Here is a 72,089-nt window from a genome sequence, read left to right on the forward strand (position 1 = left end):
CTTAATAAGATAGCTCCTTAAAACATTATTTTGTCATTGGAGATGCAGTCTTCTGCTTTCATTGCTTCTAATGCAAGTAAATAACAAGGGTAATTAAATAAAGTATGTGCCAGTCAGTCAATATTGAAAATGTATTTAATTATAAAATCAATAATACACAAAGCTGCATGTTCAAAAACAAACAAAAACCTTGCTTAACATGTTCCTGTATCAAGCTCTCTTAAAAGTCAAGTTAAAAACATGAAACCAAACAGTTCATTTGTTAAATGACTGTCTAAGACCTAACTGACTAAATAATTATCCTTAGTGACTTCATTTAATGACATCTTTCAAGTTAATTAGCCAGTCAGAAACAAATTGGTAGCACCATTATGACATGAATTTATTGTCTTTATTCTTATTCTAATTTTCTTTATTTTATTGAATAAAAATTAAAAAATATATATGTATATTCGTCTTAACAGAGTTAATGATTCCACAAACTTATTGTGTAAAGGTTGAAGCTTTCATTAAAACAAATCTTGAATTTGCATAAATATTTAAAACATATTTTTATAAAGGACGTTAAAGAATCAGGAGCCATATGAATGAATAAATATTTTAAGGCCAAATGAATTAGCTATATGAAACAGCAATTTTGTGCTTGATCTTGCACAAAAAATAAGCGGATGGTTAATTATTTTAACCAAAGAATCTTAATGTGGTTGAAACTTTTAATAGTATTAGCTCACATATTACAAGTGGTAAATTAAGTGCTGCTTTAACCCTTTGATGACAGGGTAAATTTGTCTACATCAGAACAACGTTCTGATGTAAACAAATTGAAATCCAGATCGCTAGATTTCAGTGATGGGATCGGGCCCCTATGATCCTAGGCATGCCCTCCAGATCGTGATCGCATCCTGGAAACGCTGTTGGCTTTAGGACAGCCAAATGGCTAGGATGTTCTATTCCGTCCTAACGGCACTAAAGCCCGGCGCGGTTATGAAAGAAAAGAATGTCATAATGGCGTTTAAAAGGTTAAAACAGTTGTTGCTTGCTAGTTTGCATAATAACACACATGGAAATGCTATGGACATAAAGAATTTAAGTTATATTAATACTTAGGAAACAAAGGTTTATTAATGAAAAAACAAACAATGTTTTGTGGCAGAATTAAAGGGATATGGTATATGGCAAGAAGCGTGAGAGTTCCAGTTTGCACTTCAAGAGGTTGTTTAAAATATAAACTAAGTTTATTCCATTTAAGTTAAACACACATGGATAACACCTAACATACATGTCAGCATACAGCTAATTTACTATGCCTAACACAGGTCCAAGCAGTTCAAAACAAAATATTAAAGAAGCAAAACAATACTAAACATTGCAAAATGTGAAAAAGAACAAATATAAATACCAAAGGTTTTATTTAATGATTTTTTAAAAATTATTATTATTATCGTTCCTATGGCCTCTAAATCTCATGGAGTGCTCTTAAAGGAACACTGAATGAAGTTTTGTGTTCCAGCTACAAGAAGGTATTTCAAAAATGCACTAACTCTTTGGTTTAGTTGAATATATTTTTGTACATTATATATTGTCGCTTTAAATGTATTTGTTGTTCCCCAATGATTAATTTAATGTATAACCTAATGTAGACAAATACCCTTAAAATACATCATTTACTCCTTATTAAAACCCTTAGCACTGGTCAAAAAAGAGAAGATAGAAACATTTAGAAAAGTTGAAACAAGCTATTCTTCCTCATCTGAAGACAGACCTGCAAAATAGAATGAATACATATTAGATCAAGAATTAAAAAAAAAGTATTAGTTAAACTGAGAGCCACACATGCTTGGTTCACATAAAAACATCAAACACGATTAGGAAAACTCATAACCACATAGGCTTTGTTCAGCATAAAAAAACTAAACAAACAAGATTAATGGATCTGTGAACCACATATGTTGGTTTAACATAATAAAAACCAAACACAATTTTGGATCAGAATTAATAAATGCACAACTCAGTTTCAGTGCTTGACATGGCTAGAAACTGCAGAGAAATGTTTTTTTTTTTTAATAAGCTTTCATTTTGTAAACAACCTTTCTGCACCTGCAGCTATCACTGGAAGATCAGAAATACAATGCATTCATCAGAAACAGTAGAAAACAGTGCACTGGTCCTTAACACTAGAAGATTTAAGAACCATTTCCTGAAGGGTAGACCAAAAACTCAAAAGCTGCTCATTAAAACTTGTTGATATATCCTTCAGGTAATAGTCTTACATTTGTGATGTATCCTGGAACAAATGGTCATTTGGCACAGAAGATAGAACAGTATAATGAAGAATGTAAAAACTGTAAATGATGTTATTCATTCCAGGAAATCTAATAGAAAGTTGGCTTATTATGATATCCAAGCACCTAGGAAACACTGGCTTTAAATTATTCTTCTGGATCTCATTTATATAAAGCTCATCAAAAAGATGCTTGACTTTCCTAAATCACTTGTTTTTAAAAATGTCCGCAGTTTAATAAATATACCCCAAAGTGCTAAAACCATATTATCAGATTCATTAGTAAAACAGCCCATCTGCATATGTATACCAAAGAAAGTGTACAGTGTATGTACCACTTAAAAAAACAATTGCACATTTCAGTGTTATCAGCATTAGCATCCTCAGATACTAGACTAAGATTATGTGATGTATATTTAACATACAGAGCATTTGTTTGTTTTTGTGCAATATGAGCCAGAATATTGTCCACTCATGCTTGCTGCACCATCATAACCTTGGTACTTTGATATATGCAAGGCTTTGCTCTCTATACAGGTAAGAATATCTCGCTAAATCCCAGCAGCACTCTGATCTTCAATGGCATGAAAGCCAAGGAAAGCTTCATTAATAATAATACCAATTACCTCCCTGTTTTCATCTCTTTCCATATAAATATATCTAAAGGTCTGGCTTAACTAGTCCACTTTTGGTACATCATGTGTGGCATCCATTATTATAAAAAACAAACAACAACAAAAAATGATGCTTGTTTTATTTGTGACATAATTTAATTCTGTTTGAAAGGATTTCTATTACTTTGTTTTGTGTTTTAGGGCTCAAATATTTAACTGACCATTGTGGATGCTGAATAAGTTGTTTTAGAACAGGGCCATACACCCCTAATAACTCTACAATGCCTTCAGGCTCACTGGAAACAGCAGTTATGAAGCAGCAGTCTAAAGACCACTGATCCATAACTTGTCCACCTGCTCTGAGACTGCAGACATCAATCCGCACGATCCTATACGATCGGGCTAATTGACACCCCCTGCTAGCGGCTAATTGGCTGCTTGTGCAATGTCAGCCTGTGGAAGATAATCTCACCCCTGTAAAGGAGAGAGGGAATTTTTAGGACCACAACTGCAGGCTTAGGAGTGTAGTGAAAGTATCAGTGATTCTGTGTAGGTGAGGGAAGGCAGCAAGGTTCAGAATCAATAGATACAGTTCACTTTTATTATAAGGATAGGTGTGACAATGGCTGAGACCTCAGAGCCTTTAGCCCCACTCAGTATTGTCAAACTGGTTCCCACATATAAGAACATGCAATTGCAAGTTAAAGTTTTAGACAGACCATATCTAATCTTTATTGGCAGCAGACATAGTGTACAACTTTAAAGCAACAAATAAAGCTAATGAGATTTAGGCAGTAGTTAGGTATTGAGAGTGAACAATTAAGAATATAGGTAGAATAGAGCGTTTAAATATGAAAGAAACCTAACTAAGATTCTGAGGCATGTCAGGAGTAATTACTGAATAATCGTAAGTTACTGCGGTATGAGTATGAAGGAAGCGCTTTTGAGACTTACTAGTAGTAGTAAAGGGTGAGGTCTGTCCAGACAGAGTGGAGTTCCCTTGCAGAGTTTGGGGAAATTGCAGCGTGTGCGATGGCGTGTGACGTCACCGCTTGCCGGTTCCGGTCCTGTGTTTGGTAGAGAGGTGAGCAGCGTCTGTCTCAAAGGTTGCAAGGAGGTTAGAGGGTGAGAAGCTGGATTCAACAATCAAGCAATTTGGTATGAGTAGGAGGGAAATTTAAACTGCTTGTTGGGGAGGAGTTATGTAAGTGTGAAAAGACACAGCTATACAAAGGATAAGGCAAAGAACTTAGGCAGTTATGACAGGACCCCCCCCCCAAAGATCAACTCCGGGGATCGAGTCCAGGACGATCAGGATAACGTTCATGGAACCTGGCCACCAATCGGGGGGCAGAGAGATTGGAAGCCGGTTCCCAGGAGTCCTCCGAATCAGGGTAGCCCTTCCAATGGACCAGATACTGAAGCTGCCCACGAAAACGTCGGGAGTCCAAGACATCTTGTACCTCATACTCCAGGGAGGCATCCGGTAGATGAGGAAGTAGAGGAATAGAAGGATCATGGTGACGAAGTTGTCTATAAGGCTTGAGGAGAGACACATGAAAGGTAGGATGGGATTTCAGATTTGCTGGTAATGCGAGGGTAACAGCGTTCATATTCACAATTTTTATGATGGGAAATGGTCCAATGAAGCTGGAAGATAATTTCCTGGAAGGAAGGGGTAAATGTAGATTACGTGTTGATAACCAAACATAGTCACCTACTCTATATTTAGGCGAGGAAATCCTTTTTTTATCAAAATGGAATTTATAGCGATCCTTGGCGATGCGAATATTTTCAGCAGTTAGTGAAAAAGATTCACTAATAGTGTTGATGAGGTCATTCACAACAGGACAGCTGTTGCTGTCCATAGAATGCCATTCAAAAGAAGGATGGAAACCATAATTAATGAAGAACGGTGTGAACTTTGTAGAGGAATGAATGGAATTGTTGAAGGCGAATTCTGCGAATGGTAGTAGTTGCGTCCAGGTATCTTGTTTAGCTGAAATGAAACATCTCAAATATTGTTCAATGCACTGGTTTGTCCTTTCAGTCTGGCCATTAGTTTGGGGATGGAAAGAGGTACTGAGACGTCTAGAAATACCCAATGAGTGACAAAGTTGTTTCCAGAATTGGCTGGTGAATTGAGTTCCCCTATCTGAGGTGATACTATTCGGGAGTCCGTGATACTTGAATATATGATGTATCATTAAGGAAATGGTTTCAGAAGAAGTTGGGAGCTTATGGTAGGGCACGAAATGTGCCATTTTACTAAATAGGTCTACGACTACTAATATGGTGTTATTCCCTTCAGAAATAGGTAGGTCGACTATGTAGTCGATTGCTATGTCCTTCCAAGGACGATCAGGAGTCGGTAATGGGATCAATTTCCCGTAAGGGGGAGTCCTCCCTTTTTTTGTAGTTTCGCAGATTAAGCAGGTTTTAACGTAATCCTCAACATCAGTGAGGCAAGTAGGCCACCAAAAGAATCTGGAGACTAATTCTTGAGTTTTCTTTATGCCCATGTGTCCAGCAGATGGAGAATCATGTAAAGTTTTTAAGACTGTTGCTCTGAGACTGTTGGGTACATAAATTTGTTGTTGATAATAATACAACCCATCCGAGTGTAAATCCAAGACCTGTAATGGTTTATTTGAGTCAGCCTGTTGTGCTGATTTGAACTGAATGTTTTGTTCTGTAGTTAAAGCTAAGAATCTGTCAAGAGGAATTAGAGGTGAAAGGTTTGGATGTGACACTTGGTCCACCAAGTGTCTTGAAAGGGCATCAGCCTTCTTGTTCTTGTTTGCAGGACGGTAGGTGATAAGATAATTAAATCTAGCCAAGAATAGGTTCCATCGGACCTGTCGTGCGCTGAGAGTCCTATTAGATTGTAGGTATTCTAGATTTTTGTGATCCGTGTAAATCAAGATTGGAAGAAGGGTCCCTTCTAGAAGGTGTCTCCATTGTTCCAATGATGTTTTGATTGCTAACAGTTCTTTATCACCTATTGGGTAGTTTATTTCAGCTGAATTAAGAATTCGTGAATAGAAGGCAACAGGATGCAGAGGATCTTTTGGAGTCTGCCTCTGTGAGAGGATTGCTCCTAAAGCATAATTAGATGCATCCACTTCCAAGATGTACTGCAACTCAGAATTAGGGAATTGGAGGATAGGGGCCGTAGTGAAAGCTTTTTTTAAGAAGTTGAATATTTCTTCTAAATCATCGTTCCATATGAAGTGTGTGTCAGATTTGGTCAAGTTAGTTAATGGTCTAGTCAAGTCAGCAAAATTTTTAATAAACTTTCTGTAGAAATTGGCGAAACCCATGAACCTTTGTATATCCTTTTTACTTTTTGGGGAAGGCCAATTTTGAATTACCGATATCTTATCATTATCCATCTGGATACCTTGGGGTGATACAATATAACCTAGGAATTTAATTTCTTTGGAGTGAAATAGGCATTTTTCTAGTTTAACATAAAGAGAATTCTCTCGTAACCGTGTTAATACTAGGGTGACATGTTTGATGTGTTCGGTAAGTGAGGTAGAGAATATGAGTATGTCATCCAAATATATTACCATAAATAAATCCAAAAAATCCTTGAAAATATCATTTATGAAGTACTGAAAGGTAGCCGGGGCATTACAGAGGCCAAATGGCATCACAGTATATTCAAAAAGGCCGTAACGTGTACGGAATGCTGTAAGCCATTCATGACCCTCCTTTATTCGTACCAAATTGTAAGCCCCTCTTAGATCTAATTTAGTGTATATAGTAGCATTTTGTAATCTATCAAGGAGTTGAGGAATTAAAGGCAGTGGATAGCGGTTTTTTATCGTACGCTTGTTTAACTCTCTGTAATCAATAATGGGTCTTAGGGATTGATCTTTATTTTTAACAAAAAAGATACCAGCCCCAGCTGGGAAGGTGGAAGGACGTATAAAGCCTTTCTTCAAATTATCTGCCAAATAAGTTTTTAGATGTTGTAACTCAGGATCAGAGAGGGGAAATATATGGCCGTAAGGTATATCAACTCCTGGTAGGAGATCTATAGGGCAGTCATAAACCCTATGAGGGGGTAGATTCTCTGATTCTTTTTTGTCAAAGACATCAGCGAATGTTATGTATTCCTTGGGGATTTGTAAAGGAACATCAAGTAAAATTTGTTCATGATGGAGACACAAATTTTTACAATAAGGAGAATCAAAGATGACATGTGAAGTTGACCATTGTATAGTGGGATCGTGTTGTTTAAACCAACTGATACCAAGTATAATGGGATATAGAGGTGAGGGTATAACATCAAAAGTAAGAAACTCTGTGTGTTGGTCATGTGTGGTAAGCCTTAAAGGTATGGTGTGGTATAAGATGGGTCCTGATGTAATTTCTTTACCATCAATAAAACGAAGTACACTAGGCACCATTTTCTTAACTAGTGGAATTTTATTTACAGTAGTGAATTGGTAATCTATATAATTGTGGCTGGCGCCAGAGTCAAGGATTGCTTGTGAGTTGAGTCTTTGCTGATCCCACTGTAATAAGATAGGAAGGGAGCAATGATTAGATTGTGTTTGTTTAGCAGATAAACATATACTTGTGGTGTTCATCTTACCCTTCCTACGCTGTAATTGAGAGCAGTCCTTTACAGAGTGATCGATCCCTCCACAATACATACAGAGATCTAAAGCTTTTCTTCTTAATTTTTCCTGTAGAGTTAATGGACCTCTGATGAACCCGAGTTCCATAGGGATTTCAGAGGCTTTTGTAGTTGTCTTAGGTGGATGCAGAGTAGTAACTGTTTGTTTAGTGGATGTTTCTAAGTGTGACTTTTCTGAGCGTCTCTCTCTGATGCGTCTATCTAATGTGATGCTAGCATCTATTAGGAGTTCTAAAGTCTCTGGGAGGGGTTGTCTGGCTAGCTCATCCTTGAGAGTATCTGAGAGGCCTAGGCGGAATTGATTGCGCAAGGAAAGGTCATTCCACTGTGTATCAGGGGACCATTTCTTAAACTCTGCGATGTAGTCCTCCACAGGCCTTTTATGTTGTCTCAGAGACCTCATTGCTGTCTCAGCAGACAGCTGTTTGTAGGGATCGTCATAAAGCTGTCCCATTGCTTTAAAAAACTGATCAAATGAGTACAGCAATGGGTCATTGGTTTCAAAAAACAAATTTGCCCATATACGTGGTTCGCCACGCAGATAGGAGATTGTGGTGAGAACCTTCAAATGATCATTGAAGTATGTTTTAGGTTTTAATTGAAAATATAAGGAACATGAGTTTTTGAATTCCCTAAATTCTGAACGAATACCACTAAATGTTTGTGGGGGATTAGGTTGGGGTTCACTAGAACTAATACGTGTAGTGAGGGTATCAATTTTTTCATTGATGTATTGCTTTAGGGCAGAGTTTTCTAATTGTAGTGTATTTAACCCTGTTGTAAGGTTATCTACAGTTTGAGTTAATTTCTCTACATGAGATAATAAGGCTGCTGGGTCCATAGTATAGGCTTGATTGTTATTGTCAGCCTGTGGAAGATAATCTCACCCCTGTAAAGGAGAGAGGGAATTTTTAGGACCACAACTGCAGGCTTAGGAGTGTAGTGAAAGTATCAGTGATTCTGTGTAGGTGAGGGAAGGCAGCAAGGTTCAGAATCAATAGATACAGTTCACTTTTATTATAAGGATAGGTGTGACAATGGCTGAGACCTCAGAGCCTTTAGCCCCACTCAGTATTGTCAAACTGGTTCCCACATATAAGAACATGCAATTGCAAGTTAAAGTTTTAGACAGACCATATCTAATCTTTATTGGCAGCAGACATAGTGTACAACTTTAAAGCAACAAATAAAGCTAATGAGATTTAGGCAGTAGTTAGGTATTGAGAGTGAACAATTAAGAATATAGGTAGAATAGAGCGTTTAAATATGAAAGAAACCTAACTAAGATTCTGAGGCATGTCAGGAGTAATTACTGAATAATCGTAAGTTACTGCGGTATGAGTATGAAGGAAGCGCTTTTGAGACTTACTAGTAGTAGTAAAGGGTGAGGTCTGTCCAGACAGAGTGGAGTTCCCTTGCAGAGTTTGGGGAAATTGCAGCGTGTGCGATGGCGTGTGACGTCACCGCTTGCCGGTTCCGGTCCTGTGTTTGGTAGAGAGGTGAGCAGCGTCTGTCTCAAAGGTTGCAAGGAGGTTAGAGGGTGAGAAGCTGGATTCAACAATCAAGCAATTTGGTATGAGTAGGAGGGAAATTTAAACTGCTTGTTGGGGAGGAGTTATGTAAGTGTGAAAAGACACAGCTATACAAAGGATAAGGCAAAGAACTTAGGCAGTTATGACATGCAATGATAAATGCCGACAGCGTATGCTGTCGGCATTTATCGATATGCAGCAGACATTATACGCTACATCGTATCATGTCTGCTCGCACTTTCATAAATCGGCCCCTAAGACTTGACTCCATAAGATTTTTCCTGTCTAATTTGCTTTTTATTTTCCTCATCGATTGATTTTTTTATGCCTTCTCTGATCATAGACTATACATGCTTCCATAAGAGCTTGTGAAGATTTGTTTATTAATATTTTGCCAGATAACCTTGGTCACTTCTGAATTCCTTTTGACCATGGTGGGTCAAATCCTAGTTTTTGCGGTCCCCAAACAACCAGAATGGTCCCCAGTAAGCTGTGTTGAGTTTTGGTGAGTAACATAGCCTCATAACTGGTAGCTTAAAGTAATGGTAAATTCTCCCCTCTTTTAAATAAGATCCGGAATGTTAGTGATATTTTAGATGGAGTTTAATTAATCAGTTGTAATGAAGATGCGCTATAACTTGTTTTTTAATATAGATATGAACTTGAAATACCCTGCGCTCCACTGCACACTTCAAAAATAAATTTTTCTGTGGGATAACGGTTTGAATTGTTCTCTAATCAGCGTTCTAGCAACAACAGAAATGCCATATGGGGAGAATGCTGATTGGACAACAGTTTAAACCGTTTTCTCAGAAAAACTGACTTTTGAAGTGTGCGACAGAGCGCAGGGTATTTGAATTTAACATCTATATTAAAAAGTAAGTTATAGCGCGTCTTCGTTACAACTGATGAATTAAACTCCATCTAAATTATCACTAACATTCCAGATCTGATTTTATAAAGGGGAGAGTTTACCATCACTTTAAGGCCAATTTTTGTCCCTCTCTCATAAAATGTGGTAGAAAAGCATCGTTTCTCTTTGCTGTTATCTTATGGGAAAGGCCTTGAAGGTCAGCATGGGCCATGAGCAATTATAAACTTTTTTTAAATTTGCATTTTTTATATTGTTAGGATAAAGCCCCCTATCAATAACATACTTCTTAAGAAGAGCTTGTCTTTCCACAGGGGACCTGGAACTTGATGTCATGCAGCTCACAGATTCCAAATAATCATCTACTTTGGTATAACCAGCTTGAAAAAGCTCTGTTTCTGTACTACATATACTTGTGCTACTGCATTCATTTGTATTCAAATCATTCATCAAAAAGAAATCACATGAATGAGTATGGTCACTGACTGCTGTCCCACTGAGTATTGCAGCATCCTTATTTTTGTTCTTTTCTATTTCAAAGATGAAACAAAATAGCTACTGATTTTGAGGATTTTTTTACTTTTCAAGTTCTCTTCACTTCCCTACTTTTTTGCACCACTCTTATGATGATATGAAGACATAACGAAAATTTCTAAAAAAATAGATTTAACATAATGGGTTGTGAGTTTTTTTAAACAAGGTATTGATAAACAGTGCCTAGTTGTTATATACATTTCAACTATGGTAGAGAACAGTTTAATCATGGATGTATAAAGATTGTACATAGTTAATGCAATTTAAAATATGGTAAACAAAACAAGATGCATGAATAAACAACTTCTTAATTAGACATATTGGGGTAGATTATGGGGCCGATTTATCAAGCCCTGTATGATGCTAATTCCGTGTGAGCCTTCAGGCTCGCCAGAATCGGGAGTTAAGAAGTAGCGGTCATAAAACCGCTGCTCCTTAACTTGTCCACCACCTCTGAGGCGTCAGACACCATCAGCCTGATTGGATACGATCGGGTTGATTGACACCCCCTGCTAGTGGCTGATTGGCCGCGAATGTGCAGGGGGCGGGATTGCACAAGCACAAGAAATGCTTGTGCAATGATAAATGGCGATAGCGTATGCTGTCAACATTTATCCATGTCCGCTCACATTTTAATAATTCGGCCCCCATGAATCAAATTTGATAATAGAAGTAAATTGGAAACTTTTTAAAATAGCATGCTCTGTCTAAGTTTCATATCGCTATGACTCAATGTTCCATTAACCTATAACATTTCATAGTTAGGTAGATAGATTTAGGGGCCTATTTATGAAAGGCCTGTCGGACATGATCCGACATTGCGGATCATGTCCGACAGACCTCACTGAATGCGGAGAGCAATACGCTCTCCACATTCAGCATTGCACCAGCAGCTCTTGTGAACTGCTGGTGCAATGCCGCCCCCTGCAGATTCACGACCAATTGGATGCTAGGAGGGGGGTGTTAATCAACCCGATCGTATTCGATCGGGTTGAATTTCGGCGATGTCTGTCCGCCTCCTCAGAGCAGGCGGACAGGTTATGGAGCAGTGGTCTTCACACCGCTGCTTCATAACTGGTGTTTCTGGCGAGCTTGAAGGCTCGCCAGAAACACGGGGCTTCGAGCTCCATAGGGAGCTTGATAAGCCCCCATATGTTTTTATTTGACTTTGTAGTAAAAGGTGAGTGATATATTATTGAATATTAATGTTATTATGATTTTAAATTTTATTTAACAAACACAACAAAATAATGATTAAATTATTTAGTGTATGATATTAAAAATAATGCTAGCTATGCATTTTGCTTCAGTTCATCTTTATCATGACAAAGGTTGCACCAAAGCTACAGATAAATGCTTTTTTATTTTATGTGTGTAGACATCGTTTGTGCACTTTAAATGCTGCAGATTCCATATAGATACTCAGCGCAAAATGTAATAAATCTAGCAGACGCCAACAAAATATATCAACATACTAATACAAATCCTGCTAGCATAACAAGGTCTAAACTAAACCCAATACCATATACACCCTTATTTAAGGAGTCCTTTACTTAAAGGGACATAATACTCATATGCTAAATCAATTGAAACTGATGCAGTATAACTGTAAAAAGCTGACAGGAAAATATCACCTGAGCATCTCTTTGTAAAAAAAGAAGATATTTTACCTCACAATCTCCTCAGCTCAGCAGAGTAAGTTCTGTGTAAAAAGTTATACTCAGCTGCTCCCAGCTGCAGGTAAAAAAAAAATAATGAAGAAATGAACAGCAGCCAATCAGCATTAGCAGTGCTGAGGTCATGAACTCTTTTACTGTGATTTCACTTAACTCTCATGAGATTTCACTTAACTCTCATGAGATTTCATAGTAAACTGAATAGGGAAATAATATGAGAGTGCACGAGGCTCATCCTTTCAGCTGTCCCAGGACAGACACAATAAAATGCTGCTTAGAAGTCCTTTACAATGGGAGGTGGCTACTGAGGAACTTTTGAGGTAAAATACCTTTCTTTTTTACATAGAGATGTTCAGGTGATATTTTCTAGTCAGCTTTTTACAGCTATGCTGCATCACTTTCAAGTGTTTAAACATTTGGGTATTATGGCCCTTTAACTTCAGAGAGCACTTAGTGCCAAAGCAAGCTCCCAAGTAGCAGAACATAAAAGTCCACATAGAATCTCTGGGCAATTAGTGTAACAAACACACTCTGTGGGTCCTCAGTTTCCTTAATAAAAATGCAAAAAAAGGGCAATTTCTTTTCCGGTTACACAGGGCTTAACAACTTTTGTTTAACACAGTCAGTACGAATGGAACTCCCCCTTTTTGCAAAACAATTGCAGACAATGCTGCTTCCACTTGTGTGCATACAGCTCCTTATTGCTGTTTAGAAGAAAAGGATACCTTCGTTCTTAGCTGACCGTGAAGTTAAGATATATATGTTCCCTGCCGGTTATGCTACTTTAGTTTAATCTTTTCTTTATTTAGATGTTTCAAAAAATTATATAACAACAAAGAAACAAAAAGAAAATTACAAACAACCAAAAATTTTCAAAACATTCCAAAAATTTCCACAGAATATAAAATTATGGCTTTTTCATATTCGCATTACTGTTCAAGTCCATCAGTTTGTTTTTAACTTCCAAAGTTCAAATATCCCAGATTTGTTTGTAACATCTAGGTATAGCACCACATAACAACATTAATAGACAATCAGAGGCTAACAAACTCAGATTATAACATCAACAGGTTGCTTACAAGATTGTTTATCTACAGTTTTCTTATCTTTAACAGTGAGACAGCTAAGTCTGCAAGATTAATTTCAACGTGGGTAGATATTTTGCTGTTTTGCATTTACATTACACTAGCACATAAGCCTACTCCTGCAGATCTCCCCTCTCTTCGGCTCTAGGATGGTAATAGGAGTCCCAGAAGAACATCATTTCTGCATAGTAATCTAATCTACCTACTGTGTAATAATAGAATCTTTCTAGCGATAAGTTAGTTTTCATCTGTGCTGTCCACATAGCTACTGTGGGTTCTGTGTCTGATTTCCAAAGTCTAGGGATGACTTGCTTCGCACTACATATGGCTAATTGGAAAAGTGACATGTACTGTTTGAAGGGGAATTTGGGGATTGTATGAAACAAGTATACCAAAGGGTCTAATGGAATATTACAATTTAGCAGTTTACTCATCTCTGAGTTAATACTCTTCCAGTAATTTGCTATCTTGGGGCATTCCCACCATATGTGAAAAGGGGTTCCTTTTCCTGCACATTTTCTCCAACATCTATCAGATGCTTCGGGGAATATAAATTTCAACCTGTGGGGAGTAAGATACCAGCGGAGCAGGACTTTATAATTTGTTTCCAGTAGGGCTGCTGAATGTGCGGATCTAGCTGTGTTCTGAAAGATTTTTAGCCATTCTTGTTCTGTAAGAGTGTAAGGGAGTTCTTTGTGCCAGGAATTGACTGTTGAGGTGTGTAAAGTCTTAGGAGGGGTGATTAGGAGTTGATATAGGAGGGAGATGGTGTGTGTCTGTGGGGAGTCCTGAATGCAAAGTTTCTCAAGTGTGGTAAGCTCCCTTGTAATTTGATGTTTGAGTTTGTGAGAGTCAACAAAGTGTCTGAGTTGAAGGTATCTGAACCAGGGTGTGAATTGTGTAACTTCTAATTCCTCTAGATGTTGTTTCGAGATCAGTTTACCCTCTTCAAGTAGGGAGTATAATGGGATTAGGCCATCCAGTCCACCCGGTAATTTCGGTGTCAATGGTATCCCTATAGGAAAGTCGGAATTGGATAACACAGTTGTCAAGGGGGAAGGGATCGTGGATATATGTGGATATCTATGTAGTACGTTAAACCAAGTATCAAGTGTTTCTTTTATGATTGGATAATCTTTAACTAGTAAAGGCTGGCTTCCCTTAGGTTGCCAACAGTATGTTCCTAACTGTGCTGAATTGGTGAGGTCATGTTCTAGCCTCACCCAGAGTCTATTATGATTCATGGGGAGTGTACACCAATCTATTACTCTTCTTAAAAATATTGAATTACGGTATCTGGATAAGTCTGGGACCCCCAAACCTCCAAATTTTTTTGGTAAGTAGAGGGTAGATCTAGCCACTCTGGGAGGACGCTTTCTCCAGATATAGGAGTTTAGCACTTTCTGCAGTCTGGAAATATATGCTTCCGGGAGGGGTATGGGGAGGGTCTGGAACATATAAAGTATCTTAGGGAGGATAGTCATTTTGGTTACTCTGATTCTACCAAGCCAGGATATTTGTTTATGTAACCATAGAGAAGTATCACCGCAAACCTTGGTCATTAGGGCTTCATAATTTAGGTCGATTAACTTCTGTTTATCATCTGTAAGATAAATGCCTAAATATTTTAAAGCAGATTGCTGTATTTGGTAGGGTACTTGTGACCTAAGTTTTTGTATATCTGTACTATTTAAGTTGATGGGGAGAATCTATGATTTATTTTGGTTTACCGAATAATTGGAGCAATGGCCAAATGTTTCCAGAGAGCTCCGTACCGCAGAGAGAGAAGTATTTGGGCGTGTTAAAATTAACAACAAGTCATCAGCGTATAGCGCAAGCTTATGAGGAGTGGATTTTATAGTGAGTCCGTGAATGTTGGGGTCGTTTCGTAAAGTTATTGCCAGGATTTCCATGGACAAAACAAATAATAGAGGGGATAACGGGCAGCCCTGTCTAGTGCCTTTTAAAATTGGAAATGGGGTAGATAGTATCCCATTTACCTTAACTTTAGCTGTCGGTTTTGAATAAAGGGCAAATATTTTTGAGATAAAACTGTCAGGGAAGCCGAATTTCTTTAAAGTCAAATTTAAAAAAGTCCAATCTAGTCTGTCAAAAGCTTTCTCAGCGTCAGTCGAGAGTAAAACGGAGGGTATGTCATGATTTATAGCATATTGTATTAAATGAAGGACCTTTACGGTGTTATCTTTTGCCTCTCTCTGCGGCACAAAACCCACCTGGTCTGGGTGGATAAGCAAGGGTAGTAATTTATTGAGCCTAGTAGCTAAGATCTTTGCATAGATCTTCACGTCTACATTTAGAAGCGAGATTGGGCGGTAGTTTGAAGGGGCTGTAGGATCTTTACCTGGCTTTGGTATGACCGTTACTATCGCTTCAAGCATAGAGGGTGGGAACGCAGGTATTTGATCAACCGGGTTGAAAACTGGGAGCAATTGCGGTATTAATAGATGCTTAAACTTTTTATAGTAGGAGCTTGTCAGCCCATCTGGGCCTGGACTCTTTCCTATCTTTAGAGAGTGTATAGCTGCGCTAATCTCCTCTGAGCTGATTGGTAAGGCAAGGGATTCTAGGTCGTCTGACGGGATAGAAGGCACGGTCACCCGTTCCAAATATCGGAGGCAGTGTGTCTGATGTTCCTCTATATTTCTGTTAGGAATCAAATTGTAAAGAGTAGAATAATAATCTCTAAATATTTCAGCTATTCTATGGGATTCTACAGTGTTTTCCTTATTTGAATCTTGTAGCGCGCTGATATAATGTGTCGCTTGCCTAACTTTAAGCGCTCTGGCTAACAGCCTGCCAGGTTTATTACCTTCAATAAAAAATCTCTGTTTTAACCTCATAGCTTGTGTATGAGCTGAGTGTTCCAAGAATGTTGTCAATTTGTTTTTAGCCTGTTCTCTTTGAGACTTCAGTGAGTCCGCATGGGGACTCTGTTTGTAGGACCTGTCAAGCTGCTGAAATTTGTCTGTAAAGGCTTGGTGATGCATTTTATGGTTTTTGGATTGTGTCGCCTTAATCTTTATCAACTCGCCTCTGATGAAGCACTTATGGGCTTCCCAGATAGTGCATGGGGCTATGTCTGGGGTATTATTAATTGAAAAGTACTCACTTATTGATGTTTCTATTTGTTGCAAAATAAGGGTGTCATTGAGTAAGGTATCATCAAAGCGCCATTGGTAGGGTTTGAAAGGAAGGGATGTCCAGTGGGTGGTGCAGATGACTGCTGAATGGTCTGACCAGGCAGTAGGGCAGATATCAGTGTGTATGACTGATGTGATAGCTATGTGGTCTATGAGGATATAATCGATGCGTGAATGGGAACTTTTGGACGCAGAATAAAAGGTAAAATCTCTCCCTCTGGGGTGTTGGATACGCCATGGATCATGTACTCCTAGGAGTGTCAGGTCATCTTTAATAGATTTAAGTGCTTTTTTCGAAAGTTGGGATTGTTTAGTGGAGCTATCTAATAGTGGGTTCAATGGCGTGTTAAAGTCCCCTCCTATGATTAATGACCCTTTGTAAAAAGCTAGAATGTCATTGGAAACCTTGCGGATAAAGGATGCCTGTCAGGTGTTGGGAGCATAAATGTTGACTAGTGTAATAGGTTTGCCATACAGTAATCCCAGTATAGCCAAAAATCTCCTTTCATTATCCTTTTCTACACGCCGTACATGGAATGCTAAAGACTTGTGGATTAAAATGCTAACCCCGGAGATCTTTTTGTCTGAGTGGCTACTATGATAATGGATGGGGTATGAGGTTGTGAAAAATTTAGGCTCTTGATCTTTTAAGTAATGCGTCTCCTGTAAGAACAAAATACCAATTTGCTTATGGACAATATCAGCAAAAGCAACTCGTCTCTTATGTGGGTTATTAAATCCCCTGACATTTTGTGTCATGAATCTAATCTGTTTCTGAGCTGTCATTATTCACACTAAGTTAGAGGTTGATGTATATTGGGTAAGACTGGGAGTCCATCATTTCTAAGCTTATCATAAACATATATGCATAGAAGTATTTCAAACATTATTGTGTTAATATCATACCTGTTCTTGAACTGTGCGGCAATTATCTGTGGTTGAGAAAGATAACTAACAAGCAAACAATAGAACAATAACATAAATTCAAACAAACAATCTGACATTAAATGTCACACACACAATAGGGAAGAATAGCCTATCCCATTATAAATTCAATAATTAAACATTTAGAGGACAAATTTTCAAATTTAAATTTAAACTGACAATCAAAGTAGGGCTGTATTGCAATAAATATATAAGTAGTTCAGTCTCAACCATTGCAGGGCCCGGGTGTAAAGGAGGGTTAAACGTTCATCACATTTCTCCCCCTGGACTAGAAATAGAATTATCTCACCCATCTAATGAGCTGGATCTCTCAAGTAATACTGTTCTGTGAGGAGTCCTGCGCCTTCTTAGTTTTCTTATTCTTGTGTTGCTGCCACGGTGATCTGGGTGGTCTTGTTGGGTTGAAGCTGGCAGTAAGATCAGGAACTTCTTCTGTAGCTGTGGCAGATGGAGGAGTCAGTTCCAAGGCGGCACAAGTATCTGAGATGTCGTCTGGGGTCTTACATATGTGTTTCGTGCCTTTATAAATGATGTTCAGGAAACAGGGGAAACCCCAACGGTAAGGAATCTCCTTTGTTCTGAGCAAGGATGTCAATGGTTGAAATTCTCTCCGTCTCTGAAGAGTGTGAGGTGCTATATCAGCAAAGATTTGCAGGCGGTAATTTTGAAAGGAGATGTCTTTAAGACGTCTGGCAGCTTTAAGAATTTCCTCTTTGGTTTGGTATTCTTTAAGTTTTAAAACTATGTCACGTGGAGGCGCTTGGTCTGGGGGTTTTGGTCGGAGAGCCCTATGGGCTCTGTCCATAGATAAGTCCATGGTTGATGAAGGCCCCAGTAGGAAACAAAAGAGACCTTTGAGAAACTCAGGAATGGTATTTGGCAGGACTGACTCTGGAATCCCTCTGATTCTGAGGTTTTGGCGGCGTTCCCTGTTCTCCAGGTCTTCCAACTTGTCTTGTAACTGTGTAATCTGAAGATCATGGGATTGGGCTGTGGTTTGCAAGGTAGATATCTCATTTTGGTTAAAGTCATTATCCTCCTCCAGCACTTCAACACGATTACCAATTTCTGTAATATCTCTTTTCAGACCAGCCATTTCCTCTTTGATGCATTCTCGTACTTTAACTACTATGTCATCCAGATCACTTTTAGATGGGATTGAGGCTAAAAAAGTCTTGGAGAGTTGGATAGATTCTTCCGTGTCACTGTCCTCGCTGCCTGATGGAGACATCTCAGCCTGTTGTGGCTTGATAGGGTCAGGTGTAGCGGGTTGCATGCTGTCTGATAATTTAAAAAAGGAGCTAACAGTTGGCAGATTTACTGCTGATTTCCTAGCCTCCTTTCCTGCTTTTAGAAGTTTTTTTGGTGACATATCTGCAGTGTAGATTGTAATATTTTGCTATCCTGGAGTTGTCAAGGAGTTCGCAGCAGATTTGTGCTTTCTTGTGATGCACAGCTCCTCTTATCGCCAGGACAATATTATATGTATAACCTTCTTTTGGTGTGATAGAGTATGTTTCTGCCTTTATAGTGAGTAAGGTGACATCTGCGCCACAAAAGACCCTTTACTGTATTTCACCTAAGACATATAGGGATTAGAGTTGGCAGGTTCACATTTATGTGTGAAATAAAAATGCTGGCATGTTTTTTGTTTTCCCTTTGCCCTTTGACTTTCAATTGCCCAGTCTCACATTGATAGCCTAGTAAGTCCTGGCCTTATAGCAGAAATATAACTGCGCAGCTTCCTCTCAGTATACTTGCCAGTTGTGAATTGTCAAAATCTATACCGGACCCCAAACTGAGTGATATATGCGGCTAGCAGCCATTGTCAGTATATGTGCCGGCTATGTTCTGTGTACGGGCGGCTCCGTGCTACTCACTGTTTAGGCTTTAAAGATGGCGTCAGTAATGTAGGCCTCAACACGGAGCGTGTCTGGATGTCGGGCGCAGCTGACTTTATTGGTCACCACCGGGATCGGCACTTGTCCTGTGCGCAGTTAGAGGCAAGACATCGGTTATGGGATGCTGATTGTCCTGCAATTCAGGCAGATATGGGCATCGGCATTCGGAGCTCACTCTAATGTGCGGCCATTCCACATGACAGCCGGCTCCGCCCCCTTTCAGAATAAATTTATACTGTGTTTCCGGTTATGCTACTTTATTAAGGCCATGCATACAGCTCCTTGCAAGCTTCAACATAGCATTACAGCTCCTTGTAATTCAGACGTTCACGCCAGAGTCATGACGAGTTTCACCCCTCCCACAAGAGGGCTGGCTTAGGGCTTCATCAGATGAATCAGATTTCTTTTTATTGATAATAATAACAGTTTACCAGAGCTCTAGCGATTGCATTTACTTTCAACTTGTAATACGCACACTACTTCTGATGCACGCAAACATGCTCAATAGAACCGATATCGCTTGTGCGTAACTATAAGCGCACCACTCGTAATCTGGCCCATTGTTTTTATGAAAAATAATATTGATATATCTGCTGTACTCAGGTCATAAGCAAAGGATACATATTATTATATATATATTTTTTTTTAATTAAAGGAACATTACTGCAGCTTCATATCTGATAAGAGTTTTTTAATCAAATAAGTTTTAAATGATAATATTATTATATTATTACTGATTTTCACCGATTTTCCTTAAGGGCCCTTGCCAACCTATAAATATATACGTTGTACTGGCACTTTAATTCACACATAAACAGTAAGAAAAGAGAGGAGAATGCTTCTCAGTCATTTCATTATTCCTTATTAAACAAGTTTATTAAGACAGATCAAAATTCATTAACTTGTAAGCTGTTTGCAAGGACATCAGTGTTTTTACCCATCCACATTCTTTGTGTAATGGCAACAAATGGCAACTGGCCCGTGGAGACTCTTCCAGTGCAGAAATGTTTTATTAAGATTTGCTCTAGAGCTAATAAAAGAAATAAATGTACAATATGTGACCACTGAAGGTATACTATGTGCTTTACACTGTTCTATGGAAATGTAAGTATGTACTGTACCCAGTTTGTGAATACTGTTTACTATCGCTTTAACAATACTTTTTAAACTCTTTACAAAGGCGACAAAAAAAGTGGTGCGCATGAAAATAAGATCACTTTTTTCTTTATATTTCTATTTGTATTTTTTTTCTATTATTGGAAACATGTAATACTGCATTTCCGCTGTACTATTAACCTTGATGGCAAAATATGAAAATCAGAATAGTATGACAGGCTTTCTTTTGTTGTTGTTTTTTTTTGTACTAAAAATGTCTACCTTGTATATGAAAAGCACCAGTTAAATATGTTATGTTTTTGTTTCAAAATGGCTGAATAAAGGGACAGTAATGCTATGTAATGCATTACATCGACATGTAACGTAATAATGTACATTGCTATGTAATGCATTTCATCGACATGTAACGTAATAATGTACATTGCTATGTAATGCACTACATCGACATGTAACGTAATAATGTACATTGCTATGTAATGCACTACATCGACATGTAACGTAATAATGTACATTGCTATGTAATGCACTACATTGACATGTAACGTAATAATGTACATTGCTATGTAATGCGCTACATCGACATGTAACGTAATAATGTACATTGCTATGTAATGCACTACATTGACATGTAACGTAATAATGTACATTGCTATGTAATGCACTACATTGACATGTAACGTAATAATGTACATTGCTATGTAATGCACTACATCGACATGTAACGTAATAATGTACATTGCTATGTAATGCACTACATCGACATGTAACGTAATAATGTACATTGCTATGTAATGCACTACATTGACATGTAACGTAATAATGTACATTGCTATGTAATGCGCTACATCGACATGTAACGTAATAATGTACATTGCTATGTAATGCACTACATTGACATGTAACGTAATAATGTACATTGCTATGTAATGCACTACATTGACATGTAACGTAATAATGTACATTGCTATGTAATGCACTACATCGACATGTAACGTAATAATGTACATTGCTATGTAATGCGCTACATCGACATGTAACGTAATAATGTACATTGCTATGTAATGCATTACATTGACATGTAACGTAATAATGTACATTGCTATGTAATGCGCTACATCGACATGTAACGTAATAATGTACATTGCTATGTAATGCACTACATTGACATGTAACGTAATAATGTACATTGCTATGTAATGCACTACATTGACATGTAACGTAATAATGTATATTGCTATGTAATGCACTACATCGACATGTAACGTAATAATGTACATTGCTATGTAATGCACTACATCGACATGTAACGTAATAATGTACATTGCTATGTAATGCACTACATCGACATGTAACGTAATAATGTACATTGCTATGTAATGCACTACATCGACATGTAACGTAATAATGTACATTGCTATGTAATGCACTACATTGACATGTAACGTAATAATGTACATTGCTTTGTAATGTACTACATTGACATGTAATTGTTTATTGTACAACATGCCCACTCATGACTCAACAGAAAATCTCAGCATACAGTTTTTGCACTAGAACATGGAATTGTGGTACCATATGCAGAAAGAATTATGACAAATAAAGACAAACAATTTAGAGGACCAAAATCGGCATCACATTGAAAATGTATTCCTCAAATTCCTTCATATATTTCCAAACTATGATTTTTTTCATATGCTTACTCACTTTGAAATAACATTGTCAACTACTGTAGAGCCTTTTGTCAGTTAGTGTACTAGTTAGCTTATTCATATTCTGTTTATTTAGTAGCAGATTGTTTCTATAGTTTCTCTATTTTTCTCTAAGCCTTATCATTTTCCAAGTTATAAAATCTCTCTCTTCAAAACCAGAAGTGATGCATTTGCCTTTATATTCTTTGCCTTATTTGGCAAACATGTCAAAAGAAAATGCATTTATTAATTGAATGTTTAACTTTGCTTTGGCTCTATTTCTATTTTCAAAACTATTGTTAGACAGTATATTACAAGCAATATGCTGATACCACACTGCTCTGTGTATTATAGTATACTGAATGCGCTTAGTTCTAATAAAGTATATATATATATATATATATATATATATATATATATATATATATATATATAAAAGAAAATATCAACATAATACACAGCTGAATACAGTACCTAAGAATTTACTAGCCATATACTATGTTTAGAACTCCTTCAGCTATATGTGGGGGTGTATTTTGTTTTTTGTGCTGTCCTAGGCACTGGTTAACATGTTTTCCTTCCAAAATCTCAGCAATTTTAGATCACATTTGACAGTCAGTGGTACTTGATATATAATAGGATTAAAAGGACATGAAATCCCAAATTTTCTTTTATGATTCAGATAGAGGTGTCAATTTATTATTGGCCGAATTGGGCCAATTAATCCTGTTTCCGCGCGAGCTTTTAGGCTCGCCGGAAACAGGAGTTAAGAAGCAGCGGTCTATAGACTGATGCTCCTTAACTCATACGCCGACTCTGAGACTGCGTACAGCAATCTGCCTGATCCTATACGATCGGGCTGATTGACACCCCCTTCTAGCGGCCGATTCATAAATGTGCAAGAAAAAAAAATTAAATGTGGTGAAAGAAAAGAAGTGTGTGTTATTGAAAAAGACTAATTGGGATGAAAGGTAGTAGACATAGGGCTGAGGGAAAAAATATATTTATATAATATACATATAGATTGAATGCACTTGTATGGTAGCCCTGACTGTCAGGGTGCCAGGAATCAGACTGAGATGAGAAGTGCAAAATAATCACACCTTTATTATTAACACAAAATAATAAAAAGTCCACAAGTCAAATAACAAGCCAGGAGTCAAAGCCAGAGCTGGTAGTCAGACGAGCAGAGTCAGGAGCCAAAGCAAGTAGTCAGATGAGCCAAGTCTGGAGCCAAAACAAGTAGTCAGACGAGCTGGAATCAGGAACAAGGAGAACAGCAGAGTCAGGAACAAGCCAGGGATCAGGAACTAGAAGGGAAGTCAGAAAATCCACTTAATACACAGGAACAGGAACACACAAACAGGTCTAAAACAACGCAAGGCAAAGCATACTGAACAGAGGCCCTTTAAATAATAAGTGATGACATCAAAATACTGAGACTGCAACCTGTCTCACACGGATGATGTTCAACAGTCAGGCCATAAGAGGGCATGCAGGAAATGAGCAGCATCACACACTCAGTACCAGATTCAGTAAGAGAGGTGAGTAAAATAGCTGCCAGCAGCACATGGCAAACAAAGCAGTGGCACAAAGTACATAGTCTGTTAGTCTGCATTGCACCTGCTGGCTTTTTTGACAGCATATTTATGGATATTTTTTTATCCTATGGATTGAATAAAAGTTACCTTGTATCCTTCCTCTTTTGCGGTATCCTGTATTATCACTTGGATTTAGTATTTGGAATCATTAAGCTCCCGGACAGTTTTGATGATGTCACACTTCAGCGTGGTTGCTGAGACACTACATGGCCGACACAGCGGTTTGGTTCACACTGTTTTAAAGAGCATTTGTATGGAGTGTGTTTTGAGACAAGCTCACACGGCAGTGAAGCAATTCAGTATCAGTCACTAAGGACTATGAGGCCCATTTATCAAGCTCTGAATGGAACTTGAGGGCCTGTGTTTCTGGTGAGTCTTCAGACTCACCAGAAACAGCAGTAATGAAGCAGCAGTCTAAAGACTGCTGCTCCATAACCCTGTCAGGAATTGCCACAATTCATCCCGATCGTGTTGATTGACACCCCCCTCCTGATGGCCCATTAGTCGCAAATCTGCAGCGGCGGCGTTGCACCAGCAGCTCTTGTGAGCTGCTAGTGCAATGCTGAATACGGAGAGCGTATTGCATTCAGTGAAGTCTTGCGGACCTGATCCGCACTGTCAGATCAGGTCCGCAAGACCTTTGATAAATAGGCCTCATTGCTTCTACATACCATTGAATACTGACTACATTGGTGAGTTTAACTTTAAACTGATAAGGTAAGTTGTGATACTTTATTCTGCTTGTGCCTGCTGATCAAGTTATCTACTATCACCTGAAAAGTATCTACAATAGATGGTGAAAAAATTATAGCACTGCTTTATTTCTATATCTTATCATTATGTTCCTGCACTCAGTGTTCCCTGACCTGGCCTGGCTGACTACCTGCTTTGGCATCTGTCCCCTGGCTTGGTATTGACTTGGTCCTGGATATCCCTTTTACTGTTTGTTGTTATTTTAAATAAACTTTATTTATTTTCTACTTGTACTTTCTGTTTCTGTCTGGTTTCTTGGTTCCCTGAAAGTTCCTGGGCTTTCATAGGTGTAGGTGGTAAGAGGGAGATAGCTGAGCGGTGCAGGGAGAGTGTAGGTTAGCTCTGATGTAGGTGTAGACAGTGGGTGGGAGGTAGCAAGGCATAGCAGTTGGAGTGTAGGTTAAATGTGCCGTAGTTATAGGCATTTATAGGGAGTTAGCAGGACGTGCTAGTGGGAGTAGCTTGCACTGCGAGGCAGGTAGCGGCCATGTTTGTTTTGCCAGCTATCAGCTGTCATGTTGAGACTACATCCTCTGAGGTATTTAGAGTAGGAGTAATAAAACTTAGGTCCTGCAGGCAATATATGGAGTGTGCGTACATGGAAAATATCTTAGTTTCAGTGAGTGAATTGTTTGCACTGTGTAGGTCATTTTAAATAGGGCCTCCCCCTTGCCGCAGCAAAATGCTGATTAGAAGCGATGTCGGCGATGCGGGGTGGTGATGTCACTCTCCCACTGACTTTTATAGAAGAGACATTGTCACTCGCCAGCATTGCTCGGCCACACCACTTTTCCTTGAATATCTCAACAGACTCAACAGACCATCAGTCTGCAAGGACAACGAGACCAGTAAGGCAGGTTCTCAAATGTCTGTAGCAGCGTTGAATAGGTAGTTTATAACACCCATAAACTACCTATTAACCCCTAAACCGAGGCCCTCCTGCATCACAAACACTAAAATAAAATTATTAACCCTAACCTGCTGCTCCCGACATCACCGCCACTAGAATAAACATCCAAATGCCCTTTTCAGGGCAATGTGGCGCTTATGTTTTTTAGTTAGGGTTTTATTTGGGGGGTTGGTTGTGTGGGTGGTGGGTTTTACTGTTGGGGGGGTTGTTTGTATTTTTTTTTGCAGGTAAAAGAGCTGATTCCTTTGGGACAATGCCCCGCAAAAGGCCCTTTTAAACGCTATTGGTAGTCTAGTTTAGGCTAGGGTTTTTTTATTTTGGGAGGGCTTTTTTATTTTTATAGGGCTATAAGATTAGGTGTAATTAGTTTAAAGATCTTGTAATTTGTTTTTTATTTTGTGTAATTTAGTGGGGTTTTTTTTAATTTAGGTAATTGTATTTAATTGTATTTAATTTAGGTAATTTATTTAATTGTAGTGTAGTGTTAGGTGTTAGTGTAACTTATGTTAGGTTTTATTTTACAGGTAAATTTGTATTTATTTTAGCTAGGTAGTTATTAAATAGTTAATAACTATTTAATAACTATTCTTCCTAGTTAAAATAAATTCAAACTTGCCTGTAAAATAAATATAAACCCTAAGCTAGCTACAATGTAACTATTAGTTATATTGTAGCTAGCTTAGGGTATATTTTACAGGTAAGTATTTAGTTTTAAATAGGAATTATTTAGTTATTAATTGTAGGTTTTATTTATATTTATTTTAATTATATTTAAGTTAGGGGTTGTTAGGGTTAGACTTAGGTTTAGGTGTTAATAATTTTAATATAGTGGCGGCGACGTTGGGGACGGCGGATTAAGGGTTAATAATATTTAACTAGTGTTTGCGAGGCGGGAGTGGGGCGGTTTAGGGGTTAATATGTTTGTTATAGTGGCGGCGACGTTGGGGGCGGCAGATTAGTGGTTATTAAGTATAATGTAGGTGGCAGCGATGTCCGGAGCGGCAGATTAGGGGTTAATAAGTATAATGTAGGTGTCGGCGATGTCGGGCGGCAGATTAGGGGTTAATAAGTGTAAGATTAGGGGTGTTTAGACTCGGGGTTCATGTTAGGGTGTTAGGTGTAAACATAACTTTTGTTTCCCCATAGGAATCAATGGGGCTACGTTACTGAGCTTTACGCTGCTTTTTTGCAGGTGTTAGGCTTTTTTCAGCCGGCTCTCCCCATTGACGTCTATGGTGAAATTGTGCATGAGCACGTATTACCAGCTCACCGCTGACTTAAGCAGCTCTGGTATTGGAGTGCGGTATGGAGCACAATTTTGCTCTACGCTCACTTCTTGCCTTTTGATTCCGGGTTTATGAAAACCTGTAATACCAGTGCTGCAGGTAAGTGAGCGGTGACCCTCATAACGCAAAACTCGTAATCTGGCCGTACATTTTTACAAATTTGCCAGTATACCAAATGTTCTTGGAAATGTTACAGTGAAAGTTTTCTACACATGAGTCATCCAAGAAATGTTATCGATATTGCTTACAAGTTATCACAAATAACAGTACTATAAAAGTTTGTAGTTTTCACAAAATAAAGAGCAAACTTTTCATCATCAAGAGGTATATTATAGTCATTTAATATGGAGTAATATGTACAAGAGGTTAGAAATAAACCATGAAATCATGATAAAGAATCCTCCATTACAGAATTTCATCTGTGAAGATTCAACATGATGGTATTGTGATATGAAATCCTAATGTATGCATATGTATATCAATACATTACTGCGTCCTTGGGGTCTCAACACTGATAATATAAAAGAGCTTTTCATATTCAATACAAGCTTTTAGAACTGTGTCCTAAGAAACACAATAATATGTAAATGTTTGATGTAAGCTTATGTTAATGGATTTTTAAAAATCTAACAGAATCATATCATGTAATAGGCAAACTTGCTTTTGCAGCTTCTTAAAATCTATTGGTTGTGCTATTCACCACCGGAATGCATTTATAATTCCATCACAGCAATGTTTTCATGAGGTGAACTTGTTTAACTCTTTTTATGATAAATGTGTTGATAACCTTCTTTGGATTTCTATTGATTTATTCTTCATAAATGTATCTCTAACGTTTAAGCATAAAAAAACAGAATTTATGCTTACCTGATAAATTACTTTCTCCAACGGTGTGTCCGGTCCACGGCGTCATCCTTACTTGTGGGATATTCTCTTCCCCAACAGGAAATGGCAAAGAGTCCCAGCAAAGCTGGTCACATGATCCCTCCTAGGCTCCGCCCACCCCAGTCATTCGACCGACGGACAGGAGGAAATATATATAGGAGAAACCATATGATACCGTGGTGACTGTAGTTAGAGAAAATAATTCATCAGACCTGATTAAAAAACCAGGGCGGGCCGTGGACCGGACACACCGTTGGAGAAAGTAATTTATCAGGTAAGCATAAATTCTGTTTTCTCCAACATTGGTGTGTCCGGTCCACGGCGTCATCCTTACTTGTGGGAACCAATACCAAAGCTTTAGGACACGGATGAATGGAGGGAGCAAATCAGGTCACCTAAACGGAAGGAACCACAGCTTGCAAAACCTTTCTCCCAAAAATAGCCTCCGAAGAAGCAAAAGTATCAAATTTGTAAAAATTGGCAAAAGTGTGCAGTGAAGACCAAGTCGCTGCCTTACATATCTGGTCAACAGAAGCCTCGTTCTTGAAGGCCCATGTGGAAGCCACAGCCCTAGTGGAGTGAGCTGTGATTCTTTCAGGAGGCTGCCGTCCGGCAGTCTCATAAGCCAATCGGATGATGCTTTTAAGCCAAAAGGAAAGAGAGGTAGAAGTCGCTTTTTGACCTCTCCTTTTACCAGAATAAACAACAAACAAGGAAGATGTTTGTCTGAAATCTTTAGTAGCCTCTAAATAGAACTTTAGAGCACGGACAACGTCCAAATTGTGTAACAAACGTTCCTTCTTTGAAACTGGATTCGGACACAAATAAGGTACAACTAACTCCTGGTTAATATTTTTGTTAGAAACAACTTTAGGAAGAAAACCAGGCTTAGTACGCAAAACCACCTTATCTGCATGGAACACCAGATAAGGAGGAGAACACTGCAGAGCAGATAACTCTGAAACTCTTCTAGCAGAAGAAATTGCAACCAAAAACAAAACTTTCCAAGATAGTAACTTAATATCTATGGAATGTAAGGGTTCAAACGGAACCCCTTGAAGAACTGAAAGAACTAGATTTAGACTCCAGGGAGGAGTCAAAGGTCTGTAAACAGGCTTGATCCTAACCAGAGCCTGAACAAATGCTTGAACATCTGGCACAGCTGCCAGTCTTTTGTGTAGTAAGACAGATAAAGCAGAGATCTGTCCCTTTAGGGAACTTGCAGATAATCCTTTCTCCAAACCTTCTTGAAGAAAGGAGAGAATCTTAGGAATTTTTATCTTATTCCATGGGAATCCTTTGGATTCACACCAACAGATATATTTTTTCCATATTTTATGGTAAATTTTTCTAGTTACAGGTTTTCTGGCCTGAACCAGAGTATCTATCACTGAATCTGAAAACCCATGCTTTGATAGAATCAAGCGTTCAATCTCCAAGCCGTCAGTTGGAGGGAGACCAGATTTGGGTGTTCGAATGGACCTTGAACAAGAAGGTCCTGTCTCAAAGGTAGCTTCCATGGTGGAGCCGATGACATATTCACCAGGTCTGCATACCAAGTCCTGCGTGGCCACGCAGGAGCTATCAAGATCACCGAGGCCCTCTCCTGATTGATCCTGGCTACCAGCCTGGGAATGAGAGGAAACGGTGGGAATACGTAAGCTAGGTTGAAAGTCCAAGGTGCTACTAGTGCATCTACTAGAGTCGCCTTGGGATCCCTGGATCTGGACCCGTAGCAAGGAACCTTGAAGTTCTGATGAGACGCCATCAGATCCATGTCTGGAATGCCCCATAATTGAGTTATATGGGCAAAGATTTCCGGATGGAGTTCCCACTCCCCCGGATGAAATGTCTGACGACTCAGAAAATCCGCTTCCCAATTTTCCACTCCTGGGATGTGGATCGCAGACAAGTGGCAGGAGTGATCCTCCGCCCATTGAATTATTTTGGTCACTTCTTTCATCGCCAGGGAACTCTTTGTTCCCCCTTGATGATTGATATAAGCAACAGTCGTCATGTTGTCTGATTGGAACCTTATGAATTTGGCCTTTGCTAGTTGAGGCCAAGCTCTGAGAGCATTGAATATCGCTCTCAGTTCCAGAATGTTTATCGGGAGAAGAGACTCTTCCCGAGACCATAGACCCTGAGCTTTCAGGGATTCCCAGACCGCACCCCAGCCCACTAGACTGGCGTCGGTCGTGACAATGACCCACTCTGGCCTGCGGAAGCTCATTCCCTGGGACAGATGGTCCAGGGTCAGCCACCAACGGAGTGAATCTCTGGTCTTTTGATCTACTTGAATCATTGGAGACAAGTCTGTATAATCCCCATTCCACTGTTTGAGCATGCACAGTTGTAATGGTCTTAGATGAATTCGTGCAAAAGGAACTATGTCCATTGTTGCAACCATCAATCCTATTACTTCCATGCACTGCGCTATGGAAGGATGAGGAACAGAATGAAGCACTTGACAAGAGCTTAGAAGTTTTGATTTTCTGACCTCTGTCAGAAAAATCCTCATTTCTAAGGAATCTATTATTGTTCCCAAGAAGGGAACTCTTGTTGACGGGGACAGAGAACTCTTTTCTTTGTTCACCTTCCATCCGTGAGATGTGAGAAAGGCTAGAACGATGTCCGTATGAGCCTTTGCCTTTGACAGGGACGACGCTTGTATTAGAATGTCGTCCAAGTAAGGTACTACTGCAATGCCCCTTGGTCTTAGAACCGCTAGAAGGGACCCTAGCACCTTTGTGAAAATCCTTGGAGCAGTGGCTAATCCGAATGGAAGAGCCACAAACTGGTAATGTTTGTCCAGAAAAGCGAACCTTAGGAACTGATGATGTTCCTTGTGGATAGGGATATGTAGGTACGCATCCTTTAGATCCACGGTAGTCATAAATTGACTTTCCTGGATGGTGGGTAGAATCGTTCGAATAGTTTCCATTTTGAACGATGGTACCCTGAGAAATTTGTTTAGGATCTTCAAATCCAAAATTGGTCTGAACGTTCCCTCTTTTTTGGGAACTACGAACAGATTGGAATAAAATCCCATTCCTTGTTCCTTTATTGGAACTGGGTGTATCACTCCCATCTTTAACAGGTCTTCTACACAATGTAAGAATGCCTGTCTCTTTATTTGGTTTGAGGATAAGTGAGACTTGTGGAACCTTCCCCTTGGGGGTAGTTCCTTGAATTCCAGGAGAATCTATTGAGAAACTATTTCTAGCGCCCAAGGATCCTGAACATCTCTTGCCCAAGCCTGAGCAAAGAGAGAGAGTCTGCCCCCCACCAGATCCGGTCCCGGATCGGGGGCTACTCCTTCATGCTGTCTTGTTAGCAGTGGCAGGCTTCTTGGCCTGCTTACCTTTGTTCCAGCCTTGCATTGGTTTCCAGGCTGGTTTGGGTTGTGAGGCATTACCCTCTTGCTTAGAGGATGCAGAATTAGAGGCTGGTCCATTTCTGCGAAAGGGACGAAAATTAGGCTTATTTTTAGCCTTAAAAGACCTATCCTGTGGAAGGGCGTGGCCCTTTCCCCCAGTGATGTCTGAAATAATCTCTTTCAAATCAGGTCCAAATAAAGTTTTACCTTTGAAAGGAATGTTAAGTAATTTTGTCTTGGATGACACATCCGCTGACCAAGACTTTAGCCAAAGCGCTCTGCGCGCCACAATAGCAAACCCTGAATTTTTCACCGCTAATTTTGCTAATTGCAAAGCGGCATCTAAAATAAAAGAGTTAGCCAATTTAAGTGCGTGAACTCTGTCCATAACCTCCTCATATGGAGTTTCTCTACTGAGCGACTTTTCTAGTTCCTCGAACCAGAACCACGCTGCCATAGTGACAGGAACAATGCATGAAATTGGTTGTAGAAGGTAGCCTTGCTGTACAAAAATCTTTTTAAGCAAACCTTCCAATTTTTTATCCATAGGATCTTTGAAAGCACAACTATCTTCGATAGGAATAGTAGTGCGTTTGTTTAGAGTAGAAACTGCCCCCTCGACCTTGGGGACTGTCTGCCATAAGTCCTTTCTGGGGTCGACCATAGGAAATAATTTCTTAAATATAGGGGGAGGAACAAAAGGTATGCCGGGCTTTTCCCACTCTTTATTTACTATGTCCGCCACCCGCTTGGGTATAGGAAAAGCGTCGGGGGGCACCGGAACCTCTAGGAACCTGTCCATCTTGCATAATTTCTCTGGAATGACCAAATTGTCACAATCATCCAGAGTAGATAACACCTCCTTAAGCAGTGCGCAGAGATGTTCTAATTTAAATTTAAATGTCACAACATTAGGTTCAGCTTGATGAGAAATTTTTCCTGAATCTGAAATTTCTCCCTCAGACAAAACCTCCCTCATGGCCCCTTCAGATTGGTGTGAGGGTATGACAGAACAATTATCATCAGCATCCTCTTGCTCTTCAGTGTTTAAAACAGAGCAATCGTGCTTTCTCTGATAAGTAGGCATTTTGGATAAAAGATTTGCTATGGAGTTATCCATTACAGCCGTTAATTGTTGCATGGTAATAAGTATTGGCGCACTAGATGTACTAGGGGCCTCCTGCATGGGCAAAACTGGTGTAGACACAGTAGGAGATGATGTAGTATCATGTTTACTCCCCTCATTTGAGGAATCATCTTGGGCAATATCATTATTTGTGGCAGTACTGTCCTTACTTTGTTTGGACGCTATGGCACAATTATCACATAAATTTAAATGGGGAGACACATTGGCTTTCATACATATAGAACATAGCTTATCTGAAGGTATAGACATGTTAAACATGCTTAAACTTGTCAACAATGAACAAAAAACGTTTTAAAATAAAACCGTTACTGTCACTTTAAATTTCAAACAGAAAACACTTTATTACTGAATATGTGAAAAAGTATGAAGGAATTGTTCAAAAATTACCAAATTTTCACCACAGTGTCTTAAAGCCTTAAAAGTATTGCACACCAAATTTCAGAGCTTTAACCCTTAAAATAATGGAACCGGAGCCGTTTTTCAATTTAACCCCTATACAGTCCCAGATACAGTCTTTGCTAAGACCCAACCAAGCCCTGAGGGGAATACGATACCAAATGACGCCTTCTAAAAGCTTTTTCAGAGATTCTTAGATCCACACACATGCATCTGCATGCCCTGTTCTCAAAAAAACAACTGCGCATTAATGGCGCGAAAATGAGGCTCAGTCTATGACTAGAAAGGCCCCCTGACTGAAAAAGGTGTCCAATACAGTGCCTGCCGTTTTATAAACGTTCCCCAAGATTATAAATGTCAATTGTTAGCCTAAATTTGAATAATATGCACAAATAAAGCAATCGATTTAGCCCATAAAAATGTCTACCAGTTTTTTAGCCCATAATAAGCCCTTTATTCTGTTTGTTTTTGACTAAGAAAATGGCTTACCGGTCCCCATGAGGGGAAATGACAGCCTTCCAGCATTACACAGTCTTGTTAGAAATATGGCTAGTCATACCTTAAGCAGAAAAGTCTGCTAACTGTTTCCCCCAACTGAAGTTACTTCATCTCAACAGTCCTATGTGGAAACAGCAACCGATTTTAGTTACTGTCTGCTAAAATCATCTTCCTCTTACAAACAGAAATCTTCATCCTTTTCTGTTTCAGAGTAAATAGTACATACCAGCACTATTTTAAAATAACAAACACTTGATAGAAGAATAAAAACTAAATTTAAACACCAAAAAACTCTTAACCATCTCCGTGGAGATGTTGCCTGTGCAACGGCAAAGAGAATGACTGGGGTGGGCGGAGCCTAGGAGGGATCATGTGACCAGCTTTGCTGGGACTCTTTGCCATTTCCTGTTGGGGAAGAGAATATCCCACAAGTAAGAATGACGCCGTGGACCGGACACACCAATGTTGGAGAAAACAACAACTTTTAGATGAATATTGTAAATACATAATACTTGTGTTTATTTTCCCATGATCATATGAATACGTTATATAACACTTTTATTACGTTATTTGTGTTTTAGGTATATTTTACTTTTAGTATTTTCCATGTAGTGCAGTCTGATCAGAACCCCAACCCAAACAGTCAAGCAGGAAACTAGATGAACCGCAGACAACTAATAATATTAAATTATGTATACAAATAAATTACGGTAAGAATTACCTCCCTTCTTGTATTTTCATACTGCACAATTGTTTTTTTTGTCTTTCACAGTTGATATTCCAGAAAGCATTTTTAAAACACAGATTTTCCCCACCATACTATGTATATAAGAGGCTACCTATATTTTTTCCTTAATAGATGTATCTACATTTGTTTTAGAACTGTGGATTTTTATGCATAATGTTTTTATTATACGTTTCATTTTATCTATTGGGTTTAATTTTTAAACGTTTGGCAGACATGAGCTGGTCATCACTGCATTTAACATTGCTCAAGCATTGCACCAGCCACCCCCTGCTGTTTGTTCGGATCGGGATGATTTCAGTCTCCCACCTTTTAGATGGCCGACTATCGTTTCAGGCTCGCCTCTGAAGCAGCAATCGCTGCTTGGTAAATGGAGTCCATTTTGCTATCAATGTTTTGAGTGCTCATGTTTTTATTAAAATCCATTTTTTTTTCATTTGTTTTTTGATGTGCTAATGTGTGTCCAATTTTTTATTTTTTTGCAGCAAATTATATACATTCATTTTTTTCCGTTAGTCTTATATTTGTGGTTTAGAAGGATTCCCTTTGGTTTTTAAGTTGCTTGATTATCTTGAGCGTGGGTTAAAGTACATATACATTTTTAATAATTTCGTGGTGAAACACATTAAGAGAACTTTTCATTATCTGCATTGTTGTTGGCCTCACAACTACTTTAGTTTTACCAGTTTTATAATATTTTATGCATCTGATTTACAAGATAATAAAGACAGTGGGGCCGATATATCAAAGTCTGGTGGACATGATACACTGTAGCATATCATGTCTGCCAGACATCGCTGAATGCCAAGAGCATACGCTGTCGACATGTAACATTGCACAGCAGCACAAGCAGTTCATCAGAACTACTTGTGCAATGTCGCCCCCTGCAGATTTGCTAGCAGGAGGTGTCAATCAACCCGATAGTATAGGATCGGGTGGATTGATGTCCGCAGCCTGAGAGGCAGCGGACCAGTTAAGGAGCAGCGGTCTTAAGACCGCTGCTTTATAACTGCTGTTTCCAGCGAACCTGAAGGCTCGCTTGGAATAAAGTGCATCAGGGGCCATACGGCCCTTGATGCATCGGCCCCAGTATGTCTCTAGAATGAATTTAAAACCTTCCAATTTAAAGTTTTAAATAGGGTCTCCCCCTAGCCACAGTAAAATGCTGATGAGCAGCGATGTGGGTGGTGATGTCACTCTCCCTTTGACTTCTATAGAAGAGACATCGTCGCTCGCCAGCATTGCTCGGCCACACCACTTTTCCTTGAATATCTCAACAGACCATCAGTCTGCAAGGACAACGAGACCAGTAAGGCAGGTTCTCAACTGTCTGTAGATGCGTTGAATATAGGGGGGCCAAAGAGTAATTTTGTCAGCTGTTTTTTTCCTGTCTTGACTAAAAAAAATAAAAAATAAAATCAACCAGAGTGAATAAAAAATACAATTAACTAGAAATGTCGACAAAATAAGAACATAAACAGCCTAAATTTAAAATAAAAATGACACATTTATGCATAATTTATATGTCATGACATTAACCTAACCTTTGGGAGTGTTTTTGCATTAAAGTAATTGTTTCCATTATTTGAATTATACACCTGCCTGCACATCTTCCAGATTGCATCTTAACCAAATTATCAGTTAATGGATTAGTGTATTTGCAATGTGTATTATGACATGGACAGCATTTCATTTTCTGCACTACTGTGGTCACAAACAACCTAGAGACAAAAAGACACTTTAAAAACCTGTATTAAATCATTCTGCTATAATGTTGGCACAAGCTAATTTTATTATTTCACATTACTACTTCCTTAGCAGTAAACATTCTGATATTTAACATTTCTGTATTGCTTGCAACCTGTTGGTGCAAAAACCATAAAGACATATCTAAAATTGTATTAAATTACATTGCTATATTGCTGACTTAATTCACACCGCTGCTTCATTGGTTCAAATAACTTTACCATTGCCTCCTCAGTAGTTGACACAAAATAATTAGATGATTCTGCCCAAGAGACAGGACAATAAGATGTTTGTCAATTCGTCACTTGTTGATCATCTATAGAGATTGTTCTGCTAGAAGGAACAGCAAAGACTGAGAAAGCTTACCAGGTACAGTAACATCAAACACAAGGAAGAGCAAGAAGGGACCGTTTGTTTTTCTATCAACAACTAGGCTTGGTACTCAAAAAGATATTGAGAGAGTGCAAAGGTTCAGACTGAACAGAAAACCCATATTAGGATTCTATAATGAAATAAGGGTGGACCTGAAATATTTGACTACAGGTAAAACTACTGGGAATATTGACGTTTTTAGCAACTGGATCATTCCACTTTCCAGCCTTGTGGTAGGCATGTTGCAGCCTTCACTTCAACTGAAAACTGATTAATAAATATGTGTGCTTTCTGTCTACAAAAAATGCTATTTAATATAGTAATAGAACACCTAATAACATAAATTTGCCAGTATACCAAATGTTCTTGGAAATGTTACAGTGAAAGTTTTCTACACAAGAGTCATCCAAGAAATGTTATCGATATTGCTTACAAGTTATCACAAATAACAGTACTATAAAAGTTTGTGCTTTTCACAAAATTAAAAACAAACTTTTTATCATCAAGAGGTATATTATAGTCATTTAACATGGAGTAATATGTACAAGAGGTTACAAATAAGCCATGAAATCATGATAAAAAATCCTCCATTACAGAATTGCATCTGTGAAGATTCAACATGATGGTATTGTGATACGAAATCCTAATGTATGCATATGTATATCAATACATTACTGCGTCTTTGGGGTCTCAACACTGATAATATGAAAGAGCTTTTCATAGTCAATACAAGCTTTTAGAACTGTGTCCTAAGAAACACACTAATATGTAAATCTCCTCTTCTGCCCGGATAGGATGAAGACTTCTGCCCGAAGATGGACTTCTTCAGCCGCCGCTTGGATCAAGACTTCAGCCGGAGGATGGACGTCTTCAGCCCCCCGCTTGGGCTTGGATCAAGACATCGGAGCCTGGACCGATCGCTGATACCCGGTGTGGTGAAGATAGGTAGGAAGATCTTCAGGAGCTTAGTGTTAGGTTCAGAAGAACAGGATCAACAAGAGGTTGAAAAAGTATGCATTTCTTTAGCACTTCATTCTTCCCTTTAGAGTTTATACTGAGAACACCTTAATAGGATGAAGTTGGTGATTTGGATTAAAATTTAACCTTTATTAGTTTTATTAAAAAACAGAACACACAACATAAAGAATTAAAAAACACAAAAAGTAGGGGCCTATAGAACGAGTTTATCAAGTTACCCAGTGCAGTTGACAAAATTGTTATTAAGCTCAATAAGCGTGAGAATCTGGTCACTAAGCTGTATACTGGATAAGGAGATGGAATGTGTTAGAATCTCCTGAGAGAGGACAAGTAGATATACTATGAGTAAGTTTTGCTGGGTATAAAACTGACTCAGCAATAGATTAAGTACTGAGGTGTTTATCAGATAGGTTTCCTAAAGTCTATAATATTTATTCGACTCGAAAAAATATATACTGCTCAAATAGATGAGCAGTTATTAATATAAATCAGTATGAGTGAAAAAAACAATTTTCGTATTTTTTGGATATCTTTTGTCATAGGCTCATGTGCTTATATTTGCCTTATGCCTATGATCAGTACTTAGGCAATAGTGCTCAAATAGATGAGCAAATCTAGGTGTAAATTGATATAGGTGAAATAACCGATTTTTGTATTTTTTGGATATCTTTTGTCATTGGCTCATGTGCTTGTATTTGTCTTGTGCCTGTAATCAGTACTTGGATTTTAATTATGGTCTATTGATACAAAATAGTATACCTATACTGGTTTTCAATATATTGATTGACTTTGTTAGCAGTCTGATATCTCTTGTCATTGGCTCATGTGCTTAGATTGCCTTGTGTCTGCAATCTGTACTTCAAATTTTTGGAAAATTGTTGTCTGGTAATACAGGATAGTTAGCACATAGTAGCTAGAAAGATTATTTGGCTAATATAGCAGTCATCACTCACAGAGAGTGTCTGTAAGGTAAGTGCTTGGTTAATTCTGCTTAGTTGCAATTATAACTCCTTATATAGGGAAATGCTGATCAAATTGTTACACATGTGTAGTATATTGTAACAAATGTGGTTATATAAATATAGAGTATCACTTGTTCAAAGTGAATATTTTTACTCAGGCTGATTGTAGTTACAGCCTGAGTATTCCCTAAGGGTGTTAATCTTAATTTTATATATCTGCAGTAACCCGTACATGCAATGCCAAGTAATTTATATGTTACTCAGGTAGCGGCTAGTATCAATTGATAACTAAATTAAATTGTTATCTGCTTAATAGGTTAACCCTAGAATATTAGAAAAGGTAATAAATTGTATTAAAGATATACTTTGTCTAGAGACGTGCTCTCAAGTACTGGTTATGAGATTTAATAGATCCTGTGGTTTGTAAATGCCTCACTTTGAAGTTAAAGTAGAGGTTAGGCACTAGACACACACTCATCATTCAAATTCACATCTCCATTTAAGTTAAATTCTAAAAACGGTTTTCACAGGCATAACACTGATTCACACTAGATACAGTTTAAGTAAAACATAGATTTAGCAAAGTTGGTCAATCTCTCAGAGTAAGAATAACTCGTTCAATTGTATAGTACAATTCAAGCGGCAATATTGCTATTATTAAGCGGCCCAAACTAGATGCAAAGTTAAAAAATATTGGGGGTTGAAAGAGGTTCAACACCCTCCCCTGACATGTTTCGCCGACCTAATAGCGGCTTTTTCAAAAAACCTCTACTTTAACTTCAAAGTGAGGCATTTACAAACCACAGGATCTATTAAATCTCATAACCAGTACTTGAGAGCACGTCTCTAGACAAAGTATATCTTTAATACAATTTATTACCTTTTCTAATATTCTAGGGTTAACCTATTAAGCAGATAACAATTTAATTTAGCTATCAATTGATACTAGCCGCTACCTGAGTAACATATAAATTACTTGGCATTGCATGTACGGGTTACTGCAGATATATAAAATTAAGATTAACACCCTTAGGGAATACTCAGGCTGTAACTACAATCAGCCTGAGTAAAAATATTCACTTTGAACAAGTGATACTCTATATTTATATAACCACATTTGTTACAATATACTACACATGTGTAACAATTTGATCAGCATTTCCCTATATAAGGAGTTATAATTGCAACTAAGCAGAATTAACCAAGCACTTACCTTACAGACACTCTCTGTGAGTGATGACTGAGTGATGACTGCTATATTAGCCAAATAATCTTTCTGCTAACTATCCTGTATTACCAGACAACAATTTTCCAATTTGAAGTACAGATTGCAGACACAAGGCAATCTAAGCACATGAGCCAATGACAAGAGATATCAGACTGCTAACAAAGTCAATCAATATATTGAAAACCAGTATAGGTATACTATTTTGTATCAATAGACCATAATTAAAATCCAAGTACTGATTACAGGCACAAGACAAATACAAGCACATGAGCCAATGACAAAAGATATCCAAAAAATACAAAAATCGGTTATTTCACCTATATCAATTTACACCTAGATTTGCTCATCTATTTGAGCACTATAGCCTAAGTACTGATCATAGGCATAAGGCAAATATAAGCACATGAGCCTATGACAAAAGATATCCAAAAAATAAGAAAATTGGTTATTTCACTCATACTGATTTATATTAATAACTGCTCATCTATTTGAGCAGTATATATTTTTTCGAGTCGAATAAATATAATAGACTTTAGGAAACCTATCTGATAAACACCTCAGTACTTAATCTATTGCTGAGTCAGTTTTATACCCAGCAAAAATTACTCATAGTATATCTACTTGTCCTCTCTCAGGAGATTCTAACACATTCCATCTCCTTATCCAGTATACAGCTTAGTGACCAGATTCTCACGCTTATTGAGCTTAATAACAATTTTGTCAACTGCACTGGGTAACTTGATAAACTCGTTCTATAGGCCCCTACTTTTTGTGTTTTTTAATTCTTTATGTTGTGTGTTCTGTTTTTTAATAAAACTAATAAAGGTTAAATTTTAATCCAAATCACCAACTTCATCCTATTAAGGTGTTCTCAGTATAAACTCTAAAGGGAAGAATGAAGTGCTAAAGAAATGCATACTTTTTCAACCTCTTGTTGATCCTGTTCTTCTAAGCAATTCATGCATAAGCACTCAAGCTAGGGAATAAATCCAATTTTTATAAAAGCATCTTCCCCACACCAGTGTAGTGCTGTTGCACCCTTTTGTCTTTAGTGTTAGGTTTATTTAAGGGGGGTTTGGGATAGATTAAGGGTATGTGGGTGGTGGGTTGTAATGTTTGGGGGGGTATTGTATGTTTTTTTTTCCAGCCAAAAGAGCTGATTTCTTTGGGGCATGCCCCGCAAAAGGCCCTTTTAAGGGCTGGTAAGGTAAAAGAGCTTTTCTATTTTAATTTTAGAATAGGGTAGGGCATTTTTTTTATTTTGGGGGGCTTTGTTATTTTATTAGGGGGCTTAGAGTAGGTGTAATTAGTTTAAAATTGTTGTAATATTTTTCTAATGTTTGTAAATATTTTTTTATTTTGTGTAACTTAGTTCTTTTTTATTTTTTGTACTTTAGTTAGTTTATTTAATTGTATTTATTTGTAGGTATTGTATTTAATTAATTTATTGATAGTGTAGTGTTAGGTTTAATTGTTACTTAGGTTAGGATTTATTTTACAGGTAATTTTGTAATTATTTTAACTAGGTAGCTATTAAATAGTTATTAACTATTTAATAGCTATTGTACCTGGTTAAAATAAATACAAAGTTGCCTGTAAAATAAATATAAATCCTAAAATAGCTACAATATAATTATAATTTATATTGTAGCTATATTAGGGTTTATTTTACAGGTAAGTATTTAGCTTTAAATAGGAATAATTTATTTAATAAAAGTTAATTTATTTTGTTAGAATAAAATTATATTTAACTTAGGGGGGTGTTAGGGTTAGGGTTAGACTTAGCTTTAGGGGTTAATACATTTATTAGAGTAGCGGTGAGGTCTGGTCGGCAGATTAGGGGTTAATACTTGAAGTTAGGTGTCTGTGATGTTAGGGAGGGCAGATTAGGGGTTAATACTATTTATTATAGGGTTATTGAGGGGGGAGTGAGGCGGATTAGGGGTTAATACATTTATTAGAGTAGTGGTGAGGTCCAGTCGGCAGATTTGGGGTTAATAATTGTAGGTAGGTGGAGGCGACGTTGGGGGCGGCAGATTAGGGGTTAATAAATATAATATAGGGGTCGGCCGTGTTAGGGGCAGCAGATTAGAGGTACATAGGGATAATGTAGGTTGCGGCGGTGTGCGGTCGGCAGATTAGGGGTTAAAAAATTTAATAGAGTGGCGGTGATGTGGGGGGGCCTCGGTTTAGGGGTACATAGGTAGTTTATGGGTGTTAGTGTACTTTAGAGCACCGTAGTTAAGAGCTCTATGAACCGGCGTTAGCCCAAAAAGCTCTTAACTCCTGACTTTTTTCTGCTGCTGGAGTTTTGTCGTTAGATTTCTAACGCTCACTTCAGCCACGACTCTAAATATCGGCGTTAGAAAGATCCCATTGAAAAGATAGGATACGCAAATGGCGTAGGGGGATCTGCGGTATGGAAAAGTCGCGGCTGCAAAGTGAGCGTTAGACCCTTTCCTGACTGACTCTAAATACCAGCGGGTGGTAAAAACCAGCGTTAGGAGCCCCTAACGCTGGTTTTGACGGCTAACGCAGAACTCTAAATCTAGCCTTTATTATGGTAAGAAATTCCTCCCTTGTATTTTCATACTGCACAATTGTTTTTTTGTCTTTCACAGTTGATATTCCAGAAAGCATTTTTAAAACACAGATTTTCCCCACCATACTATGTATATAAGAGGCTACCTATATTTTTTCCGTAATAGATGTATCTATATTTGTTTTAGAACTGTGGATTTTTATGCATAATGTTTTTATTATATGTTTCATTTTATCTATTGGGCTTAATTTTTTAAACATTGTGCAGACATGAGCTGGTCATCACTGCATTTAATATTGCACAAGCATTGCACCAGCCGCCCCCTGCTGTTTGTTCGGATCGGGATGATTTCAATCTCCCACCTTTTAGATGGCCGACTATCGTTTCAGGCTCGCCTCTGAAGCGGCAATCGCTGCTTGGTAAATGGAGTCCATTTTGCTATCAATGTTTTGAGTGCTCATGTTTTTATTAAAATCCATTTTTTTCATTTGTTTTTTGATGTGCTAATGTGTGTCCAATTTTTATTTTTTTTGCAGCAAATTATATACATTCATTTTTTTCCGTTAGTCTTATATTTGTGGTTTAGAAGGATTCCCTTTGGTTTTTAAGTTGCTTGATTATCTTGAGCGTGGGTTAAAGTACATATACATTTTTAATAATTTCGTGGTGAAACACATTAAGAGAACTTTTCATTATCTCCATTGTTGGTGGCCTCACAACTACTTTAGTTTTACCAGTTTTATAATATTTTATGCATCTGATTTACAAGATAATGAAGACAGTGGGGCCGATATGTCAAAGTCTGGCGGACATGATACACTGTAGCATATCATGTCTGCCAGACATCACTGAATGCCAACAGCATACGCTGTTGACATTTAACATTGCACAAGCAGTTCATCAGAACTGCTTGTGCTATGCCGCCCCCTGCAGATTTGCTAGCAGGAGGTGTCAATCAACCCAATCGTATAGGATCGGGCAGATTGATGTCCGCAGCCTCAGAGGCAGCGTACCAGTTAAGGAGCAGCGGTCGGCCCTAGTATGTCTCTAGAATGAATTTAAAACCTTCCAAACTAAAGTTTTTCTTTTTTTCATAGAAGTAATCTGTCAGCAAGCACAAAGAATCTACATGTACACAGGTCTAAACCATTGAATGATTTTGCTGCTAAACCATTTCAAACCACTTTGTAAAATAGTTTTTATTCTTCTGCATGCATTGCATTTAAACTTTAATTTTACAGTTACCCACACACAAGAAATCATATGTTTTTATTGCAGTTCAAAAAAAATTGCAAACATACTGCTACAAAGAATAATAAAGAGCTTTTTTTAAAAATAAAATGCCTCAGCAGGTCTATGAGGTTCCTTGGGAGATTCATAAAGAAAAATTGAAAACTCAGAAGCTCACCTGGGGTCGTTCAATATGTTTCGGGAGTAGAAAGCAAAAATAATCAATCAGAAATGTATAAGAAATGAAAGACCGTTTTCATATTTTTATATGCATTTAATCTCATCAAGATTGTGTATGTGATTGTAACCACATAAATTTGTTTCACTTCCAACACTTTTCATAAATACAATATACATCTTCATTATAAAGTCATTGAAATTCAAATTTTTATTATGAACTTTATTTCAATTAATGGTATGCAAATTTCAATCATTTTATAATCAACAACTTATATATTATTTGTAAATTACAGTAGGTAGCAAAAATGAATAGATGTTTACGTCTTTCTTGCAGGTTAGGGTAAAATGCAGAATTTTTTAAAAAAAAAATAATTCCTCAGTCAAGTGAGATAAAATCTTGTTAAAGGGACAAGAAATGCAAAATGTTTCTTTCATCATTCAGATACACCTAGATTACGAGTTTTGTGGTTGTGTTTTAATGCTGAAAAAATTGTCATTTCAGCGTTAAAACAGCAACGCAGCCATTACGATTCTTGTCGGTATAACTGTACCGCAAGCCTTTTAGCCTGTAACGTAATGTCAATCCTGCACTCAAAAAAATGACGTTTTTTCATGGGATTCCCATAGCGCTGCTGTTACAAGTTTTGCAGTGAGGCTAAAAAGCTTGCATTATACCCTATAACGACAAGATCCGTACCACCATCTGAGAGCAGTAGTTATGAGTTTTACGCAACTAAACTCTTACACAAAACACATAACTAAACTGTTACAAAGTACACTAACTCCCATAAACTACCTATTAACCCCTAAACCAAGGCCATCCCGCATCGCAAACACTATATTAAACTTATTAACCCCTATTCCGCCACTCCCTGACATCGCCGCCACTAAATAAAGTTATTAACCCCTAAACCTCTTGCCTCCCACATCACTACCACTAAATAAACCTATTAGCCCCTAAACCGCTAGCCCCCCATATCGCCAAAAATTAAATTAAACTATTAACCCCTAAACCTAACAACCCCCTAACTTAAAATAAAAAATACAAGATCCCTATCTTAAAATAAATAAAAACTTACCTGTGAAACTATGACTACTAAAAAAATTAAATCAACAGTTACAAAAAATTAAAAATACTAAATTACAAAAAATAAAAAAATACTAAATTATAAAAATAACAAACAAAATTATCCAAAATAAAACCAATTACCCCTAATCTAATAGCCCTATCAAAATAAAAAACCTAACCTACAATAAACTACCAATAGCCCTTAAAAGAATTTGAATCAGCCAATGGGAATGAGAGCTGCTTAAATCCTATTGGCTGATTTGAACAGCCAATAGGATTTAGCAGCGCTAATTCCTATTGGCTAATATAAATGTTTCAGCCAATAGGAATTTAATGGTACACCTAGTATAAAAGGGGTAGCTTGAATTTGAATCCTCAGTGTGCGGCAGACGATCGCATGAAGAGGACCGCCACGTTGGATCAATGGACCTCCCCTTTGAACCTACGCCTTAGACCTTCACCTGGACCTCCGCCTTGGACCTTTGCCTGGACATTGCGCATTGACCGATCTGCCTCCACAGGGATGAAGAAGATGCCGTTCCCTTGATGGATGAAGATGGAGCTGCCTGGATGAAGATGGAGCCACTGGGAGGAAGATCGTTCAAGCCGGACTTCAGCAACTGTGAGTACCTAAAGAGGGGTTAGTTAGTTAGTTTTTTTCAGGTTTTTTTTGGGTGGGCTTTTTTTTTAGATTAGGGTTTGGGCTTTTCTTAAAAGAGCTGAATGCCCTTTTCAGGGCAAGAAAATGCCTATACAAGTGCCCTTTTCAGGGCAATGGGCAGATTCGTTTTTTTTAGTTAGGTTTTTTATTTTGTGGCTTTGGGGGGTGGAGGTTTATAATGTTAGGGGGTGTTTGTTTATATTTTTTTTAGTAAAAGAGCTGATTTCTTTAGGAAATGACATACAAAAGGCCATTTTAAGGGCTATTGGTAGCTTATTATAGATTGGGGTTCTTTTATTTTGGGGTGTTTTTTTAAAATGGGGTATTAGAATAGGAATAATTTTTTATTATTTTGAATAATTCGTTTTTTTTATTTTGTGTAATGATTTTTTTCTTTTTGGGGTGTTTTTTTTAGAATAGACCTTTTTTATTTTTAATGGGCAGCAAAAGAGCTGAATACCCTTTTAAGGGCAATGCCCATACAGATGCCCTTTTCATGGCAATGGGTAGATTAGGTTTAACTTTATTTTTATTTTGTGGGTTTGGGGGGGTGGGGGTTTGTATACTGTTAGGGGGTCTTTGTTTTTCTTTTGTAGGAAAAGAGCTGATTTTTTTTAGGGCAAAGCCCTACAAAAGGCCCTTTTAAGGACCTTCAAAAGGCCATTTTAAAGGCCCTTGGTAGTTTATTATAGATTAAGGTTTTTTATTTTGGGGTGTTTTTTTTTTAAAAAAAAAACCAGGATATTAGAATAGGAATAATTTTTATTGTTTTGGATAATTTCATTTGTTATATATTTGTAATGGTATTTTTTTGTTGTTGTAATGTTAGTTGTTTTTTTTGTAATATTATGTTTTAGTGTAAGGCAGCTTAGGTTTTACTTTTATTTAACAGGTAAGTTTGTATTTATTTTAACTAGGTAGTTAGAAAATAGTTCATAACTATTTACTAACTAGTCTACCTAGTTAAAATAAATACAAACTTACCTGTGAAATAAAAACCTAAGCTAGTTACAATATAACTATTAGTTATATTGTAGCTAGCTAAGGTTTTATTTTTATTTCACAGGTAAGTTTGTTTTTAGTTTTAAATATTTATTATTTAGTTAATAATTGTAACTTTAATTTAGGTCTATTTTAATTATGTTAAAGTTAGGGGGTGATAGGGTTACGGTTAGGGTTAGGTTTAGGGGTTAATATAGTTTAATTTAGGTTGTTGCGATGTGGGGGGATGGCGGTTTAGGGGTTAATAGGTTTATTTAGTGGTATTGATGTGGGAGGCCAGAGGTTTAGGGGTTAATATCTTTATTTAGTGGTGGCGATGTCGGGGAGTGGCAGAATAGGGGTTAATATCTTTATTATAGTGTGGGCGATGTTGGGGTGTGGAGGAATAGGGATAAATAACTTTATTATAGTGGCAGCGATATTGGGAGCGGCAGATTAGGGGTTAATAGATTTATTTTGGTGGCTGTGATATCGGGAGTGGCAGATTAGGGGTTAATAACATTATGTAGGTGTGTTTTTTTAACACTCTCTCCCCATTGATGTCTATGGAGAAAGCGTCCATGAGCACATCAAAGCAGCCTATTGCCCCTATTTATCAAAGGTCTTGTGGACCTGATCCGACAGTGCGGATCAGGTCCGCAAGACCTGGCTAAATGCGGAGAGCAATACGCTCTCCGCATTTAACATTGCACCAGCAGCTCACAAGAGCTGCTGGTGCAACGCCGCCCCCTGCAGACTCGCGGCCAATGGGCCACCAGCAGGGGTTATCAGTCAACCTGATAGTACTTGATCGGGTTGAATTGTGGCGATTCCTGTCCACCTGCTCAGAGCAGGCGGACAGGGTTATGCAGCAGCGGTCTTTGTGACCGCTGCTTCATAATTGCTGTTTCTGGAGAGCCTGAAGGCTCGCCAGAAACACGGGGCATCAAGCTACATTCGGAGCTTGATAGATAGCCCCCTTGTATTTTGTGCGGTATGGAGCTCAACGCAACCATATCACACGCACAAGGCGGCTGTTTTTTAAAAACTCATAATGGCAGCACTATGGAGGGTTAAATAACGCAACTTTTGTTGCATTCGTTTTTCACCCTCTGTATCGCAAAACTTGTAATCTAGGTGATAGAGAATACAATTTAAAAAAAGTTTCCTATTTACTTCTATTATCATATTTACTTCATTTTCTTGTTATTATTTGTTGAAGAGATACCTAGGTAGGAAGCTTGCACTTGCCTGAAGCATTACATGACAGGCTAAGGCTCTTGCTAGTGTATAAAAAAAATATAGAGCTGCAGACATGTGCACACTACAGAACTCTCGTCCTTGCTTTTCAACAAAGAGTAACGAGAAAATCAAGCAAATTAGATCATAGAAATAAAGTAAAAAGTTGTTAAAATTGTAAGCTCTATCTGTATCATGGAATAATTTTTTTAGGTTTTATGTTCCTTAAAAGGGACAATCAACAACAGAATCTTTGTTGTTTTACAAGATAGATAATCCCTTAATTACCCATTTCCTTAGTTTTGCATACTCAACACAGTTATAATAATACACTTTTTACCTCTATGATTACCTTGTATCTAAGCCTCTGCAGACTTCCCCCTTATTTCAGTTCTTTTGACAGACTTGCATTTTAGCCAATCAGTGCTCGCTCCTCGATAAATTAACATGCATGAGCTCAATGTTATCTATATGAAACACATAAACTAACACCCTCTAGTGGGCGGCCTTCAAGGTCTAAGGAATTAGCATATGAACCTCCTAGGTTTAGCTTTCAACTAAGAATATAAAGAGAACAAAGCAAAATTGGTGATAAAAATAAATTGGAAAGTTGTTTAAAATTGCATGCCCTATTTGAATCATGAACGTTTTTTTGGACTTGATTGTCCCTTTAATATTGCCATTTTAAACATGATATTGCTGATTCAAAAAACATTTTTATTTGAATGTATAACCGTTTGGGCTAGATTATAAGTTGAGTGCAATCAATAGAGAATGGTGTGTTTTCTTATACATGATCTTCCACATAGGATAGCACACAATCGGGTATTACAACAGGATGATCAAAAATATTAACCAGAGAATCTTTACAAATAGGACATTTTTAGAGCAACCCTTTGGATGGCACAGGGAGTGCAACTAGCGGTGAGTTAAGTATTATGCTCGCATGTAACACAACATTTTTTGGAGACCTGGCATAAAGTGTTAATGCATGAAAATATGCATAGACAAAACACATGAAAAATATATTGAAATAAAGTGTTTCACTTATGTATTTAAAAGATCCCTACTGAATTTTTTTTAACAGATTTAAAGGGTTATGACAAGATGCTGCATTGGGAAGGGTTCAAATGTGTATATGTATGCATGTGGATTTGTATGTATGTGTATGTATAAATGTTTATTTGTTTATGTACAGTATGTATGAGTGTATGCATTTATGTATATGTGTGCATATTTGTATGTATGTGTTTATTTACTGTATATATATATATATATATATATATATATATATATGTGTATGTATGTATATATAGTATATATATATATATATATATATATATATATATATATATATTTATGTGTGTGTCTGTATGTATATATGTGTATGTGTGTTTGTATATATGCATATATGTGAATGTATGTTGTGTGTGTGCATATATGTGTATGTGTGTATGTATATATGTGTATGTATGTGTGCATATATATATATATATATATTTATATATATATATACAGTATATGTATGTGTATGTATTTATATAATATGTGTGTATGTATACATGTATGCATGTGTGTATGTAAATATGTGCATGTATTGATATGTGTTTATATATGTGTATGTATGTATGTATATGTATGTGTGTGTGTATGTATATATGTGAATGTTTGATGTATGTATGTACAGGGAGTGCAGAATTATTAGGCAAATTAGTATTTTGACCACATCATCCTCTTTATGCATGTTGTCTTACTCCAAGCTGTATAGGCTCTAAAGCCTACTACCAATTAAGCATATTAGGTGATGTGCATCTCTGTAATGAGAAGGGGTGTGGTCTAATGACATCAACACCCTATATCAGGTGTGCATAATTATTAGGCAACTTCCTTTCCTTTGGCAAAATGGGTCAAAAGAAGGACTTGCCAGGCTCAGAAAAGTCAAAAATAGTGAGATATCTTGCAGAGGGATGCAGCACTCTTAAAATTGCAAAGCTTCTGAAGCGTGATCATCGAACAATCAAGCGTTTCATTAAAAATAGTCAACAGGGTCGCAAGAAGCGTGTGGAAAAACCAAGGCGCAAAATAACTGCCCATGAACTGAGAAAAGTCAAGCGTGCAGCTGCCAAGATGCCACTTGCCACCAGTTTGGCCATATTTCAGAGCTGCAACATCACTGGAGTGCCCAAAAGCACAAGGTGTGCAATACTCAGAGACATGGCCAAGGTAAGAAAGGCTGAAAGACGACCACCACTGAACAAGACACACAAGCTGAAACGTCAAGACTGGGCCAAGAAATATCTCAAGACTGATTTTTCTAAGGTTTTATGGACTGATGAAATGAGAGTGAGTCTTGATGGGCCAGATGGATGGGCCCGTGGCTGGATTGGTAAAGGGCAGAGAGCTCCAGTCCGACTCAGACGCCAGCAAGGTGGAGGTGGAGTACTGGTTTGGGCTGGTATCATCAAAGATGAGCTTGTGGGGCCTTTTCGGGTTGAGGATGGAGTCAAGCTCAACTCCCAGTCCTACTGCCAGTTTCTGGAAGACACCTTCTTCAAGCAGTGGTACAGGAAGAAGTCTGCATCCTTCAAGAAAAACATGATTTTCATGCAGGACAATGCTCCATCACACGCGTCCAAGTACTCCACAGCGTGGCTGGCAAGAAAGGGTATAAAAGAAGAAAATCTAATGACATGGCCTCCTTGTTCACCTGATCTGAACCCCATTGAGAACCTGTGGTCCATCATCAAATGTGAGATTTACAAGGAGGGAAAACAGTACACCTCTCTGAACAGTGTCTGGGAGGCTGTGGTTGCTGCTGCACGCAATGTTGATGGTGAACAAATCAAAACACTGACAGAATCCATGGATGGCAGGCTTTTGAGTGTCCTTGTAAAGAAAGGTGGCTATATTGGTCACTGATTTGTTTTTGTTTTGTTTTTGAATGTCAGAAATGTATATTTGTGAATGTTGAGATGTTATATTGGTTTCACTGGTAAAAATAAATAATTGAAATGGGTATATATTTGTTTTTTGTTAAGTTGCCTAATAATTATGCACAGTAATTGTCACCTGCACACACAGATATCCCCCGAAAATAGCTATAACTAAAAACAAACTAAAAACTACTTCCAAAACTATTCAGCTTTGATATTAATGAGTTTTTTGGGTTCATTGAGAACATGGTTGTTGTTCAATAATAAAATTAATCCTCAAAAATACAACTTGCCTAATAATTCTGCACTCCCTGTATGTATGCATATGTGTATGTATATACAGTATCTCACAAAAGTGTGTACACCCCTCACAGTTTTGTAAATATTTTATTATATCTTTTCATGTGACAACACTGAAGAAATGACACTTTGCTACAATGTAAAGTAGTGAGTGTACAGCCTGTATAACAGTGTAAATTACAGCCACTAATGTCTAAACCGTAGGCAACAAAAGTAAGTACATCCCTAAGGGGAAATGTCCAAATTGGGCCCAAAGTGTCAATATTTTGTGTGGCTACCATTATTTTCCAGCACTGTCTTAACCCTCTTGGGCATGTAGTTCACCAGAGCTTCACAGGTTGCCACTGGAGTCTTCTTTCACTCCTCCATGACAACATCACGGAGCTGGTGGATGTTAGAGACCTTGCGCTCCCCCACCTTCCATTTGAGAATGCCCCACAGATGCTCAATAGGGGTTAGGTCTGAAGACATGCTTGGTCAGTCCATCACCTTTACCCTCAGCTTCTTTAGCAAGGCAGTGGTCGTCTTGGAGGTCTGTTTGTGGTCGTTATCATGTTGGAATACTGCCCTGCAGCCCAGTCTCTGAAGGGAGGGGATCATGCTCTGCTTCAGTATGTCACAGTACATGTTGGCATTCAGGGTTCCCTCAATTAACTGTAGCTCCCAGTGCCAGCAGCACTCATGCAGGCCCAGACCATGACACTCCCACCACCATGTTTGACTGTAGGCAAGACACACTTGTCTTTGTATTTCTCACCTGGTAGCCGCCACACACGCTTGACACCATCTGAACCAAATAAGTTTATCTTGGTCTCATCAGACCACAGGACATGGTTCCAGTAATCCATGTCCTTAGTCTGCTTGTCTTCAGCAAACTGTTAGCGGGCTTTCTTGTGCATCATCTTTAGAAGAGGCTTCCTTCTGGGACGACAGCCATGCAGACCAATTTGATGCAGTGTGTGGCGTATGGTCTGAGCACTGACAGGCTGACCCCCACTCCTTCAACCTCTGTATGTATGTGTGTATGTATATGTGGGTATGTACGCAGGTGAGTATGTATGTCTGTATGTATATATGTGTATGTATGTGTGTATGCATATATGTGTATATGTGTATGAATATATGTGCATGTATGTAGGTGTGTATGTATGTGTGTATAACAGTGTAAATTTGCTGTCCGCTGAAAATAACTCAACACACAGCCATTAATGTCTAAACCGTTGGCAACAAAAGTGAGTACACTCCTAAGTGGAAATGTCCAAATTGGACCCAAAGTGTCAATATTTTGTGTGGATACCATTATTTTCCAACACTGCCTTAACACTCTTGGGCATGGAGTTCACCAGAGCTTCACAGGTTGCCACTGGAGTCCTCTTCCACTCCTCTTTGACAACATCACGGAGCTGGTGGATGTTAGAGACCTTTCGCTCCCCCACCTTCTATTTGAGGATGTCCCACAGATGCTCAATAGGGTTAGGTCTGGAGACATGCATGGCCAGTCCATCACCTTTACCCTCAGCATCTTTAGTGAGGCAGTGGTCATCTTGTAGGTGTGTTTGGGGTCATTGGCATTCATGGTTCCCTCAATGAACTGTAGCTCCCCAGTGCCGGCAGCACTTATGCAGGCCCAGACCATGACACTCCCACCACCATGCTTGACTGTAGGCAAGACACACTTGTCTTTATATTTCTCACCTGGTTGCCACCACACACGCTTGACACCATCTGAACCAAATAAGTTTATCTTGGTCTCATTGGACCATAGGACATGGTACCAGTAATCCATGTCCTTAGCCTGCTTGTCTTCAGCAAACTGTTTGCAGGCTTTCTTATGCATCATCTATAGAAGAGGCTTCCTTCTAGGACGGCAGCCATGCAGACCAATTTGATGAAGTGTGGTCTGAGCACTGATAGGGTGATCCCCCACCCCTTTCCCAAAGACAACCTCGGGATATGATGCTGAGGACGTGCACTCAACTTCTTTGGTCGACCATGGCAAGGCCTGTTCTGAGAGGAACCTGCCCTGTTAAACCGGTGTATGTTCTTACCCACCATGCTCTGTTTTAGGGTCTTGGCAATCTTCCTATAGCCTAAGCCATCTTTATGTAGAGCAACAATTCTTTTTTTCAGATCCTCAGAGAGTTATTTGCCATGAGGTGCCATGTTGAACTTCCAGTGAGCAGTATGAGAGAGTGTAAGAGCTATAACATCAAATTTAACACACCTGCTCCAAATTCACACCTGAGACCTTGTAACACTAACGAGTCACATGACACCGGGAAGAGAAAATGGCTAATTGGGACATTTCCACTTAGGGGTGTACTCACTTTTGTTGCCAAAAATATGAGGGGTGTACTTACTTTTGTGAGAAACTGTATGTATGTATGTATATACTGTTTGTGTATGTATGTATGTATGTGTGTATGTGTGTATGCATATATGTGTATGTTTATATGTGTATGTGTAATATACTGTTTGTGTATGTATGTATGTATGTATGTGTGTATGTGTGTATGCATATATGTGTATGTTTATATGTGTATGTGTGTATGTATATACTGTTTGTGTATGTATGTATGTATGTGTGTATGCATATCTGCGTATGTTTATATGTGTATGTGTGTATGTATTTATGTGTATATGTATATAGGTGTATGTGTGTTTGTATATGTGGGTATGTATGTATGTATGTATGTATGTATGTGTGTATGTGTGTATGCATATATGTGTATGTTTATATGTGTATGTGTGTATGTATATACTGTTTGTGTATGTATGTATGTGTGTATGCATATCTGCGTATGTTTATATGTGTATGTGTGTATGTATTTATGTGTATATGTATATATGTGTATGTGTGTTTGTATATGTGGGTATGTATGTAGGTGTTTATGTATGTGTGTATGAATATATATGTATGTATGCATGTATGTATGTGTGCAATGTATGGTATTTCAATACAAAAACCATAGTAAAAAAGTAAGTAAAAAGCTCCCACTACTTGAGCAGAGGTTTAGTGCACCATCTGATTAGCACATGAGCAATACCCGACATGAGTTTTTCAGCATGCCCCTATAGAGGTCTATTATGTGAGGGATTCAGTGCACCTGCACTATCTGTCACTCAGCTGTAATGATACCGTAGACATTTGATCTAGTGATAACATATTACTTTCAACTTGTAATATGAGATGAAAAATAAAAGCACTACTGATTGAACTTGAGCGATTTTAGTTAATAATAGCACTAATATTTTTTGCTCTCAATTTTTAATCTAGCCTCTTATTTTTACCACTGCTCAATATACACTCTCCTGATCCCATATCAGTATGCAAAATAGATACATTGACATTTTTGAATAGAAACATATTTTCAATATATATGTATTGGCAAAAATGCTTGTAGTAAAAGTTATCACTGTTTTAGTGAAAACATTTGTCTCTGCACGTGCATGTGAAGCACAGCTAGATAATCTCAGTGCACCAGCATTTAAAATACTGCACCTGCTCAGAGTTCCAGTGGGGATTGCATCATGTCAGCAGTTAACAAATTGAGTCATTACCAGGTGGTACAAGCACCTTAGGTTCTCTGAGCAAGTGCTGTGTATAAAATGCTGGTGCACGGTGCATACTTAAATACACTTTTGCAAATACATATACATCACAATAATGCTTCTATTCAAAACTGAAATGCATGTGGATTCCATTTTTGGGGCCCTCTGTCTTAAATGGACATGAAATCCAACATTTTTCTTTTATGATTCAGAGGGCTCGTGCAATTTTAAACTTTCTAATTTACTTCTATTAACAATTTTTCTTCGTTTTCTTGGTATCTTTTGTTGAAAAGTAGGGACATAAGCTCAAGAGCCGGCCCATTTCTGGAGCACTATATGCAGCAGATTTGCAAGAATGTTATCCATATGCAAGATCACTAGAGGTCAATACTATTTCATACCAGCTACGCATTTTGCTTCAGTTCATCTTTATCATGGTAAATCAACAGCATACAAAATAAATAAATAAAGCATAAGAAATGCATAGCTGACCTCATGGCTTTCTTAGGGGTCAATTTATTATAGTGTGAGCAGACATGATACGATGTAGCGTATCATTCCGCTGCACATCGATAAATGCTAATAGCATACTCTGAGGAATCTGTTGGCGCTCTACAAATAACCGATAATAATAATAATAATCATTGCACCAGCAGTTCTTGTGAACTGCTGGTGCAATACCGCCCCCTGCAGATTTGCGGCCAATCGGCCGCTAGCAGGGGGTGTGAATCAACCCGATCATATTCTGTCTGCCGTTAGACCACTGCTTCATAAATTCTGTTTCTGGCGAGCTGTACGGATCTTGATAAATTGACCCTTTAGTGTAGTTTTGACTTTGAGTGACAAAAACTAGGATGTATTGCTTTTTTTTAATGATCAAAACCAAACAGAGTTGGTCTTTTTATATTTAGGCATCCAGGTTTCCTGCTTGCAACTGCTAAAACAAAGATATACAGTATATGTCACCAAACAAGATACCAATCTGAAAGAAATTAATTCAGTAAACCTGATACTTGTAAGGTATCATTTTTGCTTTATTTATTACTATTTAAAAAGCTGAACTGATATTACTTTTAGTTCTATATGGATAAAAATGTTTGGAAAGTTTATTATTGGCTATCTGGACTAATGAGGTATATTTTACACTGAGTTCTGTTGTTTTAGAATAAGAAGCCTTGTTCTTGTCAGTCTAATCTCTTGTGTTTTGTAGGAAAACTTGTGGAAATAATAACTTGAGGTAACATTATGTCAGGATGAATTTACAAGTGAACATTCAGTTAGTGAACTTTTCTGTTCCATTATAATGTAAAACTAAAGTAAATCTAAATGTAAACAAATTTAGAGATATTCAAGTTCTTTAGGGGGAAATACATTTATATTACTTTACATATTTCAAATATATGATATTCCAACAGAATAAAAAAAATCATAAAAATTAAAAAAATTGGTGCAAATCTACATATTCTCAATCATTAAAATGACAGTTTTTATAATCTTTCAATCAGATATCTTAATAAACCCCTTAACTGCTGAGTCATTTTCAACCCCTCCCACTATGCTGGAGCTTTTTTTTTCTTGTTTGGTCCTCAATGCAATTTTACAAAAAAATAAACTTTTTCTGTTAGGTACCCACGCAAATTATACCTCATTTTTCAGAAGACCTAGCATTTTTAGAAAATAACCTTACGCCTAGATTTAGAGCTTTGCGTTAGAAGGGGTGCGTTAGCTACGCATGGTTTTCTTCCCCCGCACCTTTTAAACAATGCTGGTATTTAGAGTTCTCAGAAGGGCTGCGTTAGGCTCCAAAAAGGGAGCGTACAGGCATATTTACCGCCACTGCAACTCTCAATACCAGCGTTGCTTACGGACGCGGCTAGCTTCAAAAACGTGCTCGTGCACAATTCCCTCATAGGAAACAATGGGGCAGTTTGAGCTGAAAAAAAACCTAACACCTGCAAAAAAGCAGCATTCAGCTCCTAACGCAGCCCCATTGTTTCTTATGGGGAAACACTTCCTAAGTCTGCACCTAACACTCTAACATGAACCCCGAGTCTAAACACCCCTAACCTTACACTTATTGACCCCTAATCTGCCGCCCCCGCTATCGCTTACCCCTGCATATAATTTTTAACCCCTAATCTGCCGCTCCGTACACCGCCGCAACCTACGTTTTCCCTATGAACCCCTAATCTGCTGCCCCTAACACCGCCGACCCCTATATTATATTTATTACCCCCTAATCTGCCCCCCCCAACGTCGCCGCTACCTACCTACACTTATTAACCCCTAATCTGCTGACCGGACCTCACCGCTACTATAATAAAGTTATTAACCCCTAATCCGCCTCACTCCCGCCTCAAAAACCCTATAATAAATAGTATTAACCCCTAATCTGCCCTCCCTAACATCGCCGACACCTAACTTCAAGTATTAACCCCTAATCTGCCGACCGAACCTCGCCGCTACTCTAATAAATGTATTAACCCCTAAAGCTAAGTCTAACCCTAGCCCTAACACCCCCCCTAAATATAATTTAAATCTAACTAAATAAAATAAATCTTATTAAATAAATGAATCCTATTTAAAACTAAACACTTACCTGTAAAATAAACCCTAATATAGCTACAATATAACGAATAATTATATTGTAGCTATTTTAGGATTAATATTTATTTTACAGGCAACTTTGTATTTATTTTAACTAGGTACAATAGCTATTAAATAGTTAATAACTATTTAATAGCTACCTAGTTAAAATAATTACAAAATTACCTGTAAAATAAATCCTAACCTAAGTTACAATTAAACCTAACACTACACTATCAATAAATTAATTAAATAAACTACCTACAATTATCTACAATTAAATCAACTAAACTAAATTACAAAAAAAACAAACACTAAATTATAAAAAAAACAAACACTAAATTACAAAAAATAAAAAAAGATTACATGAATTTTAAACTAATTACACCTATTCTAAGCCCCCTAAAAAATAACAAAGCCCCCAAAATAAAAAAATGCCCTACCCTATTCTAAAATAAAAATTTAACAGCTCTTTTACCTTACCAGCCCTTAAAAGGGCCTTTTGTGGGGCATGCCCCAAAGAAAACAGCTCTTTTGCCTGTAAAAAAATATACAATACCCCCCCCCAACATTACAATCAGCCAATCAGATTTTTCCTTTTTTTTCCGATTTTTTTCCTTTTTTTTCAATCGGAATTCGAGGGACGCCATCTTGGATGACGTCCCTTAAAGGAACCTCCATTCATCGGGAGTTGCCGGAAGAAGAGGATGGATCCGCGTCGGCTGCTTCAAGATTGTCCCGCTCCGCGCCGGATGGAAGAAGATAGAAGATGCTGCCTGGATGAAGATGTCTACCGGTCCGGATGCCCTCTTCTTGCCGGATAGGATGAAGACTTCGGACCCTCTTCTGGACCTCTTCTTGCCGGATAGGATGAAGACTTCGGAGCCTCTTCTGGACGGATCAGTGATACCCGGCGTGGTGAAGATAAGGTAGGAAGATCTTCAGGGGCTTAGTGTTAGGTTTTTTAAGGGGGGTTTGGGTTAGATTAGGGGTAGGTGGGTTGTAATGTTGGGAGGGGTATTGTATGTTTTTTTACAGGCAAAAGAGCTGTTTTCTTTGGGGCATGCCCCGCAAAAGGCCCTTTTAAGGGCTGGTAAGGTAAAAGAGCTGTTAAATTTTTATTTTAGAATAGGGTAGGGCATTTTTTTATTTTGGTGGGCTTTGTTATTTTTTTAGGGGGCTTAGAGTAGGTGTAATTAGTTTAAAATGCATGTTATCTTTTTTTATTTTTTGTAATTTAGAGTTTGTTTTTTTTGTAATTTAGTGTTTGTTTTTTTGTGTAATTTAGTTTAGTTGATTTAATTGTAGATAATTGTAGGTAGTTTATTTAATTAATTTATCGATAGTGTAGTGTTAGGTTTAATTTTAACTTAGGTTAGGATTTATTTTACAGGTAATTTTGTAATTATTTTAACTAGGTAGCTATTAAATAGTTATTAACTATTTAATAGCTATTGTAACTAGTTAAAATAAATACAAAGTTGCCTGTAAAATAAATATTAATCCTAAAATAGCTACAATATAATTATTTGTTATATTGTAGCTATATTAGGGTTTATTTTACAGGTAAGTGTTTAGTTTTAAATAGGATTAATTTATTTAATAAGATTTATTTTATTTCGTTAGATTTAAATTATATTTAACTTAGGGGGGTGTTAGGGTTAGGGTTAGATTTAGCTTTAGGGGTTAATACATTTATTAGAGTAGCGGCAAGGTCCGTCGGCAGATTAGGGGTTAATACTTGAAGTTAGGGGTTGGCGATGTTAGGGAGGGCAGATTAGGGTTTAATACTATTTATTATAGGGTTTTGGAGGAGGGAGTGAGGCGGTTTAGGGGTTAATACATTTATTATAGTGGTGGCGAGTTCTGGTCAGCAGATTAGGGGTTAATAAGTGTAGGTAAGGTAGCAGCGACGTTGGGGGGCAGATTAGGGGTTAATAAATATTATGTAGGTGTCGGCGATGTTAGGGGCAGCAGATTAGGGGTACATAGGGATAATGTAGGTTGCGGCGGTGTGCGGTCAGCAGATTAGGGGTTAAAACATTTTATTAGAGTGGGGGCAATGTGGGGGGACCTCTGTTTAGGGGTACATAGGTAGTTTATGGGTGTTAGTGTACTTTAGAGCACAGTATTTAAGAGCTTTATAAACCGGCATTAGCCCATAAAGCTCTTAACTCCTGGCTTTTTTCTGCGGCTGGAGTCTTGTCATTAGAGTTCTAACGCTCACTTCAGCCAAGACTCTAAATACTGGCATTAGAAATATCCCATTGAAAAGATAGGATACGCAATTGACGTAAGGGGATCTGCGGAATGGAAAAGTCTTGGCTGGAAAGTGAGCGTTAGAAGCTTACCTACAAGACTCTAAATACCAGCGGTAGGCCAGAACCAGCGTTAGGACCCCCTAACGCTGGTTTGGACGGCTAACGCAGAACTCTAAATCTAGGCGTTAGTTTGCAGAAATATTAAAATATAAGAAAAACATCACTATGTGAATTGTAAAAAAAAATAATAATACACGTTTGTATCATTTTCTATGGCTTACATACAGCAAGATTACAAGTTTTGCAGTATGGTGCGGTCGCGCTGAAAAATTGGCCATTGCACGTGGAATAGCAGGTCTCCCATATTACAAGTGGTGGTGGTATAGCTATACTGCAAGCATTTTAGCCTTTAATGCAATGATCCATTCCTGCATTCCATTGAGTGCAGGATATTCCATAGTGCCGTATTACAGGTTGTGTGGTCCGGCTAAAATGCTTGCGTTACAGCCTATACCGTGACGATGCATTCCGCGATCTGAGACCAGTAGTTATGGATTTTGCAAAACAAAAAATGTTTCACAAAACTCATAACTAAAATTTTACAAATTACACTAACACCCATAAACTACCTATTAACCCCTAAACCACCACCCTCCTGCATCGCAAATACTTTATTATATGTATTAACCCCTAGTCCGCCATCTTGGATGACGTCCCTTAAAGGAACCTTCATTCGTTGGGAGTCGCCGGAAGAAGATTGTCCCACTCCGCGCCGGATGGAAGAAGATAGAAGATGCTGCCTGGATGAAGATGTCTACCGGTCCGGATGCCCTCTTCTTGCCAGATAGGATGAAGACTTCGGACCCTCTTCTGGACCTCTTCTTGCCGGATAGGATGAAGAGTTCGGAGCCTCTTCTGGACGGATCGGTGATACCCGGCGTGGTGAAGATAAGGTAGGAAGATCTTCAGGGGCTCAATGTTAGGTTTTTTAAGGGGGGTTTGGGTTAGATTAGGGATATGTGGGTTGTGGGTTGTAATGTTGGGGGGGTATTATATGTTTTTTTACAGGCAAAAGAGCTGTTTTCTTTGGGGCATGCCCCGCAAAAGGCCCTTTAAAGGGCTGGTAAGGTAAAAGAGCTGTTAAATTTTATTTTAGAATAGGGTAGGGAATTTTTTTTTTGGGGGGGCTTTGTTATTTTTTTAGGGGGCTTAGAGTAGGTGTAATTAGTTTAAAATTCATGTAATCTTTTTTTATTTTTTGTAATTTAGTGGGGTTTTTTTTTGTAATTTAGTTTAGTTGATTTAATTGTAGATAATTGTAGGTAGTTTATTTAATTAATTTATTGATAGTGTAGTGTTAGGTTTAATTGAAAACTTAGGTTAGGATTTATTTTACAGGTAATTTTAATTATTTTAACTAGGTAGCTATTAAATAGTTATTAACTATTTAATAGCTATTGTACCTAGTTAAAATAAATACAAAGTTGCCTGTAAAATAAATATTAATCCTAAAATAGCTACAATATAATTATTCGTTATATTGTAGCTATATTAGGGTTTATTTTACAGGTAAGTGTTTAGTTTTAAATAGGATTAATTTATTTAATAAAATGTATTTTATTTCGTTAGATTTAAATTATATTTAACTTAAGGGGGTGTTAGGGTTAGGGTTAGATTTAGCTTTAGGGGTTAATACATTTATTATAGTAGTGGTGAGGTCCGGTCGGCAAAATTGGGGTTAATACTTGAAGTTAGGTGTCGGCGATGTTAGGGAGGGCAGATTAGGGGTTAATACTATTTATTATAGGGTTTTTGAGGCGGGAGTGAGGCGGATTAGGGGTTAATACATTTATTATAGTAGCGGTGAGGTCCGGTCGGCAGATTAGGGGTTAATAAGTGTAGGTAGGTAGCGGCGACGTTGGGGGGGCAGATTAGTGGGTAATAAATATAGGGGTCGGCGGTGTTAGGGGCAGCAGATTAGATGTACATAGGGATAACGTAGGTTGCGGCGGTGTGCGGTCGGCAGATTTTATTAGAGTGGCGGCGATGTGGGGGTTTTAGTATAGTTTAGTTTTAAATAGGATTAATTTATTTAATAAAATTTATTTTATTTCGTTAGATTTAAATTATATTTAACTTAAGGGGGTGTTAGGGTTAGGGTTAGATTTAGCTTTAGGGGTTAATACATTTATTATAGTAGTGGTGAGGTCCGGTCGGCAGATTAGGGGTTAATACTTGAAGTAAGGTGTCGGCGATGTTAGGGAGGGCAGATTAGGGGCTAATACTATTTATTATAGGGTTTTTGAGGCGGGAGTGAGGCGGATTAGGGGTTAATACATTTATTATAGTAGCGGTGAGGTCCGGTCGGCAGATTAGGGGTTAATAAGTGTAGGTAGGTAGCGGCGACGTTGGGGGGGCAGATTAATGGGTAATAAATATAATATAGGGGTCGGTGGTGTTAGGGGCAGCAGATTAGGGGTACATAGGGATAACGTAGGTTGCGGCGGTGTGCGGTCAGCAGATTTTATTAGAGTGGCGGCGATGTGGGGGGACCTCGGTTTAGGGGTACATAGGTAGTTTATGGGTGTTAGTGTACTTTAGAGCACAGTAGTTAAGAGCTTTATAAACCGGCGTTAGCCCATAAAGCTCTTAACTTCTGGCTTTTTTCTGCGGCTGGAGTCTTGTGGTTAGAGTTCTAACGCTCACTTCAGCCAAGACTCTAAATACCAGTAGTTATGGATTTTGCAAAACAAAAAATGTTTCACAAAACTCATAACTAAAATGTTACAAATTACCCTAACACCCATAAACTACCTATTAACCCTAAACCACCACCCTCCTGCATCACAAATACTTTATTATATGTATTAACCCCTAGTCCACTGCCCACCCACAAAGCCAACACTATATAAACCTATTAACCACCGGCCCCCACATCGCTACTACTATAATAAACCTATTAACCCCTAAACCGCCAGCCCCCCACATCACGACTACTAAACTAAACCTATTAACCCCTAAACCGCTGGCCCCACATCGCAACACACTAAATTAAACTATTAACCCATAAACATAATAACGCCCTAATTTTAAATTAAATTTACAATATAACTATGATTAAATAAATAAAAACTTACCTGTGAAAATTAAACTATAAAGTAACCTAACATTACTATTTTAAAACAATAAAATTAACTAAAATTAAAAAATGTAAATTACAAATTAAAAAAAATCCCTTCACTACGAAAAAATAAAAACTCTAAAATGACTAAAAATAAAAAACTTGAAGATTACAAAAAATAATAAATAAAATGATCCAAAATAATAACAATAACACCTAATCTTATACCCCTATAAAAACATAAAAGCCCTCGAAAAATAAAAACCACACCCTAACCTAACAATAAACTACCAATAGCCCTTAAAAGTAATACACGGCGTCAGAACTCACGTAGTGCAGGGGGTAAGTAGCGCAGCGATGGCAGCAGTGCTAAATGTACACTCACCAGCCACTTTATTAGGTATACTTGTTCAAATGCTTAGTGTCACAAATTGATAATCAGCCAATCACATGACAGCAACTCAATGCATTTAGGCATCTAGACATGGCATGGTTGTTGGTGCCAGATGGGCTGGTCTGAGTATTTAAAAAACTGCTGATCTACTGGGATTCTAACGCACAACCATCTCTAGTGTTTACAGATAATGGTCCAAAAAAGAGAAAATATCTAGTGAGCGGCAGTTGTGTGGACAAAAATGCCTTGTTGATGTCAGGGGAGGCCAGAGGAGAATGGGCAAACTGGTTCAAGATTATAGAAAGGCAACAGTAACTCAACAAAAGTTACAAGAAGGTATGCCGAACACCATCTCTGAGCGCACAACCCGTTGAACCTTGAAGCAGATGGGCTACAGCAGCAGAAGACCACACCGGGTGTCAATCCTGTCAGCTAAGAACAGGAAACTGAGGCTACAATTCGTACAAGCTCACCAAAATTGGACAATGGAAGATTGGAAAAATGTTGCCTAGTCTGATGAGTCTCGATTTCAGCTGCAACATTCAGATGGTAGGGTCAGAATTTGGCGTAAAGGTGAGAACAGATGGATAATTGCACTAAAGGCAAAGTACAAAAGGCAAAGTACAAAAACAGGGGATCTCTAATTTCCCTTTAAAAAATCATTAAGATTTCCCAGGACATACTTGAAAACGAGAGAAATCTCAATGTATACTTCCTGGTAAATTTTTTATAAATAAATAAATAAATAAATAAATAAAGATGGATTGCTTCCTAAAAGAGAGACAGAGTTCTGTGCGCCACTGAGAAAATGGCTTAATTAGTAACAGAAATGACAGAAAGATAAATTATACCCTAAATGGGAATGTGTAATATGTGTATACACTAAAGAACAAATATAAATATATATTGTGAAACTAAGGAGTCTGTGAAAAAGTTAGTGAATAGTTGTTAGGATTTGCTTAATTCTTATAGAAAACACTACTTCAACAGCTTACTGCTAATGTAGGACCACTCAGTCTCACACCTTACCTCGGATTCCCACAGATTGAACTTAAGGGAACCCTGATATGCTCATTGATCTGAGGGTCACTACAGCAGGGTAGCTGAGTGAATACGGAACCTTCACGCAACAATGACTGCTAGCAGCAGGAAGGAGAGTAATTCATAGAGAATAGCAACTCAACAGTAGTGAAAGAGTAAAATACTGCAGGTGCCTAAATTCACTCACACAAGCAGAGAAACAAAAAGTTTATATAGCAGGCTTTAACAAACACAGCAGCAATCACACAGCACTTTGATATCTGAATAAACTAATCAAGCTGAGAGTGTAATATAATCCATGATTTGATAATGAATATTAGTTATATCCAAACTTGTTCAATGAAAGCATAAGTAGCTGTGTTGGTCTCATGAAGTAGGTAAAGTTGAAATTATACAAACAGTCATTTGAGAGCAGATATGATAAATACTAAAGTATGCTTAGGAAGTCCGTTATGAAAGAATGGTAGCAATATGTATCTTTGTCAAAGTTATTAGTATGCAAATTAGTAAGTAGAGGAAATAGTTTTATGCATATTTGTCAGCTGAAGCATATATGATTCCCCAGCAGGTGAGCGTTACAGAGTTAATATGGCAAGCTTGCAGATAAATGAAGTTGTAGTAGTACATACAGTTCGTATAATGCAAAATATACAGACCAGTATTACAGGAGATGGCAATGAGCAGAGTAATACTGTTACCAGACAGCAAACAGACCCAGCGGTACCACAGAGAGCCTGAGACAGAGCCGCAGCGGGAGAATGTCGGGCGTGACGTCACACACTGCAGGGAGTAACTTCAATACAGGAGAGACAGAGAAGTCTGTGTCTGAAATAAACGGTGAAAGTCTCTAAGCACAAAAGTGCATAAGCAGGTAGATTCAAGCAAGTAGAAACTCAAGGTGAGTTTAGAAAGCAATGTAATGAAATACAATGTTGTATAAACGGCTAGGTCTCTTCAGAAGCAGCTTGTCAATGAGCAACAAATTACCAAGCAATGAGTTCTGTTGGGAGGTGCCTTAAATAGGGCTAGTGAGTTCACTTTCTTAAAGGTACAGCATGAAGAGAGATGAACCCTGACAGGACAACCCCCCCAAGGAGCCGCTCCGCGGATCAAGGACCAGGACGATCAGGATTTCTACGATGAAACAAGGAGACAAGACGGGGAGCAGAGACATGAGTGGAAGGTTCCCAAGAGTCCTCCTCCGGACCAAACCCTTTCCAACTGACAAGATATTGGAGTTGATTACGATGGTAACGAGAGTCTAAGATAGACTCAATTTCATACTCCATGCCATCAGTAACTGAAGGATCCACCATGTCATTCTGAGTTGTGTCTCTCATTGTACAGTACGGTTTCAAGAGTGAAACGTGGAATGTGGGATGTATCTTCAGAGAATCTGGTAGCTGAAGTGTTACAGCATTAACATTGACGACCTTTTGTATTAAATAAGGCCCTAAATATAGAGAAGCAAGTTTTTTAGAAGGAACTTGTAACCTTAAATGTTTAGTGTTTAACCAGACTTTGTCGCCAATCTTGTAATCTGGGGGCTTGGATCTACGCAGATCATAGTGGTGTTTCTGAACAGCCTGAGCTTCTTGTAAGACTTGTTTCAATGTTGTGAAATTAGTGGCAATGGTGTTAACAAGATCATTGACTATAGGCATATTGGAATTGTTGATCTGATTTAGGTAATATGAAGGATGAAATCCATAGTTGATATAAAATGGTGTCATTTTAGTTGACGAATTTACAGCATTATTATGGGCAAATTTGGCAGTAGCAAGTAGAGAATGCCAGTTATCTTGTTGTTGGGTGCAGTAGCAACAAAGATACTGCTCCAATGTTTGATTAGTCCTTTCTGTCTGACCATTCATTTGTGGATGATAGGCGGTACTCAAACGTTTGGAAATATTGAGAGAGGAGCACAGTTGATTCCAAAACCTTGAAGTGAATTGCGTACCTCTATCTGTGGTAATTGATTCAGGTATACCATGTAATTTCACAATCTGATTCAGAAAAAGTGAGGCAGTTTCTGATGCTGTAGGCAATCCTCTATGTGGTAGGAAATGTGCCATTTTTGAGAATAAGTCCACTACTACTAATATGGTGTTATAATTAGCAGGTGAAGGTAAGTCAACAATGAAATCCATAGCAATCGCTGCCCAAGGTCTATCTGGTACTGGTAAGGAGAGAAGGTAACCATAGGGGCTCTTATGCTGATGTTTCTTAGTTGTACATACAACACAGGAATGAATGTACTGTTGAATAGTATCATGCATCTTGGGCCACCAATAATTCCTTTTAAGCAAATGAGCAGTTCTATGAACTCCAGGATGACCAGCCAACAAGGAGTCGTGGGCAGAGGCAAGTACCTCATTCCTGAGAGAAGGAGGTATATACAATAGAGTGCCATGGTAATATAAGTTGTCTGAATGTTTTAGTACATCCAAATGATCCAAAGATGAATCATTCCTTAAATGTTCTTGTAGAGTGGTTTTAAAATCAGTTGTTAGACAGATAATTCTATCCGAAGGTATGATAGATGAAGGAGAAACTACATCAGTAGGACGAGGGTCTTTTCTAGAAAGAGCATCGGCTTTCATGTTTTTGGATCCTGGTCTATAAGTTATAATGTAATCAAAACAAGAGAAGAACAAACTCCATCGAACCTGGCGTGCAGTAAGGGTCTTGTTTGATTTTAAATATTCTAAATTACGGTGATCAGTATAGATAGTAATTGGATATGTTGCACCCTCCAGGAGGTGTCGCCAAAACTCCAAAGCTGATTTAATTGCAAGAAGTTCCTTATCACCGATTCCATAATTAATCTCCGCTGAACTCATGGTTCTAGAATAGTAGGAGACAGGATGTAAAGGTTCTTTATCAGAGTGTCTCTGAGATAGAACAGCCCCTACAGCAAACTCAGAAGCATCAACTTCCAGCGTAAATTGACATGTGGGATCTGGGAATTGTAATATAGGGGCTGAGATAAATTTACTTTTTAGAATATTGAAGGAATGATCAGCATCTTGATTCCAGACAAACTTAACTTGTTTACGTGTTAGCGTAGTGAGAGGTCTGACAATAAGAGAGAAATCTTTAATGAACTTTCTATAAAAGTTCGCAAAGCCAAGGAATCTTTGAACATCTTTTTTATTACGTGGAATAGGCCAGTTAGTGATAGCGTCCACTTTGCTCGACTCCATTGAAATTCCAGCTGGTGAGATGCAATATCCAAGGAATGATATGGTGTTTGTGTTGAAAATACACTTTTCAAGCTTTGCATAGAGATGGTGTGCCCTTAAATGTGTTAACATTTGTTTGACATGTACAATGTGAGCCTCTAGAGAATTTGAGTAAACCAAAATGTCATCCAAGTATACGACAATACAGACATCTAACAAGTCATGGAAGACATCATTTATAAAACATTGAAATGTCGCTGGGGCATTGCACAACCCGAAGGGCATTACAGTGTATTCATACAAGCCATATCTTGTACGGAATGCAGTTAACCATTCATCCCCTGCCCTCATCCTGATCAAATTATAGGCACCTCTGAGGTCTAGTTTAGTAAAAACTGTGGCACCTTGTAAACGTTCAATAAGTTCAGGTATGAGGGGCAGGGGGTATCTGTTCTTTTTTGTGCATTTGTTCAACTGCCTATAATCGATAATAGGCCTAAGACTGCCATCTTTATTTTTTACAAAGAACATTGCAGCAGCTGCAGAGGAGGTGGAAGGTCTAATAAACCCTTTTTTCAAGTTGTCATCTAAATATTGTTTTAAATGATTTAACTCTGGCTGTGACAACGGATATATATGACCGTATGGTATGGAGCTTCCAGGTATAAGATCAATAGGACAGTCATAGTCTCTGTGTGGAGGCAAGGACTCAGCCTCTTTTTTATCAAAAACGTCAGCAAACTCACTATAGCTTTCTGGTAACTTATGTTCAGTGATTTGACAAAGTGTGTGTACCCCAAAACAGGATTGCTTACAGTGATTTGAATCGAAAACCACTGATGCTGTAGACCACGATATAGTGGGATTATATTTTATTAACCAATTCAACCCAAGGATTAGTGGATAAACAGAAGATGGAAGGACATCAAACGAAATGAGCTCTGTGTGTCCTGAAGGGGTAACTACTTTGAGTGGGATAGTGTGGTGAGTTATAGGACCAGAGCTAAAAAATGAACCGTCAACCAGACGAATAGCTAGTGCAATATTCTTTTTTATTAGTGGTATGTGATTATTAACAACAAAAGTGTTATCAGCAAAATTCCCAGAAGCGCCAGAGTCAATTATGGCCTGAACGTTTATCTTCTGATGGGACCACTGTAGGGAGACATAAATAGATAGATGAGATTTTATGCTGTTAACCAAATTAACTGTATGGTCATTAGATGAAGTCTTACCCATCTTTTGTCGAAGCAGAGAGGGACAGTCCCTAACTCCATAGTTCTTTTCAGCACAGTATAAACATAAGTTTAGAAGCTAATGCCTTGCTTTCTCTTCGGGACTTAAGGGTCCCTTAATGACTGCAACATCCATGGGTTCTTCAATGGATCTAGTGGATACTGTGGAAGGAGTTGAGCGATGATAGTTAGGAGTCCTTCTGGTGGTATTCTCCGAATAAGATCTTTCTGACTTCCTTTCCCTAAGTCGACAATCTATGCCAATAGAGAGAGTCAACAAGGCATCCAAATCCTCTGGAATCACACCCCTTGCCAACTCATCCTTAACTGCATCATTGAGCCCCAAACGGAACTGATTGCGTAGAGCAGGAATATTCCAAAGGGTGTCAGGTGCCCATCTTTTGAATTCGGTAATGTAATCTTCCACCATTCTTTTGCCCTGCCTTAAAGATCTAATGGCAGTTTCAGCAGTATTCTGCTTATTGTGATCTTCATATAAGAGAGACATAGCAGAGAAAAATTATTCTAGGGAATTTAGAATGGGATCATCCTTTTCATAAAAAGCATTGGCCCAAGACCTGGCCTCACCTCTGAGAAATGAAATTACAGTTAGAACTCTAATCCTGTCAGTTGGGTATGACTTAGGTTTCAAGGTAAATAGCAGAGTGCAGGAATTCCTGAAATCCCTGAACATAGATCTGTCCCCAGAGAACTTTTCAGGCGGACTAACAATGGGTTCTGGGGTTGACTCAACATTGGGAGTCTTGTTAGCAAGGTGATCATTAATACATTTTTTTATATTCTGATTCTCTAATTGAATATCCCTTAAGCCTTGAATCATGTGATCCATACTCTGAGCTAGAGAACCAACTCTCCTGGACAGTTCACTTATGTCCATGATTTTAGCTGTTAGTAGTATTCTTTTTTAAGGCTTGGTAATATGTTAGGATTTGCTTAATTCTTATAGAAAACACTACTTCAACAGCTTACTGCTAATGTAGGACCACTCAGTCTCACACCTTACCTCGGATTCCCACAGATTGAACTTAAGGAAACCCTGATATGCTCATTGATCTGAGGGTCACTACAGCAGGGTAGCTGAGTGAATACGGAACCTTCACGCAACAATGACTGCTAGCAGCAGGAAGGAGAGTAATTCATAGAGAATAGCAACTCAACAGTAGTGAAAGAGTTAAATACTGCAGGTGCCTAAATTCACTCACACAAGCAGAGAAACAAAAAGTTTATATAGCAGGCTTTAACAAACACAGCAGCAATCACACAGCACTTTGATATCTGAATAAACTAATCAAGCTGAGAGTGTAATATAATCCATGATTTGATAATGAATATTAGTTATATCCAAACTTGTTCAATGAAAGCATAAGTAGCTGTGTTGGTCTCATGAAGTAGGTAAAGTTGAAATTATACAAACAGTCATTTGAGAGCAGATATGATAAATACTAAAGTATGCTTAGGAAGTCCGTTATGAAAGAATGGTAGCAATATGTATCTTTGTCAAAGTTATTAGTATGCAAATTAGTAAGTAGAGGAAATAGTTTTATGCATATTTGTCAGCTGAAGCATATATGATTCCCCAGCAGGTGAGCGTTACAGAGTTAATATGGCAAGCTTGCAGATAAATGAAGTTGTAGTAGTACATACAGTTTGTATAATGCAAAATATACAGACCAGTATTACAGGAGATGGCAATGAGCAGAGTAATACTGTTACCAGACAGCAAACAGACCCAGCGGTACCACAGAGAGCCTGAGACAGAGCCGCAGCGGGAGAATGTCGGGCGTGACGTCACACACTGCAGGGAGTAACTTCAATACAGGAGAGACAGAGAAGTCTGTGTCTGAAATAAACGGTGAAAGTCTCTAAGCACAAAAGTGCATAAGCAGGTAGATTCAAGCAAGTAGAAACTCAAGGTGAGTTTAGAGAGCAATGTAATGAAATACAAAGTTGTATAAACGGCTAGGTCTCTTCAGAAGCAGCTTGTCAATGAGCAACAAATTACCAAGCAATGAGTTCTGTTGGGAGGTGCCTTAAATAGGGCTAGTGAGTTCACTTTCTTAAAGGTACAGCATGAAGAGAGATGAATCCCTGACAATAGTACTGGAGAAATATGTATGAAAATTCCCAAACATAATAGAGTGAAACATAAATATAAGAGATATTTTGTCAAGAATAATATTTCAAAATTATGTTCAATTTAATATTTCACATAATATAAAACCATTCATAAAAACGAACATATACAAAATGTAGCAAAGCATAGTATCAAAACGATACTTAGAACATACAGTTTGATACAGCGGGTAATATTAAAAGTAGATAAGGTTAAAAATACACATGACAAACCACAAAAAATCTTTCAGAGAAGATGTTAAAAAACCTGAACAGTTACTATACGAAAAAAGGGGGTTGTATACGTGTGCACCTATGTAACATACACTGGCTAAAGATCTATAGAATTGGCAATATATTTAATAACGTATAAATGAAATAATCAGTAGCAATAACACTTGCAATAACAATAAAATTTATTAAAATTATCCAAAAGCTGCTGAAAAAATTCTAAAAGATTATATTATTATAAAAAATTATAATAATCAGCACTGATATAAGTTGGTTTTAAAACAACAATTAATTAGCATAAAATAGATTAAAACAATTAGTGATATGTATCTATCTGTATTGGTACCAATTTCAAACAAGCTATCTTATCTGTGTTTAGAACCTTAGGGACAGCAATGGGCACCAAGTTTGCTCCAAGTTATGCAAATCTTTTTGTGGGCTTTTGGGAAAAGAGGTTTTTAGATTTCAGCCCATTTGGCGCAAACCTGGTGTCATATACCCGCTATATTGATGATATCCTTATTGTGTGGCAAGGTACTGAAGCATCTTTTGACAATTTTGCTGTCTCTATGAATAATAACAATAAGAACCTAAAATTAACCCATGAAAAAAGAATTACTAACATCCACTTTCTTGATCTGGAAACATTTGTTGAGAATAACTCTCTTGGTTCTAGAACCCATTTCAAGAAAGTGGATGCAAACAGCTATATACACCAAATGAGCTGTCAGCATCGTAGATGGAAAGACAATATCCCTAAAGGACAACTCCTTAGAATTAGAAAAAATTGTACAAATATACAAGACTTTGAATCTCAATCCGATAAACTTAAACAAAAATTTATAGACCAAGGATATAATAGGGAAAACATAGATACTATAAGAGACAAAGTAAAGATGATAGATAGAAAAACACTATTAGAAAGCAAGCCCAAACAAAATAAAAAATCTACGATTAGTGAAAATTATGTCAATTTTATTCCTTTTATAACCCAATACAGTAGTAATAAATATATTTTAGAAAAAATAATTAACAAACATTGGGGCATTTTGAAAAAAGATGAGATACTAGGCCCTATTTTACCAAACAAACCCCAAATGGTGTATAAAAAAGCTAAAGACTTAAAATCAATTCTAGCACCAATGAAACTTAAAGGAACATCAAAGGATAAATGTGATGTAGATCTGAATGGGAAAAAACTACAGGGGTTCTACCCATCTCTAACTTGCAAATATTCTAATCTTGTAAATATTCCAAAAAACAAAAAGGAAGGGAGGTGGATTTTTCTCCTTAAGACACTACAACCTAATGGCCTTAATATAGAGTTTTAAATTAACTGTTTCCTTACAGAAGATTTTTGCCCCTTTCTTTCCCTTTATGCACTTCACACACTCTTTACCTTTATGCACTTCACACATTCTTATGATTTACATTTTCTGTCTCAGTTTTTGAGGTGGGCTTCTCTTCATCTTTTCTAGGTAATTATCTTCCTAGATTTTCTAAAAATAGTTTTAGTGCAGTCATTATGACTGCATTATATGTGATTTAATATATATTTATTATGTTGATCTACTATGTTCCCTTTATTAAAATTATGTCACATTGGTATATAGGATTTGTGATATGCATTTGTTATATAGGATTTGTAAAATGTGCTTGAATTTTCTAATATTCTAGCCCTTATTTTTAATACACCATATGTGTTCTTTATATATCATACACCAAAGAAACACTATGAAAGATCTATTTCTAGAGAAATTGTTCCCTATCCCTTTATCTAAGAAACGATTATATATTTTTTTTTTAATTCCAAATTATCCTTCTTATCTATCAGATATATGTGTATATTTTATTTAATACATCCCTTTGTTTTTTCCCCATGTCTTGCACAATCATGGACCATTATATATTTTTATGTGTTTTAACAGTGCTAATCACTTATGCAAATTTGCCTGTGCTTGGTGTAGATGGGGATATAAATAGCGGCACAATCACATTCCAAATTAGAGTTTGAAAAAGCTCTTCCCAAGGCTGAAACACGTTACTCTACTCTGTGTGTTTGCTGTAATTGGGCTTTCATAGCCCTGCTAAAATTTTAACTCTGTGAGGTGACAAGTCTTTTAAGTTTACCGCTTCATCTGAACGCTGCAAAACTGAAAGACTTATATCACAGATGCTGAAAAGTGTCCACCTTCGGTTCTCACTATTGTAAATAACAGACTGATTACAGTGACGCCGCCTGAGGTCTGCATAGTCGGATTGTTTGTTTAC

Source organism: Bombina bombina, chromosome 2 (assembly GCF_027579735.1).
Source record: "Bombina bombina isolate aBomBom1 chromosome 2, aBomBom1.pri, whole genome shotgun sequence".
NCBI classification, from domain to species: Eukaryota; Metazoa; Chordata; class Amphibia; order Anura; family Bombinatoridae; genus Bombina; species Bombina bombina.